Source organism: Cyprinus carpio, chromosome A23, assembly GCF_018340385.1.
Source record: "Cyprinus carpio isolate SPL01 chromosome A23, ASM1834038v1, whole genome shotgun sequence".
Taxonomy (NCBI): Eukaryota; Metazoa; Chordata; class Actinopteri; order Cypriniformes; family Cyprinidae; genus Cyprinus; species Cyprinus carpio.
Genome location: NC_056594.1, coordinates 17926619 through 17989028, shown reverse-complemented (window position 1 = coordinate 17989028; position 62410 = coordinate 17926619). Strand labels below are relative to the sequence as shown.

The following is a 62410-nucleotide window of genomic DNA, read 5'->3' as shown; positions in this document are numbered from 1 at the left end:
AGACTACCATATCCCTGCTAAAACACAAGGGTGTATTTTATGTGAGGCTAAAAAAGGCAAATTCTAGTCTAAAAATAAAATTCTAAGTCTGGACTAAAGCCTGGAGTAATGTTGTGCTTATGGGTTAAAATCCCAGAAAATGTATAAATGTATACCTTCAATGCAATGTTTGATATTTTGGATAGAAATGTCTACCAAAGTGTAAAAGTATTTTTTTAAAAAGGCCCAAACCATTGCCATCAGTCGGGGAAATGTCGGGGAAAACCTGTTTGAACACAATCATTGCAATTCCATTTCATAACACTCTTTCAAAAGGAATATTTAATTTTATTATGATATATAAATAAAGGTTATGATCTGTATGATTTATTTTTCTTTTTTAAAGAAATTCATGTTTTTGTTCAGCAAGAACACATTTTATTTTTTTTTAGTGAAGTTTTTTGTTTTTTTTTTTAATATATGTTGTTCTTTTTTGATGTTATTCATTCATATAACTATTTTCAACAACAATAATAACATTTCTTTTTAAATGTTTCTTGATCGGCAAATCAGCATATTAGTATGATTTCTGAAAGATCATGTGACACTGAAGATTGGAGTAATGATGCTGAAAATTCAGCTTTGCATCACAGGAAAAAAAAATTACATTTAAAAAATATTAAAATGAAATTGAAATGGTAATACTTTTTCACAATATTGCAGTTTTTACTGTATTTTTAATCGAATAAATGCAGCTTTGTTGAACGAAAGAGACATTAAAAATTCATACTAACCCCAAACGTTTGAACGGTAGTGCAAGTCTAAGGGATTTCCGCCCACTTTATCGTCCTCTAGATCAATTACAAAAGTAACGGCACATGCGACCTTAAACAAAGTTCACAGGATTTAAGGTATCATTCATTCTTGTAGCAATTGTGAGATTAGTTATGCTCTAAAGTTTAATACTTGCCTAAACAAGCACTGGAGGTCTGACAGAAAGGGTGATTGTCAGCTTTAATAGAGACCGACAGTTTTAATCGTACAAAATTAGGCAGAATGATGGATTATACAGCTGGTGTGTGAATGTGCATTTGATTGGTGTTACAGTAAATGTTTAACCCTCCATCAGGACTGTGGCTTGTGGCTGTGGAGAAACGAGTACTTCTGCCATGTTTTTGTTCTCATAATTCTTTGTTATTATGCAAATAGCAAAAAACTGGAGCAACTGCAGGGGCTTTTATTTAGCCGTCTAATTGTCTGTAATCAAACCCTAGATTGTGACACAAGAGATGTTCTCACCTCAACCAGATGTGCCTCATCAGAAACGGATCACAGAGTTCTCTTTATGTTTCTGCCTCCATTTCCTCACCCGGCAAACTCACGCACACTTATGAAGACCACCAAAACACTAATAACTCCAAATACCGACACACCAACAACCACTCGGACATCAGCCCCTCCTCTCCTGATAGCCTGAATGGTGGTCATAGGACATTAGTTCTATCAGAGGACATTTGCTCAGGAAGAGAAACAGAGCTGTGACAGTGGGTGTGGAAGATGAATCGAGAGCACGAATTATGCCGAGACGAGTCAGATGATCTCATCACTATTGATAGTAATGAGTCCAACAGCAAGGACCAGAGATACATCAGATCAAACGGTTTAGGTCATTACCGAGATGCACATGTGTGCTCGCTCACTGGCAGACATACCAGACGTGCAATCACAAATGCCGCACAAAATACAATTTATATTATTAAGATAAGTAATTGCATGACACGCACTATCAGAGGCCAGTGGCCAAGGTTTGACTTCAAAGTGCTCGTTTCTCATAGGATTCAACTCATTAACAGTCATTTAGCATGAAATGATTAAGACAAATTCATTATATATACAGTCTTAAAAATAATGTTTCCAATAAGAACTAAAAGGGTTGCACAGCTTGACAAGTCATCAATATATAAGTGATTGAAGGGGAGGGTTTTCATGTGAGTTATTTCTGGCAAGTATATACTGGCTTTTCTCTTTTTTTTTTTTTGGAATAATGTACAATGATGAATTATTCACAATAAGTACAATTCTTGATAAGCAAACATAATAGTCCATTTTGAAATCATTTTAGCTTCCTCAAACAACTTATTCTCTAGTTCTTTAGAAAACCATCTATTTATCGAAATTACAAGAACAAATTATTATAAGAACAAAAACAAATATGCTGACTTTGTGACATCCAAAACTAACACCAATTATAAGAAGGCAGGAAACTTATTTTTAAGAATATGTGTATCACAATTTATTGGATTTTTAGGCTATTTTAAATATTCACATGAAACGCATTTAAATGTATTCCGCAGATTCACAAAATAATAATAATAATATATATATAAACACATACATTTCATATTTATATATTAACATTATATCCTTTTAATCTATTATTTATAAGAAATTTTATCATATTATTAAAAATATAATATAGCTATATAAAAATACACAAAATGTCGAAAACTTAATATTTAGCATGATTTATTGCAAGTTATTAAATGTTATTAAATATTTTAATAGGCACAACTAACACGTTTCAATGCATTCTGCAGATTCACACCAAAAATCTATTATTTATATATAATTTATTAATATTATTATATTATAATATTGTTAAAATATCTCTTTATTTATTTATTTTTTCTTTTTGTGTGTGTGTGTATTTTGGTTTAGTTTTTAGCATATACTTATTGTCTTGAGTTTGACTCTGGCCTGTTGGGCTCTGGATTGTTTGATTCCAGTCTTACTCACTCTCCCATTGTTTCTCTGTTCTCTCAACAGTTTTCTCTTATAAAGTGCCATAGGATCAAAAAAATAAAAAAAAAATAAAAAAATTTTTACAAAAAAGATGGGTGTATGTACACTATATTTGAAATCATTTGCTTGCTGAAGAACAAGTGACCCAGTTTGGTGGATTTCTGCATGTTTTCCTCTGACAGCATTTGGGATTTTGATATGTGTTTTCTTCATTTTTCTTCATTACGCTGGTAATGCGTTGACTATCATTCCTGCAGATCAGTGTTTTTATTCTTGCACAGTATCTTAAATATTGGTGTTCTATAATCAGCATTCAGCTGACCCTGCAAAAAATCACTCAACATTTAATGTTATTAAATATTTTGGATATTTAAAAATGCATCTTTACAAGCTTAAATGCATTAGCAGAATCACACCTAAAATAAACACACAATGGCCATATATATAATACGTAACATTATTTATGTAGCATATTAATCTATTATTTATATATAATTTTAATGTCTACAGTCTTAAATTTTATATATATATATATATATATATATATATATATATAATATTATAGCAAAATTATAATAATATTATAATAATTTATTTATATTAAATATAATAAATATATTTAAATCACTTTGCATTTGTTGAAAAAGCAACAGAATTCATTCATGTTTTTAATAATTGCAGTCCATATTTTTTTTCTGAAGGAAGTCAGATGCATACTATATCTATTGTTTATATATAATTTTAATATGCACATTTTTAATATTTGTTATAATATATAAATTAAGTATAAAATTATAATACATTGTTTTATTTTTATTTCAATATGCCAGTATTTGTTGTAAAAGCAACAAAGCTTCAGTCCTATCCGTGCAAGGTGTCCGATGCATACATAAGAGACAGACAGACAGTGAGAGAGAGACTGATATGCCTGAGATCTGCTCATCTTCAACTCCTCTCCTCCACAGGTGGCTATCTGATACTAGTTTCTCTTGCTTGCTGATTTTGGCTTGTAGCTTTTGTCCTAACATACCCTTTACAGACTTTTCAGAAAAAGTCATAAAGATCCCTGACAGGTCCAGAAGCTTCCCATGCACGGCATGGCTGCTGTTTCCCAGCCTTACAACAACAGCTCAGTGAGTGCATGCAAACAAGACCTCTACACTCAGCACCATCATTTCATATCATAACTATTTTCTTTTTGATGGGGAATGTGTTTCGCCCTCCCCTGACGCTCAGTACCACTGGAAACCGTGCACACACACACACACACACACACACACACACACACACACACACACACACACACACACACACACACACACACACACACACACACACATTTTACAAAACATTTGGCAGTGTTGTTTAAAATATATTACAAAATAACCCTACAACTGCAAACAGCACGTCTTTCATTTTGTCACTCGGCACCACACATCTGCACGAAAACAATTCACAGATAAAGGCCGAACTGACAGTGTGACATCATTCAACAATCCTTCAATCTGTATATCTGCTGGATTATAACTCAAAGTCTTACAAAAGACTCCTCTGACACGTAATCAGTCATAACTGTTATTCCATGTCATATGACAATTTCATAATGCATGTAAATAATCAGCAGGATCACGCATGCCTTTCACAAATACTTTAAACACCTATGTATCTAAAACACCTGAGTTCCCGGGGAGCCACACCTATAGGCACTTTGCACGGAGTTTAAATCCATCTGTAAATAAGACTAAGGGCACAACTGTAAAAAAAAAAAAAAAAAAAAATACAAAAAATAAATGCGTGCATTATCATGTGACGTTGATGTTGCTGTTTATTTAGACAGGTTGTATTTAATTTTGTGTTTTGAAATATATCTTCAGTACAGTTTTACTATGGAAGCTCATTTCTGCCATGAAATAAAATATAAAAAATGTCATTTTGACTTTTTATCTCATAGTTATGACTTCTTTTTCTCGCAAATACGAGTTTATATCTCACAATTCTGCTTTCTTTTTTTAAAAATAATTATTTGTTTATATCTCACAATTTTGAGTACATATATATTTTTATATACTTTATTAATTTGGACTTTTGAAATAAATATATATATATATATATATATATATTTTTTTTTTTTATTTTTTTTTTTTTAGTAATTATTTTTTTTTTTATATATGTCTGGATGTGGGTTTCCATATTTGATTCTATTATTTATTGTTTGTTTATAGTTATTTAATCAATCAAATGCAATGAAATGGAATAATCCATCTTGTTCAAAGGACAAGTATTGTTTGGATGCCAGTGTACCTTACCTTGGTTACAAAAAGGCTCTCATTGTGGAGATAAACAAATTAGCAAACAAAAACCCACACATCTTCACCGACATCCATTTAACCTAAACATAGCCTAATTTGTCTTGTAAATGCTTTTTCAAAGAGCTTCCAAGAGGTGTAGGCTAAGTGAACAAAGCCAAAAATAAAAAACAGATTGTCAAGAGTGTCTGCCAGGCTAACTTTGGCCATTGTCTACATGCAATTGTCTTCCTTAAAGAAAAGGAAAGTAAAATATAGGAAGGGATGGATAGCTTGTCTTGTGTTTGTTACTTTAAAATATCAACCATTAATATGGCAGCCATTAAAAAAAAAAATTATGTCAGTTTTACCAACAGAGTTGTGTATATTGCAGAGAAGTACATTTCTATGGACTTCACCAAGAAGTTCAGCCAACATGAAATAAAAGAACATAATAAAAAAAAAATATATTGGACTTAAAGAATTCCCAAGTGGTCACAAAAAAAAAAAAAACCTTCAGCATCCAAATTCTAGCAGAAGAAACTGCTGTCTATTTCAGAGCCGAGAGGACAAAGGAAGATAAACAGACAAACCAGATGGGCAGTCTGAAAAAGAAAACTCTGAAGAGAAAACTCCTATGGTGAAAGTCTCTGTTATTAGATTGAACACTTTTCATCGACAAAGCCTCATTCCAACTGCTATAATGAGATTTGGACATTTCAGATTAAGAAAAAAAGAAACGTTTGGCACACTGCAGTGCAAACAAACTTATGCAAAGTATGTCATGTAAGAACGCCATCATTTCAATTAAAGGGGAATTCACAACTGGCAAGATGGGATTTTAATAAAAGTTGGCTGTCTATGCAATAGAAACTATTTTTTATTTTTAACTGGTGCTACACAAATGGAGAAAAAAAGAGAAAAGGGCTAAAAAAAAAATGCACTGGGCTCGATCAGACTATCCATACAAAGGATACAAAAATCCAGAAGTATGATCTGTAGTCTTCACAAAAGCCACATATAACATTATTTGGCAGACTTTTGCTAAAAAAAATAATAGGATTTTGGTGCAGGTAACACGGAAAAATAATACACATTGTTAATTTTTTATTTATACAACCAACATTGTAACAATACAAAGCTGGTTGAAAATCAGCAAACTTGCCTTTTAAGATTAACTCATTTCTCTTACATGCTTTGTTTGCTTACAGTTAAATCTATTCTAATGAGGCCTGATGTTTGCCCTTCCAAACACTTCAATGATTTAAGGGGGAATCCTTTGAGTGGCATGTTTGAATTAAACATTTATAGTTCTCTCAAGTTTTATCTTTTATTTATTTATTTTTTAGTGGAGATCAAGAAGAGTTGCATTTGCATTTATCAGACGCTTTTATCCAAAGCGACTTACAGTGCATTCAGGCTAACATTTTTTACCTTACATGTGTTCCCTGGCAATGAAACCCACAACCTTTTGCGGTGCTAACGCAATGCTCTACCACTAAGCCACAGGAACACAATTTGAGACGTATGAGGCATAATTTTCATCAATTCCTGTTCCTAAGTTACTAATTTGTACTGTATTTAAAATTCCTAAATAAAGCTTCTATATAAAACAGCACCCCTACAGCAACTTAAAGGAACAGTTCACCCAAAAATAGAAAATTAATGTGAAAAAAAAGCTACACTAAAAATGTTACAATTATTTAAGATTTATTATTTCTAAATAATAATTATTAAATCATACATTTATAAAGTATTTATTTAACTGTAATTATATATATATATATACACACACACACAATATACACAACGCAAAAAATGTTTCCAGATGACATTTCGCTACATGACCCATCACATTTTATGATATTTTATTTAAACTATATGCTTGTTGTTAGTTGTTATTAACAATGCAAAGTTATGTGCATTAAAGTGTTTAACCTAACATTATATTTTGTTATTTCTGCTGTAATTCACAAATATTGTTTGAGAATGAGCATATTTTAACCTGTGCATTAAAACCTTACACAAAATGTTAGATTTTGTTGCATGAACTGCTTTTATGCTGATTTTTGGAGCTTGACATCCTCTGGTTTACTAAATGCTATGTAAAGCAGCATCAACATTCTGCTAAATATCTCTTTTTTGGTTTCACATCATATATAGGGTCACACTGGTTTAGAATGACATGGTGAATGAAGTAAACGAAGACAGTGAGTAAATGAGGATTAATGAGTTTTCATTTATGAGTGAACTATGTTTTAAATGTCTTTTCGAATGGAATGAACCTATACAACCTTTCAGATCCCAGGCTAGATCTTCACCCACTAAGCTGACCGATATTCTAAGTTTCACTGTACAGAAAAGGGTTTTATGATATCTGTAGTGTAATCACTTTATACCATCAGGTATACCTGCCTTTACAAGCACTTCACTGATAAGATATCCACACACAATAATCTGTTTCCATGTAAACATTCCCAAACAGTACAAGACAAAGTTTTTAACTGGAAAATGTTATCTTGTTATAAAAAGCACACCAATTTAGAGGCCGTAAGCAAACAGGGCCCTCCTCATGTTTCCCTAAACATGTTCTCCTCAGTGTCCAGGTCTAATTTTGCGCAAGACTGTGAAGCCTTATGGTGTTAGGTGTTGGTCTAATTGACTTCAAGGGGCCCTAGACAGCTGCCTACCTTTGCCTAACACTGACGCTGAGTCCGCCCATGCAGATCACCATTCGTGTCCGGGATGGGAGCCAGATTGCTCCATATTCTCTTTTGCTTTGAGGGAGTGGTGTGAACGAAAGCAAACACAAACTAATCCGAACTCACTTTCCTCTGTTGGACTGACTGTTTCTCTTGTACTAGCATTACCATTACACAGAATAATTACATCAGCTGCAGCCACTTCCAGGCATCGATCTGTAACTCGAATCAATCCTCTGGAGACACAAGGGGATGAAATGGCGTTCTATGGTGGTGTGTGAGGGGAAAACCTGACTTTCAGGCACCATAGGAGTTCCAGTCTGTAGAATGGTGGGACAGTTCCTGGTATAGCTGCATCTCTTCCTGCAAGCCCTGCTTTCTAAGTGCTCTAATGAGATAGTGGACAAGAAGAAAAAAAGTCCATGGGATGCTGCATGTGACAAACGGGAATATGAAGATGTGCGGCGTATGTGTAACGAGTTTATAATTAAAGACACGGCGATGTAAGCCCTCGAGGGACGACTGCTTCCGTCTGAGAGCCTCAATAAATTGGCGAGAATCGACGGCGAAAGTTTCGAGGCGTTATAGACGCGCGCGCTCAGCGTCCTCAGGAGCTTTGACTGCAGTTTTCTCAAGTCTCCGAAACATAAGAAGGAAGTCTGACCACTCCAACTTCCCACGCTTGAGCACATTAAAGGACGAATTCGCTTTAAAGGATAGCGCGCTCTCTCTCTTTCGCACCGCGTTCTGCGAGCCTCGCGTGGGGTTAAATAGGCACCGGACGCTCAGTCGCCTCAGGCTGTGTAGACTGAGGGAAAGAAACGCGGCGACACCGGCGTCCTCAGGTAGGTTTACTATAGAGGCATTTATGACCTATGAGGATTTTTTTTTTTTTACATTTTTATCACATCATATCATTCCTAACTTTATAAGCTTTTTTCAGCGGAACTGTTTTCTTTATATACAAAGTGGATTGCAAATTAGCAGATAATCAATGCGCTTCTATGGGATGTGACTTTTTTTTTTTTAGTTTTGTAGTTTAACCAGTTAATTGATCTACACTACGTGTCAAAGTTTGGATATACACAACTGAATTTATGTTTCCCATTCAGGATTAAGGTTATGTGCTGCATGTGCACAGTGATCATTTATATAGAATGTCTTGTTTATTTCTCAATACAACTCCAAGACACACTTGACTTGAAAAACATAATATGGACTATTAAATCCATGTGTATCTCAGATTATTTGGTCTTGGAAGAATTTATTGAGTCCATATTGAGACTTTTGATTGTAGGTGTGGGCATCTTTGCAAACATTGTTGAAATCTGCAACTGAGAGACACGTGTGAGCATCTAGGGCTTCGAACTAGTTTCTGAGGAGCAGGAGAGTGTCGTTTTTCGTTTGCTCTCCATAGTGTTACTGCTGTCGAGGAGAAATAGACTTGTGGACTAATATAAAATGTGCCTACTTATCAATTTATAAAGTTGACGTTTTGACTGGTTTATTTTTAAATGAGTTGAGCACGTTAGTGAAGGAAAATCAGCCAACAAGTGTTAAGCATACATGTGAGGTCATTAAAAGCACCACAGCATTTAATGAAGAAAATGTGTGAAGAGATAACGGTTTGAATACTTTTTAATGACTTACTATTGCAGTAAAAACGAACGAGTAGGTGTGTCTAAGCTGACTGGTAGTGAAAGTGTTAAATAGCACTTCTTTCTTTTCTTTTTTTTAAGAAATCGTAAAAGTCTCCAAAGTTTATTTTTAACATAAAGTGGACTTTTGCATCATATAAACCCTGTGACTTCTTCACCAGACTGCGTGATCCAGGACTTGGGCAGTGCGGGACTTGCGCGCACTCTGGTTGCGGGAGCGATGCGCGCGCTGCGGGCTCCGGTTCTAGTAATGGGGCTCGTCATGTTTATCTGCACTACTGCACAAAGCGACGCCAGCGTGAACAAGGTCGAGAAAACGTTCAGACGGATAATGGACATCATGAGACTGGCGGAAAACAGCGTTGACGACGCGAGCGCGCAAAAGAAAGAGAGCGCGCCTAATGACACTCATCGTCTCAAAACGGAAACCGGGGAAACAATTTTAAGTAAGCAGCGCATTAAATGCACAGAAAAATGTAGGAATGTTAATACATTGCTTAGTAACCGTGGCAAGTAATTTGAAAGTGAATTAGAAATTGAATTGAAAGAAGAAAGCACAAAACAGTTTTTAAGTTTAAATGCTAAAACGTTCAGAGTTAAGCCAAAATGTCTCTTTCTAGTTGTGAAACGTTAGTGGAACTAAACTGTTTTTTCCTAAACTGACTTCATGCATCACCTAGAACCAGATAAAAGTGATCGCAAAAAAAAAGATTTATAAAAATGAAGCTAGTTCAGAGAAAAGCTCTTGAAAGTCTATGTGCCTTCTTTTTCTTTGACCTATATTTAAGAGGAATGTGACTTACCCACTAGGGCATGATCCAAAGTCTTAACTCTCAAAGCATTAGGTGAAATAGTTTTGCATTGCACCTGTTGTGCACCAAGTCATACACATGGTATTGGTGGTCAGCAATTCCCAGTTAGGCCACAAGAATAGTTATAATATTAGCAGGTGTGTGTTGGATACCAAGAAAAAGTGATCATAATGTTAACATAAAGCTTGTTTTTGGGTCTAAACCTCTTAATCAGAGCGTGTTCACTGTTGAGGAATGTTGAGCTGAGCGATTTGTCAGTGCTTCAGAATCATCCCTCTTGAAGCATCAGTGGATATCCAGGATTTGACCTTTAAATGTTTCTTTCTTTACGCAGAAATCTTTCCTAGAGACCTCAGAAAGAAAGAGAAGGTTATCAAAATCTTTACAGGTGAGAGACTTTAGAGTTTTCTGTGACCTTGAAACCAAAATGGTGTTTGGGAATTATAACCTGGCTGTTTTCCTTCCACCAGGTCCTCTCTATTTCAGTCCAAAATGCAGGAAGTACGTCTACAGGCTTTATCATAACACCAGAGACTGCACCATCCCTGATTGTGAGTACAGTCACGCATTCCCATCTCTTCAGACCCCACAAACAGGTCACATCTCTGCCCACATGCACCACGACCCTCTGCAAACTGTCTTTATATTCATGACAGTCTCATGTCGGCTAGGTGCCCCTGATTTACCCCATGCACATGGAGTTTTAACACAGAAACAGTATAGGCTACAATTTCAGGATTCATCCAACTTATTATCCAACTCATCTAGCTTTACTGTCCTCAGACTACAGAAGGTGCGCGCGACTCTTGACGCGACTGGCAGGGAGTCCGAGATGTCAAGAGGGTTAACTGAACCAGGTAAGACACTTTTTAAAACAACACTTTTTTTTCTTTATCCTCAAATGTAGATAATTCAACAAGAAATTGGAGAAGACTGAAAGAATGGGATATGCAGGAATCCCATGGCCCTAGAAAAGTCATTAAATGAATAAGATCGAAAAAATTAACGAAACAGTCTAAATTTCTAAATCACAAAATTTTCAATCAATCCCATATACATACATACATACATACATATATATATATAAAAGTCATTAAATGAATAAGATCGAAAAAATTAAATATATATATTTTGGTCTGTACTGTATATATATATATATATATATATATATATATATATGTGTGTGTGTGTGTGTATATATATAATCTTTACGTATTGTACAAGTTATGTATAATGAAATAAATGAAAAATGATTGATTTAAAAAGTTTGTGTGTGTGAAAAGTATACTGTATATATGCACTGCACTCCTTATAAGTGCAGTCTGTGTAAATTATTTAAAAAATTCTAGATTGGACTAGAATTTATGAAAAATGTCCAAAACTGGGTATGTCGCAAAGATATTTAATATATCGGTGTTGTACACAAGTACAACAAAACTGATTTATTTTGCAGATTCAGAGAGGACACATGCACTTAAAGCTTTTTTGACTGAGAACACATTCCAGGATTAAATGGTTTATCCAAGCTATTACAATTAAACCTGGTTTTCTTAGCAATTAGGATGTGATTTAAGCAGGTAAACAAGCTTAAGTCAATGCTTAATGATTTCATGGTGTGTTTTTTTTCTTTTTCCAAAGACCACTTCAGAGGGAGTACGTGTAACAATGTTTCCCAATTTTTCACAGAGGGAAAGAATTTCAGATGCATCCAAGTGCACACATGTATACGAACACAGCCAAGTCTGGAACAGCACTAAAATTCACTTCCTTTATCAAGCAGGTTGAAGCCAAACCAGAGTGACTCAAGAAAAAAAAATAACAACAGCAGTCAAAGTGCCTTTGGACAAGAGAAGAGAATTTAAACCAACACGCAACATTCCACATAATCAGCACATCGCGTCCAGAACACTGCTCTGCCTCTCTGGAGAATAGATGTGGGAAAGTATCCACAGAGAAGTAAACGGACACGGGATAATGGGATGCACTTGCCCAAGGACGGTCTGATGGACTCAACATGGAGCCAATGTTAAAACACAGGACGACAGAAAACGCATCTGGCGTAGTGCATTCTGAACCTGTCTGCCAAAAAAAAGAATCGTTTCATCATGAAAAAAGGGATTGCCATGGTTTTGAGTTTCGATATCAGATTATTGAGACTCGTCAGTCAGTGCTGATGTTTTGTACAACATGCCTCGATGGGGTTACAATTCAGAGCCGTGATGACAAATTGAGTTAGTTCGCTGCAACGAGAGAGCTTTGGTTTTCTCTGTGCTAGAACTGAAAATCAGTTAATTGCATGAACGTTTCCTTTTGCTTCTGTTTGCCAGCAGACAGGTAGATTTTTGCAGTATATCTGTGACCAAAAGCTTTTGGTTTTTGTGTGAGACTATGAGTGTATGATTGTGGAATATATTCAGTATATTTTGATATGTAAATGTTGTACAAATGAGACTTTAAAATCCCTATAACAAACATATAAGAGTCTGACATATGATGGGATATGTATATTTAAAAGAAAATATATTTAAATAAATTATGATTGTTTAAACACTGTGGTCTTTAATGTTGTAATAACACACCAAAAATGTAAAGGTTAATCTTCTGCAGCATAAAACAGTCTCTATCTAGTTTAACAGCTTATCTTGGCATCAGAAAATAATATTTTTTTTTTAAGGAAGTTCGAGATCTCTTATCTCTCCTGGTGGATGCTTCGGATGCTTCAGAGATATTAAATTTTTTGAAACCACACCAAAGTTAACAGTCAACTTCTGTTAATAAATAAATATCTTAGTAATGGGGAAAAATCTCCAGAGAGATCCCCAAAAGATTAAGAGGATGAATGAGAGAGGAAAGGAAAAGTAATCAGAACTGGCGCAACCATAGTCATATTCAAAGAAATGAGGGGGAAAGCCATAAAGATGTTCTAAAAATTTGCTGAAAACAGTGCACGAGGAGGAAATAGAATTTCAGGCGAATGTAATTTCAGCATTTTCAGCCAGTTTATTTTGGTGAATTTACTCTCTTCAGAAGGTATGGTCAACAAAGGCAGTTTACAGCTGCTCAAACAAGCTTCCTATGACATTACAACTTATTTTACAATTAAAGACAAAGTGCTTCTCTATACACTGCTATCATTTCTTTTGTGTGTTTTGCTTATGAAGACTCTTGATCAATATTTCACGTGTTTCATGATGAGGCGTCGCAGGTTTCAGGAGATGGTCACAGTGTGTGTGTCTGTTATGAGTGCTGCTCCAGGAAGGCTTTGCAGCACCTCATACACTGTTCATACACCTTCTCAAAGTCTTTATCACTCCCCTGCAGGCGAAAACAAACAGAAACCATTAAAATGTAACCGTAAACAGAAATTATGCAGCCAAGCATAGCAGCAACAGAAACATGTGGGCTTAAGAATGATCAAAAGACAGTAGAGCTGAAATGTTTTTGTAATTGATTTAAACAGCAGATTTAGCTCTAATTTACAGCCTTCTGTTTTTTTTTTTTTTTTTTTGTGTTTTTTTTTTTTTTTAATTGATTTGAGATAAGGAATAAAAAACTAAAATCAAAATATAGAACAATAATTACAATTTAAAAACAATATATAGATATATATTTACATTGTAGAGTCTGAAAAATTATTTGTGTAAAGATTAACTTAAAGGGGTCATATGATGCGATTTCAAGTTTTCCTTTCTCTTTGGAGTGTTACAAGCTGTTTGTGAATAGATAAGATCCCTAAAGTTGCAAAGACTAAAGTCTCAAACCCAAAGAGATATTCTTTATAAAAGTTAAGATTCCTCCACACCCTCCTAAAAAACCTTGTTTAAACGCCCCCACGTGTCTACGTCACGATGTGGGAAGATTTGCATAATGCCGCCCAAATGTTCACGCAAAGAAAGGAGTCGTAACCTTTAATTTTCACTGTTGCCGCTGGCGCCATGTTATGGAGACGCGGTTTCGTTGTGAAAGCGAAACTACTTTGTTTGGCCTTCCAGAGGGAGGACACAACTAGAAATCAGTGCTTGTATTTTGTGGAGTGTTTGTGAACAATTCAACCCAAATAGTCAGATGTGTGCAGCACATTTTATGGAGCACTGTTTCCTGATCCTGGGAGAGTAGACTACAGTACCGGCTGTTCTGACTCACAGACTGTACGTACGTTTACATATGTAAAGGATTTGCCACTGATGATTCAAACATGAGTTTTGAGCAGTTTGTTGTTTCTCCGATCACAAATGCAGACATGGTTTTGTTTACGCGGCACGGCGCAATGCAAGGCAACACGTAAAAAGACAGTATAAGTCATTATAAATCATAATTATGTCCTCACTTGATGCAAAAATGCCTCTTTGTAATGGGTTTTATTGTTTTTGTCTTGTCGTGGCAGTGTTCTGAACGGGACACGCATCACAGTATGGCAAGGGGCGTAACTTTCCGCCCACACGCTTGAAGCATTCGGCCAAAAACAATGCACTGGATAGCTGGCCAATCAGAGCACACCTCACTTTTCAGAAAGATGAGCTTTGTAAAAATCGACACGTTTCAGAAAGGCGGGGCATTGGGGAGAAACAATAATGTACATTATGTGGAAAATAATGTTTTTTTTTAACCTTAAACCACAAACACATTTCATTACACCAAAAACACAAAATAATGTTCTTTTTAGCAACATCATATGACCCCTTTAAGTGAGTTTTAGATGATGTAAAAGGTAAATCTAAATCTTAAAGTAAAAATAGAGGAAATGAACATTTCTAGACTGCCATAAACTGCAATATGAAAGAATAAAAATAAGACAGAGCACGCTAAAAATATAATAAAGGCTTTGCACAAGTGTTATTTTAACATTATATACTTTTATAGTATTTATTCCTATTCTGAATTAGTTTTTATTTTTTATATGTTCAGTTTATTTGCCATTTTATTTTTTAAATGTCTATTTAGCTTTATTTTATTTCAGTTTAGTAATTTTAGTTCTTCAACTTATCTTATTCGCCAAGGCAACATTTCTTATTTTTCAACTTTTTAAGTTTAACTTTTGTCATCTAATAATTATATATTTTTTTATTTCAGTTATCAAAATGGATGTTTGATACTTTCATTTTTGTTAACAATAACCACTAACCATCAAGCTCTTCTATTAGCTCAGTTTGAGAAGTTCAAACACTAAAATAGCCGTGGATCTCATCTTTGGACACACAATGTACCATCACCACCATCAAAAGAAAATGCACTCAAAGGACCACACTTCCTCTCACACATAAGTCTTGGGGGACTAAACAGGAAATCTCAGCTATCTGAAGAGTGATCATCACCACAAGAGCATCTGGCTGGCGAACTGTCCGACGAAGAGGCCAGTTTCCTATTCTGTCATGGTAGAAAGGCCTACCAACTTCAGCCAGCTGGCTGTCAGCCATGAAGAAACACTAGAGAGGAAACATCTAACTTTACACCTTCCAGGATTACCTTCAACAACCTCAGCGTGGCTGAGACACACATGTGCTGGAAGCCTTCAGCCTAGCGAAACATCTTCAAAATGTGCCCTGAATCAGTCCTTAGACATCCTCTCACTGAAAAGCGAGTTTGATGATCTCCACAGATGTGTCTTGGAGGGCTGGTGGTGTGAGCGGGATGACCTGACATCAGGCCCATCAGGTTCTTTCCAGTTTCTATTTCTCAACACACTCACCCGGTCCCTCCCTATCATCTCTCATAATCGACAATGCTTCCCTCCAAACATCAGTTTTGTGGTTTCATATGTTGGCTAAATCAACCGTTCTGTCAAAATTGAGTGTTTGTGACACTAAACACCTCTATTTAAAACACTAAATAATACCCTTACATTGGCTTCACATTAACAGACGTAGAAAAACCACAGATTTATCCAAAGTTTTTGACCCAATTGTTAAAATGTACATCCAAAAATGACAATTTTGGCATCATTTATTCACCTTGATGTTCCAAACCCATGACTGTCCTCCATGAAATGCAAAAGATGATGTTTTGAATAATGTGGACGCTCTTTTCCATGCAACAACAATAGAAGGAGGGCTAAAGCTAGGGCTGGGCAATATGGCAAAAAATAAAATCTTTATATATGTATATGTGTGTGTATATATATATATATATATATATATATATATATGTTATATATATATATATATATGTATGATTTCATTAATTTCAACAAATTTGGGACTTCAGCATACTCAAAATATTGCATAAGCGTCATACTGACTAATTTTATGATTTTTGGAGGGGTCCCCTGTGAGGTTTGAAAGCCTAATTCACTGTAACTGCATGGACAAGACAGAACCCTCCTCAAAACAAATCCTCTTTTTGTCTTCCAAGAAAGCAAGTCATACAGGCTTTAATGACAGGAGGACCCCTACGACCAAACGACCACTGGTGAAATAACCGTCCTGCCCACAAACTCATGAATCATACAAGAATAAATGTTAAGAGAGAGTGACTGTTGCGGGAAACAGGCGAAATAATCTATCAATGTAAAGTTGATCCAAAGCAGTTCCCACACTAGTTAACAGCTGGAGTCTGACTGAGCTGGAATAGTGAGTGTCAGATGAACCCTCAGACATCATATAAATTTTATTTTGGGCCTTTTGCCACTTTGATTGAGTATTTGGCAATAAACGACCAGGGATTGGGGCTGATCCTGCTGTGTGCATGTGTGTACACTTACATAGTACGGGTCTTGGATAATAAGCTGTTTTTCAGGATCGTAGGAGCCAAGCAGCTCAATCTTGGCTTTGCTGTTTTTCACGCTGCTTGCCTTCTTGTTCAGATCTCTGTAAGAAAACCACACGCATACATACACTTTAGATCCTGTGCAGCCAATGGACTAATTCATAATCTGATTCACATCAGTGGTGCCATCTCTTCTGTTCTTTCAGACTATTTCAAGAATATGATTTAAGCAGCAATGAAACTTGAAAGGATCTGACTGTTCTTTCTGCAACAGTCTCACAGGAGCAAGACGTTGCAACACACACCAAAGAGCTGAAAAAACTAAATTATAACAACACACATAACAGTGCCTAGGTAGTGATAGCTGGTGTGGCTGATCATGAACAACAAGGATATTAAAAACAAACAATAACTACTAAGGATGTGCAAAACTACACATCTGCAAATGAGTGGGTGGGTTGTCTGAACACACAAAGATACAATACAATACAATACAATACAACTTTCTTGTCAACCCCAATGGTTGAAAATGGTCTTCAACCACACCATTGACATCAGATATAAATAACATTAAAAACCACAGATATATTAAAAAGACATATCAGATCATTCCACCTTAGTGTTTTGATTCAGATATCCAATTACTGAAGGTATAATTAAATTCTCATACATATTTCTCTCTGCCCTGGGAATTAAATAATCCTCTTTCACAGATCCTCTTTTCAAACTAGAGGGAAAAATTGTGTGAAAAAAATAAATAATATAATATAGATAAATGGTAACACTTTCTTTTAAGGAGCAATTCTCACTAATAACTAGCACACATATTAATAGCATATTGGCTGTTTATTACCACTTATAAAGCACATATTAATGCCTCATTCTTCATGACCATATTTTAAATCCCTTAATCCTACCTCATACCTCACTATTAATAAGCAGCAAATTAGGAGTTATTGGGGCAAAAGACATAGTTAATAGTGAGAATTGGACCTTAACAAAGTGTGACCAAATAAATGTACCAACATTTTTACAGTTTCATTCTTGACGGATTAATTAAAAATATTTTATTCTATTGATAGCCATACTTTTATATATCTCTTTTCAGTATGGAGCAAGTCTTTTTTTATCATTATTAAAATAAATTATTAATTTTATTCAGCAAGACTGCATTAAATTTACCAAAATTGACATTTAAGACATATGTTTAAAAGATTTATTTTTCAAGTTAATACTGCTCTTTTGAATGTTCGATTTTACAAAGAAAAAAAAAACAAATACTATAACCAGCACAAGTGTTTCTTGAGCAGCAAATCAGCATATTAGAATGATTTCTGAAGGGTCATGTGACACTGAAGACTGGAGTAATGATGCTGAAAATTAAGATTAAGAGGAATATTATTATGATTTATGAATGTTAATGTGTATTTGAAGAATTTGTAATGCTTGTGCTGGGGGTCCGGCATCTTGACCAAGAGGGGGTCTCATTAACTCTTCAGTTCAGGGATCATCCATTCCAGGTCTGAACCTATGACCTTAAAAAACTAATGTCTCAGACCTTTAACCATTAACACCCATACACCTACACACATAACGTCACAATACAGAAGGAAAAATACAAGAACTGATTACTTCATGTGTAGATTTTCAACCTTGATAAACCCAAGACAGACAATCATCAGTAAGCATGACTGCGAGATGATATTGTGTCAGTCCGTCGTGCTGAGCATCAGAGAAGAGAAAAACCAAGAACTAGAACCCTAGAGCAAGGAATCTAAAGAACTCAGTAATCTTCTTAAACGCGCCGGATCTAGCAGGAACTTGTGACTCCAACAATATCCCCCCACATCCTGCCCCCATTTTCTTACCAAAATCAGACACAAATAAACACAATGAGAAGCAAACTCAGTCCCACTTTTCTCAAATACTCAGCAAATGCTTCAGTGTGACATGATCCTTCAGAAATCATTCTAATATTCTGATTCATCATCAATGTTGAAAACAGTTTTTTTGGAACCTGTGATAGGTTTTTCAGGATTCTTTAATGAATAAAAAGTACACAAGAACAGCATTGGTTTCAGTAAACTTTTTTTTTTTTTTAATTTTGAAAGAAACAAATACTTTCATCCGGCAAGCATGTGTTAAATTGATAAAAAAAAAGAGAAAGCGATAGTAAAGACATTGAATTTTTTACATTTATCATAGCACATTATTTAATACAAATTTTAAGGTAATGCTTTTGGGGTTGAGCGAGAGTGTTTTATGTCACATAAGGCACCAGAATAACCAGATTTATGGTTTTCCCACCTCCAATTGAACCCCTGCACGTACCTCAAGTTGCTTTCGTCCATGCAGAGGATGTGATCAAAAGTCACAAAGTCGTCTTTGGTGACCTGACAAAAGAAAGAGTGTATGAGTAACGCTTGTAACACTTCATTCACATTTCGGCCCACATCCCCCCCTCCCCAATTTTCCTCTCTAATTCTTCCTGTCTTTAACCAAAAGAGGCAAATCTGCTGCCAAAAGAGCACGGCGCTGGCTTGGACAAGCACCACGGAACATGAGCAAAGGGCCAAAGAGCGAGTAGATGTACTGTCTTTGTCTGTTCGAACATTCGCTCCCCTCACTTGAGACACAGAGTTAAGAAATGGATCAAAGCACATCTGTGGCTGCATGTTAGTGTGTGCATATATTGAGCAAGAACACACAATTCATTTGGGACGTTACCGAGCAGAGTCAGTCATAATAGGAATACATGTTTCCAATTTACAAAAACAACAAAGCACAAAAACTGGACACATACACGGGAAAAACAAGGAATGCCTGCCTGGCCACAAGGGCTTTCTTGTATAATTGGGGGTTGTTGATTTGTGTGAGGTCAACGGGACAAAGATGTCTTTAGTGTGAGCTCAGCTCTATACAGCCTCGTGTGAACCTGACCCCTAAAGGCCGAACTAAAGCCTGCCCACATGACTGGAATATCTGACTGACGGTTGGAATATCTGGGCGGAAAGCATGTGAGTTAGGAGTTTCTCTTAGTCTGACAGTAATAGGTCAAACAATGTAAGGTGATGCAGCGGCCAACTTAACGTTTGACAAGTTTCAATGCTGCAAAGTTATTGCATGTGCCATACAGGTTGTGATTTGCTTTAAAAAAAGAAGCCAAGAACAAAAAAACCAATGAAATTGGTCAAATAAGTGGTGTGGTAAAACAGGTTCATTTACTTAATGAAACAATCTTTATAGACAAGCTGAGTGCTACTGCTTTGTTTATCATTATGATCATATTTTTTACCATTCTGACTGTTTTTGAAACTATATAATATAATATAATATAATATAATATAATATAATATAATATAATATAATATAATATAATACAATTCAATAATATAATATAACATAATATAATATAATATAATATAATACAATGATGAGCAGCTGAAGTCTTGTATCAAGCAAGATTGAGCAAAAATTTTGGTTGCAAAACTTCAACAATTAGTATCCTCAATTCCCAAATGATTAAACATTGTAATTAAAAGGAAATGGCTTTCAGAAAACCTTTAATGCGGCCTTGTCGGATTTATTGACCTTGGGATACACGTGTAGCTGTTCACATCTACGAAAAAGCTTTCTAGGAAATAAAATAAAGTTCAGACATCACCAGAGTGAATTATGTTTATTTACTGCAGTCACGATAATGTATCGAAAAAAAAAAAAGGTAATTGCAAATTTTTTCTTACAATTCTGATGGTTTTTTTATTTATTTTGCAATTCCGAGTTTACATCTCACATTCTGACTTCACATTTCGCAATTCAGTTTTTTATACATAATTGTGACTTTTTATCTCACAATTCTAACTTTTTCCCATGACTGCGAGTTTTTAATCTTACAATTCTTACTTTTCTTCTCAGAATTCTGCCTTTTTTCTCAGAAAATACAAAGTATACTTTGAGATACAAAGTAGCAAATATCTGTTTTAAATACCTTTTTCTAAACGTGTTCTCGCAAACACATTTAATGAACAGTGACCTCTAGTAACATGGCACCCTTTCCTATTTTTGTCACATTGCACAGCTACTAGTCTCTTTATTTTCCTTAACCAACACCTGAAACTAAATTACGTAATTTATATTTAAGCAATATTACACAAGCGAGAGCGCTGTTGTAATGTTACTAATATCAACACAAAATTTCATATACTCATACTAACAGCACGCCTGCAAGTGTGATGTTTTAAAAGACCAGTTCAATAAATAAGAAGTTAATAAAGTAACTTATGTTTTAGAGAGACTATTTTCAGTTACTTTGTCTGTTTGTTTGTTTTTCTCACAAACTTGACCAAAACAGTGTTTTGAATGAATGATTCAATGACTCACTTATAAACAGAATCACTTGTCGCCACCTACTGGCGTAACTATGTAGTCTGCTAAAGAGTCGCTACTAAAGGCGCTCTGACAACAAAGATGATAACTACTATAAAGTTTTAATAATCATTCTAAATCTGTCAGAATAAGGAAGTCCTCGGCACAGCTATATGGAGAACAACACAGAGGAGAGATACCACTGGAATCACTTTCCAGCTGAAGAATGATAAAAAAAACAAACAAAAAAAACATTTATAGCCAATCAGAATCCACCAACTTTAAAGTGCTTAAGCAATTAAAGCGACAGACCACATAACAGCACTGCGCACTTATGATAAACAAAGTTATTGTGCATTGGTGTGGACGCTAATATAGTTATTGTTAGTTATGGAACAGGCTATAATAAACAAAAAGAACAAGAAAAAAAAATTCTATGTTTGTTTGTGGGACAGTTGCATTTTCTGACCAGTAGCAGCACCAGTATGACTTCCCTGGAAAGAAAGTTTTCTCTTAAAATGATGTCTTTATGAAGTATGTATGTGCTATGAAGTATAAGTTGATGATGAATTACAGAGCAACAGTTTTTTATCAAAATACCGACCAAACACTACTTGGAAGCCAATTCAAAACAACAAATTCTCTGTGGAGAATTTTCCTCAGGAAATGTAAAAGAAAGAATGGCAGAAAACACAGAGGGAGATGGAGAAGAGGGGTCAACAGCAGATAGGCAGTGGATGCCTGTCAAAATCAATTTATGAGCAAGAATTTAAAAATACAGAAAAAGATAAAAAAATCTATGATGTGTGACAAAGATGAAGTGCCTTTGGCTCTTCAAGCTCTACTGCCAAAATTGGCTTTATTGTGTACATTTGAGGTTTCCATATGAGTGGTATTATGATAAATGTGTCGTCTACTTTGCTGAAAGCTTCTTGCACTCATTCTATAACACACGTACACACAAAATCCCACATCTGCAGTACCTGTCGTGCCCTGTGATCTGTCTCTATGACATGTTTCCTGAGGCAGGCCAGACCACGGGCATCAGGAGTGCTGCCAGTATTCCAATCTGAGGTGGCACCAGAGTCTATAACCCACTGTAACACACACAGAGAACACGGTTCTAGCTTTGAGTGCTAATTAGGACCCCACCGTACCTGCCGCGCCACGTGCCTCATAGACACGGAGTGTCGCTTCATGCAGGCCTGGCCGCGGTGATCCGGGGGGTTTCCGATCTCATATGTGGACGTGGCGGCACTGTCTATTCTCCACTGAAGACACACACACACATAAGGCATTATGATGATAACAGCAATACACATAAATATGCAAAAACACACACAAACTGAATTTTTTGAAAAACTATGTTACTATATGATGTTACCATAAAATGCAAGTTAAGCATGTACAATGGGACCGTGGTGGCCAAGTGTTCATGTTTGAACATTTCTGGCCTTAAACTTTGAGGCTGGAAAAAATCTGACACCAGTTCTTTGTATTTTGCCTCATGAGGCTAAGGTTTTGAGTCTTATTCTCCTTGTCAAACAGCTTTTTTTGATGATTTCATGTTTGTCTCTTATGCAACCTTAGAAATAAAGTCAAATCTCCACAAGAGCAAGCGTTCCTGGCAAATAAGCATGATCATGACACTGATCCTCGCAACCAAAGGGTACATGAGGTGCGAGGCTAAAAGTACCTCAAAATATTTATGAAGTGCTTTTGCTCTGGAGTGTCTGGAGATGTTGCTTTGTTACATACCTGCTATAACACTTAATATTAACAAACCTCAAGACCAGCCAATAACTTTCATCCAGAAGATGATGCATGGTCACAATCAGTTCACTAAAGCACATGCGATTAGTTGTGAGTCTTAGTAAGCCAGGAGCACATATTGATGTATACCTCATTCAGTAAAAGAAGCACCACATGCAGCAGCTTACCTTGTCCACCACCCCATTGTCTGTGGCCATTTTCCGGAAAACAGCCTCAGCGATCGGGGATCTGCAGATATTCCCTGGGTATCGAGGAAAGGGAAGAAGAAATTTATTATTTTAGTAGGCAAAGATTACATGTGACCTAATTATTCTAACTCTGAGTAAATGCCATATGCAAAAACACACAATATCACTTTTATTTTTGTCATATAGAAAATCAAGCATAGCAAAGCACACTAGATCGGTATATTTTAAGACTGATCTTACTATACACTTATTTTTCCTTGTTTGCTTTATACATTTTGTAAATGTATGTAAACACCACCATTAGTATGCTCAAGTAAGATTTCTTAATATCAATGTTGAAAACAGTTTTGCTGTTTACATGACAGTTTTCCCCAGGATTCTTCACTGAATAAAACATTGAGAAGAAAATATAAACTGAAGGGTTTTTTTTTTTTACTGTAAACATCTTTACTGTCACTTTTGATCAATTTAGCACATCCTTACTAAATGAAAGCACTGTTTTCTTCACACACATAGAAACACTTACTGACTCCAAACTTTTGAAAAGTAGTGTTTACTTACACATTTCACACACTCATACGAATATGGTTTCGTTGTTTTATTATATGCTGAAAACAACAAAATAAAAACACATCCACAAACTATAAAGCATAAAACATATTATGCAAACTGAATTTGCATAATATGTTTTTGAAATGAAATGAAAATGAAATTTATTATTATAAAAAAATATTATGCAAACTGAATATCAAAACGTATCCGAATGGCATTATGAAAATAAGAAAGCTCAGTAAACGGGGTTAGTTTGTGTTCCGCAGCATGACTCAACAGAGGCAAGTGGAAAAAGGCCAAACTAGTGCTTAGAGAATTGACATATGGGTGATCAATAATGATAAACACATACATATAGGTAATGTTACTAGGCTCTAGCGCTAATATTAACGCGATGTGTTCACTGATGTAGGACTGAATGAGATACGCGTGTGATTACACTCTGCCAGTATGTGCGCTCACGATGACAGCTTTCATTCACTGAATGAGGCCGGAGAAACCCTAATCACTGACTGAAACACTGATGATAATTTGACCGTTTACTCCAGCTGTAATGTTGCCTTAACCCACATCACATCAAAGGTCTGGCGATATTTTATAAACTTTCTTACCCAAGCACACGAACAACACCGACCTTTCACCGGGAGTCGCCATATTGGTCACTATTAAAGGTCCCCGCGCCACCGCTGAGGGTTGTCCAAATTACCGCCTGTTCCAAATTCATCAAGATTAGCCAGATTGGTAGCCTGCAGAAGTCATAAAATAACGTCTACAATAAATAAATACAGGCTAATCAACCACCGTTGATTTTTTCAAAAGACTACGCTAAACATTTTGTTTGTGTAATTAAAAGTGTTAAAATCAGTGTTGCCAATTTAGCAAATTTGTTGCTAAATTATGCAACTTTTCACACTATCCTAGCAGCTTTTTCTTCCAAAAGCACCTAGCAACAAATTTAGCTATTTTTAACCTTTATTTAGCAACTTTTAGCAACTCTAAAAATAAAAAGGCACATATTTTACATCTAAATTAAACAAAATGAGCAAACCAAAGATGCCTAGCATTACACACATCACATGGATTGCTATTAGCAATTGCTCAATTTAATAATAATAATTGTTAATTTATGATACACCTTGTTAGAAGCTTGTACCTGCAATTGTTGATCAGTTAGTACACTGTAAGAAAAATATCTAAGAGTTGCAACTATGGCAGCTGAAGAAGGCCATTCTTTGTGTTCTTTCTGAAGAATTTTCGGGCCTGATGAAATCGGTATAAATACATGTTTAATACTGCACAATACGTTTGATGTTACAGTCATTGCCTTTGCCATCCAGAATAAAAGAGAACATCCCAATCCAGTGAAGGGATTTGTGGAAACTGTCCTAATTATTGTGATCCAACATTTGCCTTGCATTTCAAGGTTGAAAAGACAAACATTTCAGATGAACGATGATCCACTTCTTATCTCCATGACTGTGTTATGATCTATATGACATTATTATTTTTATTGTGAGTATTAGGCTTATCATTATTGCTCTTGTATGTTTTAGTAATATTTACCATTATATAATCAGAGGAGTAGAAAAGTTTATGAAAGTGTCACTCCACAATAGCAAAATATATAAATATGTAAAGTACACACGGATATGGACCAGAAAACACTGCAATTGCTAAATTATATTTAGACAGACTTACAGAAGTTCCAGATCTATACTTGTGCTCTTATTATTTCAGTTATTTTGCTTTTAATGTAAATAATCATGCACAAACAATATACTAGGGGGAAGTCGTGGCCTAGTGGTTAGAGAGTTTAACTCCTAATCCTAAGGTTGTGGGTTCGAGTCTCAGCCCGGCAATACCACGACTGAGGTGCCCTTGAGCAAGGCACTGAACCCCCATCTGCTCCCTGGGTGCCGCAGCATAAATGACTGCCCACTGCTCCTGGTGTGTGTTCACGGTGTGTGTGTGTTCACTGCTGTGTGTGTGCACTTTGGATGGGTTTGATGCATGGGTGGAGTTGTGAGTATGGGTCACCATACTTGGCTGTATGTCACTGTCATTTATACTTGCTCTTGTGAATTTATTTTGATGTTAATTACATTGTGCGAGCTGTCTCTTTAATACCGCGTGTTTTATATACAAGTTGCTGCTGGGCTGACATTTTTGACACACCCACCAAACAAGAGAAAACGTATCTCAAACCCCGTTGCACACCATTGCACATCGTTTCCAGGAAACATGTCGTTCAAACCGGAAACCGTAGCAAAACGTTGTGCACCGAATTGAGCCTTGAACTTGCCCCTGGTTCAAACGAAGCGAACCTCAGCACCGTTTCCTTTAGATTATACTGTATTATAATGTGTTAGCATTATTTCTTAAATTTATTTTTAATTATATTGAGCTCAAAAATGGACCGAGGCAAGAGTAAAAATAAACAGATCATAGATTTAATTTATGAATTTATGTTTCATTTATTTTACTTATTTTAGTGCCAGTTCAACGACACAAAAGAATGACTTTGATAATAAACATTATTTATATAAAATATAATAAAACAAAAAATCAGTGGCAGAACCAGATGTGAAACCACTGGCTGTAATGGAACATAACACTTTGGAAGGTGTTATATATTTTTATGACCAATACATGGCCACAGCATAAACCGTTTTAAAAAGTTTCAAGCAATGAACCTTTTTCCGATACAATTGTGATGAAAGCTTCACTGATTCAGAACGCTTCACTTCGCCATCACTAGGAAAAGGTACTATTTTCCAGGACATTATCCGTTATCCTTTATTCATTATCCATTGTAACCCTGTATCCCGAAAACACAAAATACAATGCATAATTTAAAATGCAGGTAAAAATCTTGTGAAAAATCAATACGGAAAATTCCTTCATGTAATAGATTGTGTCCTATTTTTACAGATATTTTTACAGAGTGTAGCATACAAACTAACTGCTAATACACTGCTTAAAACTATAATTGTTCAGAATGTGTAGTTTTACTGGTTTACTAGCTAATAAAAACAAACTTAAATTGTAGGCCCTAATTGTTCAAAACTGTGTAAGTGTTCAATAATTCAATTTTGTATTTAAAAATACAGTTATTTATATTTTAATATTATAATTGCGTAATGATGTCATCGTGCAATGACATCACAACGTCATTTAGCATCATTTAGCAACAAACTGACCTTCCTTTAGCAACTTCCCCTGAAATTTAGTTGGCAACACTGGTTAAAACAGTCAAAACGATCAACACCGCAAAAACAGGCGGAGCGCCTTTAGAAGGATGCAGAGAACTATTCTGAAATCTTTTAGAGCTGATTGGATTCAACTCACTTTATTTTCCTTTCATTTGAAATAAAATAACATATAATTTGTTTGTGATTTTTATGAGTCATGTAGGAAATGCCGTGACTCACATCATGTGGTTTACAAGTTTGGGGAGCTGTTTGAAAAGAGTGTTTATGTGTGAGTTTGTGTGTACGTTTTTCTACACTGGTGGGGACTTAATCCTGAATACACACCAACTCATGGGGACTTGTGTCACCGTGGGGACCTAAATTGATCCCCATGGGTACAGAAGCTTATAAATTATAGACCTGCAGTTTTTTTGAGATTGTAAAAGTGCACAAAGTTTTCTGTGAGGGGTAGGTTTAGGTGTAGGGTTGGAGGGCGATAGAATACAGTTTGTACAATATAAAAACCATTATGCCTGTGGGGAGTCCCCACAAGGATAGTGAACCAGACTGTGTGTGTGTGTGTGTGTGTGTGTGTGTGTGTGTGTGTGTGTGGTTTCCTACAAAGAAATAATAACATCACTAAATTAAATGAACCTATACACATTTTACATATATAAATCACATTTCTTATCAATAATAATGATTAACAATAAAGATTAAAAATAAGAATAAAGATGCACATTACAAATGCATCATTAAAGCGCGTCCTACATAAACACAACATCCCAGCTTATAACTAACAATCACGTAGCTATACTTCAAAGATGCTTAAATAAAGATATAGGTGTAAACAGAATAATATACAGTGACGTCAGCCTTGGTTTTAGTAAGCAGTTAGTTTATCACCACTGATCTAGCCTGTAATAGAGATTATATAGATCAATGTTTATCACAAGGAACGCCATTGCGGTGGTGAAACTGTGATGAGTCACGCATCTAGCAAGAACTTAATGATAACAGATTAAAAAATACAGGGGGCCTTTATTCATCCCCTGGAGCCATCTGCGGCACATTTTATTATGAATGAGTGAGCTTTATTTGACAACTCGTGGACTGTTCGACTGCAACACCACTGACTGCAATGACAGAGCTTGGAATAGCCAGGACAATTTTTAATATAACTCTGAATGGATTCATCTGAAAGAAGTCATATACACCTAGGATGCTTCGAGGGTAAGTAAAACACAGTCTAATTTTCATTTTTGGGTGAACTAACCCTTTAAGTTGCAATCACAAGGAAAAAAAACAACTTTTTTTTCAAAACAGTTGTGATCAGAGAAAATAACTTATGTCAAGATCACAAGATAATTAAGTCACGATCACAAGAAAACAACTTGTCGAGATCACAAGATAATTAAGTTGCGATCACAAAAAAACAATTTATGTCGAGATTACGAGATGAATAAGTTGCAACTTCCGCAGGGGCAAGGGAGGAAATCACATTCCCAGGGCAGGTGGGATCACCCTCAGTAGAAACCGTGTTCTGGGAGCACCTCGATAGGACCGAAAAGGCACTTTAGCACTGGCAATTAAAGGGGCAGGGGCTTGAATATTAGAATGATTTCTTGTGCCACATGTCTCATGTGTATCATGTGACACTGAAGATTAGAGTACGGCACAAAGGGATTCCTATGCATGTTAAAAATCTGGTGATTTCCATAGAAAAATGTCAGTATTTGAAGGTAAATAAATCCACTCTAGAGAAACTATTAGGTTGGTCAGCTTTCCTGTTTTGGCGTTGATGCATAACCTGTCAAAGGGAATGACAAGTGAGAGATATAATGAAAACCATATTCCAGGGTCAGTGTATTAAGGGGTGAGTGGCTTTAGTTGTGGTGATGTGTGGTTATGTATTAATGAGAGTTACTGAGTGGTTTATCTGTTCTTCTATGTAAGAGGACAACATTGACACAGTCATTCTATTGGTTTTGACTGACTGGATTATGCAACACAACAGATATTGATCTGTATGACTTGATCTGTGCAGCTCATACATGCTGTATTTACAAACTGAAATTCAGCTGGTTTGCAGCTGCTCAGCACACAAATCTTCTTGTTAATGAGCAAATCTTGAAACTTTCATTAATTATGACTTCACATTAACATCCTTAGCCTTGCATACGGACACAATATGCTGTTTGCAGAAAATACTATTCAGATTTGAGTGAATGCTAATGTTTCCTAATTTGAACTTCTCTTAAAGGAATAGTTCATCCGAAAATGAACATTTACTGAGAATTGCCCTCAGGCCATTCAAGATGACGATGAGTTTGTTTTTTCATCTTAACAGATTTGGAGAAATGTATCATTTCATCACTTGTGCACCAATGGATCCCCTGCAGTGAATGGGTGCCGTCAGAATGAGAGTCCAAACAGCTGATAAAAACATCACAGTAATCCACACCTCTTCAGTCCATCAATAAATATTAGTGATGATATGTTAGTAACAAACAAATTAATCATTAAGGCATTTTAACATTAAAGTGACACTTCTACAATCTATAATAAAATTTCCTCCAGTGAAAAAGTCAATTCCCTGTTGTCTTCTCGCATCAAAATTCTCCAACATATTTGTTTAGAGCAGGGGTTCCCAAACTCGGTCCTGGAGGGCCGGTGTCCTGCAGAGTTTAGCTCTTACTAGACACACTAGAAACTTCCCAGCAGGTGTGTTGAGAAAAGTTGGAACTAAAATCTGCAGGACACCGGCCGTCCAGTACTGAGTTTGGGCACCCCTGGTTTAGAGCTATTTTGGACAGTTTTTGCTTGTAAACAGTGCTTGATCTGTGAATATTTCTCTCCTGATTTAGACGAGATTCATTTTCACTGGAGAAAGAAATATTGTATATAGAGTACCCATATTTTAGCTGGAAGCAATAGTCTTAATGTTTGATTTGTTTATTAAAAACACCCCACTAATGGATTATTTATGTTTTAATCAGCTGTTTGGGCTCTCATTCTGACGGCACCCATTCACTGCAGAAGATCCATTGGTGAGCAAGTAATGTAATGATAAATTTCTCCAAATCTGTTCAGATAAAGAAACAAACTAATCTACATCTTGGAACGCCTGAGGGTGAACGCATTATCAGATAATTTTCAGTTTAGATGACCTATTCCTTTAAATCTTCAGTAAACTCTACCAAGGTGTTTTTTTTAAAAAAGATGATCATTTGGTCCTGTGGACATCAGTGACACATTATACAAGACCTAAATACCCTTGCCAATCTAGTAGAGGTTGTGTGTTGAGTCTGACATAATCATACCTCACTTCAGACCTAAATGATTTACCTTGAAGGTCATGCACTCGGATTGATGTTTCCTATCAGAGATGAATGTTTGGAATTACTCATATATTTGTTCAGAATAGTGCTCATTCTAAGGTTTGGAATGGACATATCACAACCATTTGCTTTGTGAGATGTGTAAACAAGGTTAATGGAAGGTCATGGTTTTAGTTGTAATTTGTCATGCTGTGGTTTCACATGTTATAATTCACATGCAATGAAGAGGGCTCTGAATTTTTGGAGAAAAGCTCAATGTGGCCTTCAGGATTTGGCTTACTGTTCAATGCCAATATAAGTGTGTTGATACAATCTGTATATAATTATAGTTATTTAGTGATGTATAAGTGTGATGCGGGATGCTGAAGGTTTAAAGATGTTCGCATGTTTCAGACCAGACTGACATAATAATGTCTCACCCTATATCTCATCTGGATCTACATACATTTCTGGATGCTTTGAGGTCAGAGAAGCCATATATTGGTTTTAGTGTACTGCTATTGCCTGGGATCATTTCCAGCTTACTGCACAGCAGGCACTTTAAAACACATAAATTACATCTGCACAAATTCCTGGTTCTGACTCTGGGTCGAGTGAAGAAATTAATTCTGGGTTACGCATAGTGGACAGTTGCTTTATGAAGTCTGCAATTTAGTGCATTTTGCACATTACGCAATGCACAAACACTCCACAGGAATCCAGTCTGGAAAAAGTCTTGCCAGGGTGTTGATATGGGGTTGTTACAGTGGTATTTGATGTGTGGCTATGCAGTTGCTAGGTTGTTCTCGGGGGATGCTTAATGGCCAGAGTTGTTTTGGTAATTTTATTGATCACCAAATAAAAATGTTAAGAATATGGCTGAGAAAAGCCAGAGCAATTCTAAACTATTTTACTGATCAGAAATGAGGTATAACGTATTTAGAACTGCTCACCATGCACTCTCTCGCTCTCATACGCAAACAATACATCACCTTCTCAAGTCTGCTGCCATCTCCTGGTTTCATGGAGATCCTGCATTCATCTAGATGTCTCTGACATAAATCTAAATCTGTAGAATGGTTTTAATTAGAGTAGGAGTGTAACCCAATTAAGTTGTGTGTGTAGTGCATATGTTTTGCTTCTTTTTATTAAGTACAGACACATGATAACACTTATGAAATGACCAATTTTGATAGTCCCATATGCACAAGGATACTACAAACAAACATTTAGCAGGTCAGATGTCAAAAGATGTTTGCCTTTTTTATACTTTGTTTGACATTACAACCCTGCACAAAGGGAGAAATATTACTGAATCAGGCCACACAATGTATAAACAGATGTTGAAAAAAAATAAAAATAAAAAATTTAAAAAAACAAGAATCAGGTCAAGAATGAAATCCTTTTAAAAATATATCTGTTATCACAAAATATCAATGAACTGTATTTCACACCTTGAGAAATATAACCTGGATTATACAGGTTTTACAATGCCCCAGCCTCCCTTAATTTCCTTTACTGTTTAACCCTTGTCATGTGCTGAAACTCCTAATTTGGTGTTCCCGATCAAAAATGGCTTGTAAATCTCTTATTATGCTATATTATCACCAAATCTTGGATCTTTTTGTCAGCTTATTTTCTTTCAATTAGCACAGGTTATGTTTTTCATTTTTGAAACTGATTGATTGTACTGTAGGCCTCAAAGATCTGAGCTGACGCACCTCAGTTTTTGAGTAAAAAAAAAAAACCAAATGGACAAAAAAATCAGTTTCAAAAAGAAAAACAAAACCTGTGCTAACTGAAAGAAAGCAGGTTGACAAAATAGATAATACAAATGATAATATAACCGCAGGGTTTCTACAGGATTTTTAAGCTCAAATTTAAGACTTTTTAAGACCTGCACAAATAAAATTAATACAATATGAGCGGGGTAGGGCAATGTAGTACCATAAAATTACTGTAAAAAGCATAATTTACAGTTCAGGTACAAGTTTTCACAAAAACAAAGTTTTATAAAATGATAAACTTTACATTTCTGCCTTTAAACTATTTTTAAGAAAATGGATGGAAAATGGAGTCAAAACTATTCATTATTATATTAATTTAAACAATTATTATCAATACATTATTATATCAATAATAATATATTATAAAAGTATAAATTTCTTGCATTTGGGTTGTTACCAAGCATATTAAATCAGTATCAACAAAACATTCTTCAGCTAACATCTTTGCAATGCAGAGGAAACACAGAAGCTGCATTAGAAATGGCATTTAGATGCATTTACACACTTTTTAATGCAGCTCTGAGGGACATTAAATACTTTAACCTGCAATTACAAATGCATTAATAATGTTTTGATATTTTAAATATAAAACATTGAAAACTGATGTTTGAAATTATTTAAAGGGGTCCTATTATGCTCTTTTACAAAGTCTTGATTTCGTTTTGGGGGTGTACTAGAACAAGTTCTCATACTAGGTTGTTTGAAAAACACATAATTTTTAACGTATATTACATTATTACAACACCTCTCTCCCCAATCTGCCATGAACGCCAGGAATTTTTCCTGTATCAAATAAAGGCCTGCCTTCTGAAATACGAAATACGCTGTGATTGGTTAGCTGGGCCAGTGTGTGCTGTGATTGGTTAGCTGGGCCATTGTTTTAGTTTTTGAAAAGTGATATATGTTAAATGAAATATCTCCTTTTGAATTGTACTTTGAGCTTTGTAACTTTGCAGGTCTTTTTTATGCTCAAACAGCAACATTACAGACTAACTAAAGCTGAAAAAGTGAAAAGCATAATAAGACCCCTTTAAAAAATTAAAAGGTAACTTAAATGTGAAATTAAAACCGACAGTAGGTGGTAGCAAGTTACTTTTTGCGTTTGAAGCAAATCTTTTAAATGGGTGATTCATTCAGGAACAAAACAGCCCTGTTGCTCAGAGATGCACAACAGCGCTGTGGCTGTGTTTGAAATTATTTTTATTGGAGAAATAGAGCAAAACCAGGAAATATGGTGTCTAAAACATAAGTCTCTTAATATTAATTACTTGTTTATTGAACTGTTGTATAAAATCAATATCACATTTTTTAATCATTCTTACTTTTGGAGAGAGAAAAAAAACCCAGGCACTCTTCGTGTGATATTAACTATATGAAATGATATAAATATATAAATTTTCTGCCCCATATCTTAAATTATGTGATAATTCTAAATGCATTTTAACAGACCGATTCATGCAGTGAAAGAACACACTTTAACTGCACATGCGCACTAGTCTAACCTGCTTGACCATCACCTTATGCGTGCACTCAGTACTAGGTGTTTTGTGTTTGCGTTTCGCGATATACTCATAATATCAAATTGCACATTATTAAAACAGCAATTACGATATTATCGCAGACCATACATATCGCACACCCCTATGTTTCAATTTTTATAATGCACTGTCTTCTTATCGATCCAACAGTTCACATAAAGGGATTGTTCACCCAAAAATTAAAATTTGATGTTTATCTGCTTACCCACAGGGCATCCAAGATGTAGGTGACTTTGTTTCTTCAGTAGAACACAAATCAAGATTTTTTTGCTCAAACCGTTGCAGTCTGTCAGTCTTATAGGGGTAAGCGGATAAACATCTAATTTTTGGGTGAACTATCCCTTTAAAGCTCTGTGTGTTTGCAGGGTAAAAACATGGGTCGATTTTCGCATCGACCCATAATAAATAAATTGTGCGCACGATTTACTAATTCGTTCCCTCGATGTACTAAAACGTGCACACAATTACTATTTCGATCCCTCGATCAGCTAATTCGTTCCCTTGATTTGCTAAATCGTGCACACAATTTCTAAATCGAGGGAATGCAATAGTAAATCGTGCACACGATTTAGCGTAGGCTACTATTATTTGTGCTGCATGCCACGTGCGAGGCTCCACAGAACTCTGAACAAAACAACAGTTTTATTGAAAATGCTCATTCATTCTCTACCAGCAGGTGGAGCGTTTGGCAGAAATATAGCTGTTTATATGTTCTGTTGTGCAGAACAGAAAGCAGCGCAGCACTGGACTTTGAACGTGCAGCGCTGGTGTTTATTCAGTGAAATCATAATCTTAGCCTTTTGAGGTTTAATCGTCACATTCAGCCATAACGCAATTCTGGTCTTTCCGTTCCCAAATTTAAGACCTCTTTAAATCGTAATTAAGACTTTATTGTACAAATTAAGACTTTTTAAAGACTTACATTTATACAACTACCCCGCGGAAACCCTGTAACATTATGAAAGATTTACAAGCAATGTTTTAGGCATGTCATTTTTGACCAGGAACATTACAACAAGGTGGAAAAGAAATCCTAAAGAAGTAGCCTATTAAAAGTATCCAAATTTTCCTGGAACTTTGTTATACCTTGTGTGAGTAAAGTAAGTTAACATAAATTTTCAGGGAAAATAAAACCCTCTCTTGTTCAAAATGAAGGGAAAATGACATGAGGGTTAATTCTTATTAAAACAAAATCTCGTAAAAAATGCTTTTTGCAAGCCCTGTTTTCATTATTTTAATTTGCATTTTTGAGGGTTTATTGTTGTCTTGACCTGTTAGTGGGTGGAGTAGATGAGTAATGTGAACAGGTAAAGGTGTGCGTCAGTGCGTTCTCATCTAGCCTACTATGTGCTAACTTTCGGACCCCTCAACACATTTCGCAACACAGCTGTTGTGGATTTAGCACGAAATACTAATCCAGAGTGGATCATGTTGAAGAAAACGCAAGGCTCGGCCGACGTGGACGCGTCGCGCATTCTTGTGAAGGGGCCCGAGTTTTTGAGGAGACAGATGGAGCGAGAAAGCGAGGCGATTAAAGGACGCGGCAGCGCGGTGGAGAGGCTGGCAGCCACTAAACCTCAATATGTAAAAAGCCAACAAGTTGTCGGTTCCACTCAGGAACCGGTTATCAGCATCGGGTCTGCCTCCGTGAGCAGCCGGGGGTCTTCAAACGGGCACGGTTCCGTTAATAACGCCGCTCATGCTGATGTTGAGGATATACAGTCGCCTGAAGAAGATAATAATGTGGTGAGACGGAGCAGCTCGAAGAAACGAGACTCGGTTTTATTATACAGACAAAAGTGTGAACTCTTTAGAGGATCGCCTGGCGGGAGTAGGAGATTGATTAAAAAGTCATTATTCGCTATTAAAGGCAAGACAAACGCGTTTTCTGAGGCGCACGGTGGTGAATGCGCCACACGCAGGGACTGCGGGAAAGAGGCCCCTAGGGTAAATTTATCCATCGCACACGGCCAAACGGGTGAGACAAACGATGTCCCGAGAGGACCTCCTCACAGGACAGTCGCAAAAATCCAGGAGCAGGAGCGCAAGAGCCGGAGGGGGGTGGCGCGCTCCAGCTCTGACATCAGCTCGCGCTACTCGAAAAATTTCGCAGACTTCGACGCGTTCTTCAAATACTGCGGCCTCGAGGGGGACGTCATCGAGTCCCTGGGCAGAGAGAAGTTTTCCGCGCGCTCGGACGACCTCAGCTCCACAAACCGGAGCATCAGCGTCTCGACGTCAAACGACGGGATCTCGAGGAGCAGCGACGGCCTGCAGGAGGAGGAATTGCAGGAGACCGTGCGCCAAGGGTCTTCAGTTGTAGAGCGCAACGCTCGGATCATCAAGTGGCTCTACAGTTGCAGAAATGCCGCGGAGTCGGGAAAGACGCTTCGAGATCTGGATTAACTTGGGTCTTGTTAAAAGTGCTGTTTTTTCAAGTATCACGCATAAAATATCAGATATGCACTGGAAAAATTCAGTAGTCTACTATATGTAGGCCTATCTATTGACACAGATAACATCTGATATGTTCATTTCCTTCCTATTCAGCTAACTAGGATATTTGCCTGGTTATGTATTCCACTGTATATACCAAGCCTAGATATCTTGATTTTACAATATACCTGTATATACCTAGCCTATGTTACTTGATTTGACAATATATTAAAAGTCAGATTTTTATTTTTTTTTGAATAGCATTTCGTTGCGTTTAACTTTTGTTGTGTTATGTGAAAACTTCTTTTGCACATGAATCTATGAATACAGTATAGTTTACAGAGACAAATGAGCCATCAAGCCTGTCGGCTATGGAATGCAGAAGGTAGCACCTGGTCCTGAGATATGAAAAGATTTGGCTTCAAACAAGCACTTCTGTCCATTGTTGCACAACAGAAGAAGCTGTGAACAAAATGCAAGTTTTCACACCCAGTGTGGGTGTATTTAATTTGTGTCACTGTCACATAAGTGCAAAGGTGTCTGTTTATTCAGACTGACTGCTGACTGTCTAGCCTCTGACTCAACGTGCCTTGCAAATATGAAATGGTATTTTAAGTAACTTGATCAATTGTGTGCACTGAGTCAAACAACTTGACATGCTATGCAAAAATACTATGTAAATATGATCATATGTATCAGTCAAAAAACATCTTATCTTTCTAGCACTGTTGCTGTTATGTAAGAGTGTATGTGGTTTACTTTAGTATCATTCGTAAATCTGTTGGATTATAGCTCTTGTATTTCAAGATAGTTCAAGAAGCCGACAATAGCCCAAGTATATATGATCATAAATGCATATTTATAATGATTAAAAAAAAAAAAAAAAAAAACAGGTTTTACAGATGTTACTTAACTGAACTCAGTGCTTATTTTCATCAAGTTGCACATGACTGAAGATTTGGCAACTGCCATATACAGTATTAAAAAAAAAAAAAATACCCATTGCATGCAGTGTTTTCACGTGCACACAAAATCTTACCCCTCTGGCCTCTCAAACTCAGACTGTAGCAGGTTAGATCTCGCAGAGGGAGTGTTCATGGCCTTTACACTATTTTAAATAATTTTTTGGAGACACAAGCTTTTTTGGCCTCCGGCTGTGGACGCATGTCAGAATAATTCTCATTTTTACTGTCTTATTATGAGCTGTTGGCATTCATCTCTTTTATGATAATTATGAAGTAAGAAACAATTTAATGCTGCTGTCCATTCTTTACAGATGGTACAAAATGATTCAGGAGTCAAGAAGACTTACTGGCACATTATTGGCAATAAACACACATTTAAGTTACCTGCTATGTACATAAATGCTTGAATTTGTGTTCACAGCATGCATGTAACTCTTAGCATGTTTTTTGTGTCTCACTGGTTGATCTTTACTAATGGCATGACTTGAAGCTCATTTTGGACTTTCATCTAAGTGGGGTTTTACCTGACACAAATATGAGTCAGATGTCACATATTGGAAATTGTCACAAGGCCTACATATCAGTAAAGGATAGTTCACCCAAGAATGAAAATTAGTCCATGATTTACTCACCCTCAAGCCATCCTATGTGTATATAAATAATGACTTCCTTCTTTTAGATGAATCTAATCGCAGTTATATTAAAAATTGTACTGGGTCTTCCAAGCTTTATAATGGCAGTGGGCGGCTCTTTCTGTACAACAGTCCAAAAGAAGTCCAATAAAGTGCATTCATCCATAATAAAAAGTGCCTCACACGGCTCCGGGGGTGTATAAAGGCCTCCTGCAGTGAATCGATGCATTTTTGTAAGGAACATCCATATTTTTCATTCATTTTTAATGTAACTCAGGTTGAATTCAACTGAAATAAGAAATTCATATACACCTAGGATGGCTTGAGGGTGAGTAAATCAAGGGCTAATTTTCATTTTTGGGATAGGTCACCCCAAAATGAATATTTAAGAGTTACTCACTCTCCACTTGTTCCAAACTTATAAGAGTTTATTTCTTCTGTTGAACACAATATATATATATATATATATATATATATATATATATATATATATATATATATATATATATATATATATATATATAATTATTATTTTTTTTTTAAAGAATGTTGGTAACTAAACAGTTGACAGTAACCATTGACTTCCATTAAAATCAAGAATGAATATTTTTACATTTTCTAGCTACTGTTTAGCTGGCTGAGGGGATTACATATAAGCCTATTTATTCCTTATATCCAAAACCAAGCAGTGAAATGTTTACTTTGTGACGCCGCATGATCCAATATGCTCGGTTAGTTTATTCCATCGTTCATTCTCTCCATTTCATTTCCCCCATCACAAAATCAAAACATGACAACATGTGCATCGTCCGTGTCACGTGTAAGAAGCTGCAGAGACGGAGAGCTCGGGATAAATGCGCTGAGTGATCGACAGGACCGAGAGCCAATCAGCTGGGGAATTCCGGGTAGCAACAAAATAAATACAAACACGACGGCCAATCACAAACGACGGGAGGCGTGCCTTACAGTCCGCTTTTTCTGACTGTTTACTTCCGTCAATATTCAAAGAAAAGCAGAAAATTATCATCATAACAAAGGACTCGCTGTAAGTAAAGTTAAATATTCGTCCGTTATCAATACAAATACACGATTTTACAAGTAAAACAACAATAGAAGTAGAGATTTGAGCTGTCTTTAGTGTTTTGTCGACGTTTAAAAAAGATAAGGCTATTGGCAGGCTTTGCATTTGTGCAAATTTATTGGCAGTAACGTTAGTTCTTCAAGAAGCAAGAGCTTATCTTCAATTTACAAATTAACATCAAAATGCGAAATCTTTGTTTTTACAAAGATAATGTTTACATAAAGATTGTGAAATAAGGCTTTTAAAGCCTTGCATGACTGTTATTATGTGTTGTCTGATCAGATCATGATGATATTGTTTGATCATGTGATATATGACAAGCATTTGCTGTGTTATAATGGTTTGAGATAAGAGTCTCTTGTATTCAGATCTCTGGATCAGGTGGAAGAACATGCCATTCTTGGGCCAAGATTGGAGATCACCAGGCTGGAGCTGGATCAAAACTGAAGATGGCTGGAAACGCTTTGAATATTTGAACCACATGCTGGGGGACAATATCAATGAACTTACCTTGGAAGAGTAAGAAATGCTTTGAATTATGTCAGCGTAATGTAGTGTTAGTTCTAGGGTGATAACCTAACCTACAACCTTTCAGTTACCACCTCCGATCTTTAACCACAAAGCTACACCACCTCAGAAAAGCATTGAGGAACAGACTCAAATAGAAGTGTGTATGTGGCATGTGGGAAGTCAGATATCCGTGTTTAGAACTGGTGTTTATTTTCACCGTCTTTCATCATTGTCTGGAATAGTATACTGTAGAATAGACTGCATTGAACTATTTTTTTAATATATTCAATCAACTGAGCTAAAAACACCTTAGTCTGACCATGCTGTCATGGAAACAACAGACCTGAGGTCGGCCAGACAGATTACGAGGAAACGCGTACATTTGAAACCATCTGGCTGTGTGAGGACACAAGTAGATGTTTGGATAGTTTTAGTGTACTCCTGCATCACATGTGATTTTTAAGTATTCAGTTTCACTTGACAATAGACCGCACACTCACCTGTGTAAGCTAAAACGTCTTCAGATCTTCAGAACTCATTTAGCAATACTTTGATTAATAATTAATAAGAACTTGCATTGGTTTCTTGATTTTCACTATGTTTTATTGCATTATGTGTCAAGTTGTGTGTACTAGTTAGTGCTCCTAACAATCTTGCTATCATGCTTGCTATTATACTGTTTATCACATGATCATATACTTTTTGTAGGTCGCTCTGAAAATAATTGTTAAATGGAAATGTATTGTCTTAAGCGTATTTTGGTATAGTCATAGTTAACTTTAACTTCTTAACTCTCTAGATTGGACAATGACAAGGAGAATGTCTACGTGGGAGATGTCTGTGAAATAGCTGCCAAGAAGAGAAAAAAGGATTTCTTCAACAACAACACTAAGTCACAGTGTAAAAAAAAACTATAATATTTTATTACATCACACTTGATTATCACAAAAATGATCTCAAATTGCACAGTTAATTACAATTTTTTGGGACAATGGGCAGTTATGTTGTTTAGCGGTCATTATATAAAAATACAAGACCACAGAATGCTGCAGTTAGGCATTCAGAATGAATTTTCCATTAGAGCTGTGTAATTATTAATCATTTAATATGTATATATATTTTTTACACCATGCCAAATTACAAGTCTAGTCAGATTTAATTATGTAGTGCTTTATAAAAAATAGATTGTTTCAAAGCAGCACAGCAATGCAGCACACGTTTTAATAGTGAGATTTTTTTTGTTTTGTTTTTTTGTGGAACAATCATACTGTGTGTTTTTATACAGTTTAGCAGTCATTACACAATTTTTTTTGGTCACAGAATGCCACATAAGAATTCTTCCAAAGGTGTGTAATAATTACTAATTAACTATTATTTTTTACATCACACTTAGTTATCATAAGAAAAATCTCAAATTGAAAATTAAACGAGTTTCTTGGGACAATAGGCCATTATACAGTTTAGCGGTCATTGTACAAAAATATATTACCACAGAATGCTACAATTGACCAATCAGAATCCAGATTTCTAGAGCGCTGTGTAATGATTACTAATTTACGGTCTTTTTTAACTTAGTCTTAGTCAATCACAGATAAATGCACATATAAACCTAAGCAGTTGAAAATTCTTTTACTCATCCTCAAGTTGTTCCAAACCTCTATGCATTTCTTTCTTCTGTGGAACACAAAAGAACATATTTTGAAGGAAATTTGGTAACCAAACAGTTTCAGTTCCCATTGTTTTCCATTAGAATTTTTGTCTGTAAAATGGAAGTCAATGGGAATGGAACCATTTTTCAAAATATCTTCTTTTGCCAACCAATGCCATACAAGTTTGGAACATCATGTGGGTGAGTAAATAGTGACAGAATTTATATAATGTATATAATATAGTAGTAAATAGATGAAATATATTTGAATCTTGTTCTCCAGTTTTTTTCCAGGAGAGGTGGATCTATGTTCAGAAGGAGAGTACGCGAGAGGTGAGATAAATTATGTCATAGCATCGACATGTACAAACAGTAGCAAACAAAAAACATGAGTCATAGAATATTTGATGTCATTGTTTATATTTCACAGTTCTCCCATCGGTAGTCTTTTCTGACTTTGGTCAAATCCGAACCGTGTGTCTGTTGTTGCAGAGGCATGGGTACTGTACGCTTGGTGAGGCCTTCAATCGTCTGGATTTTTCCAGCGCCATTCAGGATGTGCGGCGATTCAACTATGTGGTCAAAGTAAGATGTTCTGTTCTCTGCTGAACAGTTGCTAGAATACCTCTCTCCGTTTGATTTACTTACTCTGCTTCTGTATCCTCTCTCACTTTATCCACTCTGTTTACTTCTCTTAGCTTCTGCAGTTGATTGCCAAGTCCCAGCTGACGTCTTTGAGTGGAGCTGCTCAGAAAAACTATTTCAATGTCCTGGAGAAGATTGTGAGAAAGGGTGAGCTGATCATTCAGCATTATTCACAGACTTTATCCAGTTACATAGAAAATGCGGAAGACATATTGTCCCAATATATGTGCATATACAAATGTATTTTATTTATTTATTTTTTTAATCGCACAGTTCTGGATGACCATCATAACCCACGTCTGATCAAAGCGTTGCTGAATGATCTAAGCTCCACTCTCTGTATCCTCATCCGAGAAGTTGGGAAGTGTGTTCTGATTGGCAACATCAACATTTGGGTCTGCCGTTTAGAAACCATCTTAAACTGGCAGCAGCAGCTCAACAGTTTGCAAATTCCAAAGGTAGGCTTTTTCACAGTGTTATAGGTTAAGCATAAGCAAAAATCAGTTGGTCATTGGGTTTATTAAAAGAGTTACTTAAACCCCTTTAAAGCACCAAAAAAAAAAAAAAAAAAAAAAAAAATATATATATATATATATATATATATATATATATATATATATATATTTTTTTTTTTTTTTATAAATGCACAGGTCAGTCAACCCACATCTAGTGAGTAGTGGGATGATAATAATAAATAATATGATTATATTAATATGATTATATTATTATTGTATATCATATAATTTTAAATTTTTACATTATAGAGCTGGGCAAAATGGTAAAAAAACAAACATTTTTTTGCCTGTATTTCGATATATGGCATACAGTATATCACGGTATTTAATACATTTTTCTATATGGATTAAAATATATATAATGTTGTCCAATAAAACATTTTTTGTATTAAAGGCCACGAAAACAAATATAGTGAAAGTATCCATGTAGGCTATTGGCTATCATGTGCAAAGAAGGGGTTAAAATCACATTACAACTGCTTTAAACTATACGTGTTAACTATATCTTGCAAGTTTTTTTAAGTTCTTAATATAAAGCATGTCTGATGTTTAGGACAAATTGGATTATGTGCTTCCCCATGCAGCAGCTCTTCTGCTATTTTTCAGAAGCACTCATTTCAAACTACTGTATATCTATATAATCTGTATTGCCTCATAAAATATTGCTTATAAAGAATATATTGAAACCTTGTACAATCTCAATAAACCACCCAGCTTTTTTACAGTATACATTTATTATATAAAAAATTAAATGTTATAACATATGTAATTAATACAAAATAGTAAATTAATGATAAAAATGAATGATAAATCAATAAGCTAATTCATAATTAAACATTAATAAATAATAAATAATTAATTAATACAAATCATAATAAATAATTAATACAAATAAATATATTTGAAATTTAAAAATATGTATTTTAATATTAAAGCCATAATACTAAATAAAAAAATAAAATAAAAAAAAAGGTCTTCGTAGGCTTCCTTATGTAACGGAGATGCTGTGCTTATCTAACAAATTAATCAGCTCTGCTGTCTAATAAATTTTTTGGACTAAAGTCAGCTGTTCTTGTATCTTGTATTTTGGCTCTTCCAAGCTTTTGGCAGTGGGTGGTTATTTCTGTACAACAGTCCAAAAGAAGTCCAAAAAAGTGCATCCATCCATAATAAAAAGTGCTTCTTGTGCATGACCATCATCTTGTATTTCTTGTGATTGTAGTAGCCAACAATCTTTTCTTTGTATTTATATAATGCTAAATATGTCTTGTTGCAGCAAGTTTCAAATGGCATGACACTGAGCGACCTTCCTTTGCACATGCAAAACAACATCCTGTTCAAGTTTAGTGATGCCTGCGACATCATCAATATGGGACAAACCACACCAACACTGCACATGCTCAGTGAGGACCGGCAACTGTGGAAGAAACTGTGCCAGTTTCATTTCGCCGAGAAACAGGTGAGGAATAAGAATTTATTAAGTCAGTCATAAACGTCATTACCATCACACACAAATACACACATGCTCAATATTTCATTCTTTTCAAGATTTTAAGTAGTCAAAGATATTCCTAATTAAAGAATTGCCCAGATATAATTGTTCGTTTTAAGCACTTTTGAAGGAGATTCTTTAATGTGAGTCTTTTGCTGAAAGTTGGGTCAGTGACTTAATTTAGCCGCAAGATGGCAGTCATGCACACAAGCATGTGAGAGAGGCCTCTGTTCCTCACAGAGCTCTCTGTTCCTGTGTGTTCAGTTCTGCAGGCACTTGATTCTGTCAGAGAAGGGCCATGTGGACTGGAAGCTGATGTTTTTCACACTTCAGAAATACTACCCTGTGAAAGAACAGTACGGAGACACTCTGCAGTTCTGCAGGCACTGTAGCATCCTCTTCTGGAATGTAAGAAATCCTTTTTTAATTGTCAGACATTCTGGTCTGTAAATAGACAATACAATATCCCTTCAGATTTTGTTACTATTTAGATTTAAGTGCCTTTTTCAAACGTTTCTAATGTTGAAGCCCACTTGATTGCTCCTAAACAAGCTACCCTTACATGCTGTTTTTTTGTTTGTGTGGAAAGATCTTTTATAATCACAGTTTGTGTTTAGGAACTCCTTGTAGACGCAATTATCGATAGACAAGCATCAGTGTGTTCCAATGATCTTAATAGGCGACCAGTATTAGCATATACTCCTCCGTTAAAATGTTTGGGATCAGTAAGATTTGTTAAATGTTTCCTTAAAAGTCTCCTAAGCTCACAAAGGCCACATTTATTTTATCAAAAAGAAAAAAAAGTTGTACTGAGCAGTGTTCGGAATAATTTTGAAAATGGTGAACAATTTAAAATAATTGTTTTAATATATTTTCAAATGTAATGTTTTCAGCATTATTACTCTGTTTTTAGTGTCACATGATCCTTCAGAAATCATTCTGATATGCTGTTTTGCTGTTTAAGAAACATTTAATATCAATGTTGAAAACAGTAGCCCTGCTTAGTAGTTTTATTTAAACTGTGATAAATTTTTCAGGACTCTTTGATGAATAGAAACTAAAAAAAGAAGAAAAAAAAGCATTTATTTGAAACAGTAATGTTTTGTAACATTATAAATGTCTTTACTGTCACTTGATCAATTTAATGCATTTTTGTTGAAAAAAGTATTAATTTATTAAAGAAAGTATTTTTACTGGCCCCACATTTTTGAACAGTAGTGTTTTTAAAGGAATAGTTCACCTAAATAATGACTGAAGTTAAAATATGAAAGCTCAGTTATAACATATACATACCTATTTTCACTTGGAAAAAGTTTAGATTAACAGTTTTGGGTAGGGGAGTGCGATTATATATAATCTAAGATAATGTAATTGTTGTTAAAACTATATGCGATTTGGCAATATCCAAAAACCAAGCAAAAACACCCAGAGAGTGCACGCATACACTATGTGATGTAGGTAAGACTTCATTTAGAGTCCACGCTTTCACTGCGTGATTTAGTCTATTCAAATACATTTACATTCCCCCAACATTCTAGATAAGGGGGCAAATTCAGTGTAACTTTGTATAACTTGTATAACTTTTATGTCTTTTATATTATTTATGATAGTTAATATCACATGAAGAGTAAATTTTTTTAGGCAAATATCAGGATGGTTGCAAATGTGATATTGATTTGATGAACAGTTCAATAAACAAGAAGTTAATTTTAAGTGACTTAATAGACACTTGTTTTTGCTTTATTTTGACATGAATATAGTTCCAAACAAAGCCACAGCAAAACTGTTTTGCCTCTCTGAGCAACACACAGTGTCTCGTTACTGAATCTATCAGCTGTTTGAACGAATCAGTTGAATGAATGACTCAGTGACTCACTCATGTAGTGATATGCCACAACCAACTGGCAATTTTAGGTTTATATTTTCCCTTTTTTTTCTTCAAAAATCATTTCAAATATCAGTATTAAAGCTCTCAGTATTAAATCATCAAATCAAATCACTTTTATTGTCACATCGCAACAGCACATGTGCCTTACTGAGTGAAATTCTTGGGACCGTGCTCCAGACACTGCCGAAACAATTTACATATAAACATACAGACTTCAACCGATGACAATGTGCAATATACACACACATAAAGTCAGTACACACAGTGTACTATTAGACATACTTACAGTTAGCACTACACGTTATACACAGTATGTACACATTCTACATTATGTAGACATATATACACATAAAATGTGCGAAGGTGAAACAGATTATACATGAACTGGATACGCAAAATGTTATGTATGAGCATTGGATGGTATCCAGTGGTAGCAGATAGATTATTGTATTAAATGCAGTGTGTATGTATAGTTAGACATTGTATAGCATTGTTGGAGTTAAAGTGCAGTGTATAGCATACCGTGTATTAGTTCCAAAATTATCAGTATTAAAGTAAACATCAAAGCATTCATTTTACATTTTAATAAATAGATTCTGTGCCACCTCTGCATTTCAAACACAAACTTTGTTGATACTGATTTAATTTGATTGGTAACAGTCTTGCTATTTGAATTTACTGATTACATTTAAGAATTTGACACAAAAGCTGATGCAAAAATGTAATTAGGTTAGAAAAAAGATTGGCCTTATAAAGGTAAAAATGCCAGTGAAAGGTACAAATTAATTTAAACTTATTGGAAAAGTAAAATTTCAGTTAGTCCTGCAAACTTATCACTGCACAGAATATGAAGAATATTGAAAGCTTTGGGAGTCCACGAAAGAAGTACCAGAACAATAACACACTCAACAAAATATTGTCTAATTATTATCAATTAAATTCCTCTACCCTTTGACCTTTAGCCTTTTTATTCTTTTCCTGTTCTCCTCCTGGTCCCTTATCTCCTAAAGGACAGACACCTGGCTTTAATCTTTAAGGTACATGTTAAATCTTTTGAGTGTGCACGTTTTAAAATTAGTGTCTGTAAATAAAATGAGTTTGCTTCATCACTCATTTATTTTTCTCCTAACCTCTGTCGTCTTATTCTTTTTCTGCCCATCATTTTGTCTTGCACTTCCATCCATTTGAATCAGCTGGACTTGATCTGTATTGTTTGTATTCATTTTAATATTTGATTGGATATATTTTTCTGAATGTCGTCTTTTTCCCTCATTTGGTTTTTTATGTCGTCAGTATGTTTTTCAAAATCATTATACACTAATGCATCTCTCGACTGATCACATGAACATGCATACAGTGACTAATCTATTTGCTTATACTTGGATTTTAATAAACCCCTAACCCTGAGTATTATGTTCACTTGGTGTGTAACTTGCAGTGCTGGGTAGTAACTGAATATTTTTAATACAGGTCAGGTTACACATTATTGTGCATTTAAGTACCAAGTAATATTAATTAACAACATGTACTTGCTGTAGGGTTCAGAATACATTACCTAAAATGTCTATAACTAACTATATTTTTACTAACTACAAATCAGTAACGGTCTACAATTGTTAAGTAACCTACCCAGCACTGGTAATTCATCCTATACTGTTTGTGCTTCAGACATGAATAATACCACGAATAATACGGCTAGTTGAGGAGAGTTGTGTTAAAACTTTTCTGTGCCATCAGACTTACAATTTTTGCCAGGCGGATGGTAAAAAGGGCAGCAAAATCCCATAGACTTAAAATTTAATTTTAAGTTATTTATTGGCAACGCTGGTTCCATAAAGAACTTTTAATATCCATGGAATCTTTCATGTGCACAAAAGTCTTTATAGTGAAAAAAGTTTCTTTAGATTATTAAAATGTTCTTCACAATAATAATAATAATAATAAAAAAAGGTTATTAAGAAGGGACCCTAGCAACCAACCAATGTAACGGCAGCTTTTGCATGGACAAAAACACACATTTTCATCAGAAAATGCTTCAATCTGATTTTGACCGCTTTCTCTTTCCATCACAGGACTCGGGACATCCTTGCACAGCAAATGATCCGGACAGCTGCCTCACCCCTGTCTCTCCCCAGCACTTCATAGACCTCTTCAAGTTCTGAAATTCAGAATGTTCTTGGACCTCTCGCCTTCCGATCTCCTTTATGGAACACCTGCAAACAAAGACCTCTAACACTGATAGAACATTTTCACCTTTTCAGCTCTGTGCTCCAAACCATGTCCTTTCCTCTCCTCTTTTACGTTTCCCAGACAGTTGTACTGTGATTAAAATGTTCAAACTTCCGATAATGTAACCAATGACTGAATTTTCTGTTGCCTCACCCAAACTTTAAGGGCTTATGGAAAGATGTCATAATATTAGTGTTTCTTACATATTTGTCCACTTTTTTTATCCTCGTTGTGTTCTCAAACAATTCATCTGTTCTTTAAGCACAGAAAGATGGGAGATGAACAGCAAAAAGAGGCGGGATATGTGAAGGATTGTTTGTTAAAAAAGGGAAAAAAAGAAAAACTTGATGTTAAGACAAACTGAAGTGAAAAGAGATCCTAAGCAGAGATTCTATTGTCTTTTCATGTATGTATTTTCATTTCTATACCAATGAAATGCACGTCAGAAGTAGTCCTAGGTAATGTTTACGTGAGCTCTCTTGTTGTTGTGTCATGCTGTGCATATATATTTGATGCGTCAACACTAAAGTGTACATTTGCTGCACAAAACTTTTTACGATACACTTTTGTCGAATCTGTTCGTGAGGGCAGATGGAAAATCTAATGTAAGCCTTGCTATTTATGAACAAATGTATTTTATATCCTTTCTCTGAACTTTGTAATATTCCTTTACTATTCCAATAATTTAAATGTCATTGAAATGGCTGTGTAGGATGTGTTTGGTACTATCAAGCATTTGCAAGAAACAATGTTACCTAAAATAATTAAAACCTTTGGGGGAAAAGTCTTGTATTGGTATTGTCTTGCACTTGCTCACCAATGGATCCTCTGCAGTGAATGGGTGCCGTCAGAATGAGAGTCAAAACAGCTGATAAAAACATCACAAATAATCCACACAACTCCAGTCCATCAGTTAACATCGTGTGAAAAGCTGCGTGTTTTTAAGAAACAAATCTATCAAGATGTTTTAACTTTAAACCGTTACTTCCCGCCAAAATCGAGTTGTCTATCTGTAATACTGCTTTCTTCAGTACAAAGAAACAGAAACAAAAAACAAAGCTTGTTTATAAAGTAACTTTTTTATTCAGATTCACCAACTTATCTGAACCCCTGGAACTACAGCATCTTATTATTTGCATTTAAATCATAATACAGAAAAAAAAAATCATTCAGTAGTAAAATCGAAAGATTCTTGCCAAGGCCCGAAATATAAATAGCAAAATCTGAAACTAACAATTTGTAATCATCTTTGTAGACTAATTATATAAAGCTACTATGAACAACTAAGAGCAGCAAACCCACTTACTTTCAGAATCTGCTTATAAATAATCTCCTAAAATCGTAAAGTGAATAAGACACTGTCATGTTTTTCTAGCAACCAAAGATCTTACAGGCGGTTTAATGGCATCGGCCAAAGGTTAATATACAATACATTTTATATCAGTCTTATAAATGATGATTGTCATTTTTAACATGTTGAGGGTGTTGGAAGAGAATAACTAGTTAACATGTTGTGATCACTACAAAATGAATTCGAGGCACAGCAAGAAAACACTTCATGATAAAACGGCACAGCTCTTGAGGTCTTTAGAAGGCTTCAAATATGGTTTGTAACAATCGTTACCATTAAGCATTATTAATGAGACCTGGGTGCTCATTCCATCCCTGAAGAACCAACCAGAACTTGGTTTCAACCCTAGAAGACAGTGTTTTTTTCCCAAATGAATCCAATGATTATAATTAGCAGTTTGATTAAAGCTCAAAATCTCCAGCGACAGGACCGAGCACATACACGTTCAATTAAAAACTGTTCCCTGCAAGTCTTATAAAGCCACAGGAAGTTCTTCTTTGTGACTGAAAAGTGGCACTGAATATACTGCTAGCACGATCAATATAGCAAGTAGTTTGGGATTATAGCAAGGAAATGACTGCATAGAGTAATTACAGTACATTACGATTGTGAATCAGCAGGCAGTAGCGTCTGTAAATCTACGAAGGAAGGTGTTTCTTTTCACATTCACTCTTGATCTACATAGCAGAATAAATTAACCACAGCTGAACAAAGCGTCGATCTCTCGTCAGGAGTGATTATGGTGACTGAGTCTCACTGAGACTAATCGGCGCTGATAAAATCTATATTTAAAGAGAGGTTACCTACAAAATAGATATTCCGTCATCATTTATTCACCCTTATGTCATCTAAAAAGAGAAGTTTAGCAGAATGACTGACTGACTGACTTTTCATACAATGACTAGAGAATTATATTGCTGTAAACAACGACTCATCGTAAAATAAAAACACTCATAATAAAGTCATTAGGACTATATTTATGATACTTTGTCATTTTAGCAGCTATTAAGTCTTGGTCAGGGTAAGTTAGCGGCATATGTTTGGACAGGGATGAAAACGAGGTTGTGAGGGATAGAAGTACAGTGCATTCGGTTTAAAAACATGCTGATTGTTAAGCTGACGAAATATCTTTCTGAAAAGCTTTGAGTAGACAAAAACTTAATGAAGCAGTTTTGAAAGTTGTAAAAATTATGTGATCTAGGACCTGTATACAGTACGTACCATTGTAAAGATGGCAAGTCTATCTCTCACAGCCTCATTATCTTCTATTCAGTATGGCGTCTGACTTTTGGTTTTTGGTATGTTTTATGGTTCTAAATGTTTTGTGGTTCATATGGTTATTGGGGATTAAGATAATCTTTTGGAATGACATAAGGGTGAGTTAATGATGAAAAGTTTTTCATTTTTGGTTGAACTCTCTCTTTGAGTGTTTAAATGTCATTCAGCCTTTAAAAGTCACTTACAAAACGCCATGGTGATCGGTCAGTGATGTCAGACACCAACTAGGAGTACATCCAGTGATTTCAACGAGGAGGCTTCATTCAAAAGTTGGAAGCACTTTTATATCAAATGGAAAAGTTGACAGGCACTGGAAGCAGGCACTCTCGGACTGAGGGTCCTACTCTTCACATCTTCATTATCAGTGGGCTGTCCAATTAGAGTTGGTTTACAAGGGGGTGTGGCCATCCTTATAGAGATTGATATGGAAATTATTTTAGCCCCTCCCAGTTACTCTCTGATAGGCTGGCTGGACTTCGGCGACGAACGGCGGCTAATTTATCTCGCGCCCGAGCCGCCCACTGGGCAGGGCCGCCCGTCTGTGATTCAGTCAGACTAGCGTAACGAGACGAGTCCTCCTCTGAACCCAAGCCAACCCAGGATGGCAAACCCAGAGAATGCGGCAGAGACAGTGACAGAGGGGAAGACAGCGGGGACGAGTCACTCCTCTTCTTCTCTAACTCATTTTTTTCCTCCTCCACCCCGTCGTTCAGCTGAGGCGGCTCCCAGCCCTCAATCTTGTCAATCTTCCTCGTAGGTGTGATTTGCTTCATCGTCATGGTGATGCTGTCCCACAGACAGTGCGCTTTGTCTTTTTCTGAGTGCGTCTTACTCTTGTCGTCCTCCCAGGTTTTCTTAGCAGACCTGGGAGAGAATGAAGCAGCATGATTTATTGTAAGAAATATTATTAACACCACTGGTACTGCTTGCATAACTGAAAAAAAAAAGTGTCATAATTGCACAAGGCAGCCACATATGCTTCAGCAGGAAGGACAGAGGCTGGGCCACAGGGTGCGGTTTCCATTTCAGACACTTACTTGATGGTTGAGTTTAATTTTAGACTATACTTATGTCCAAAAACATACATGCGAGATTTTCCATTGCTATGTAAAGATATATTTATCTCTATTTTTATTGCATACAGTATCTATATCTTCATTTCTAGGCACTCAAATGTGCCGTTTGTATGTCTCTGGTGTTAAAATACTTTTTCCTAATCCAACTTTAATATGCAGAGTCAACTCTAAGCAAGCCACCAGTTCATTTCCCCCACAGACTGACTATAAACACTCTGTGCTGCTTTTACAACATGGCTTTGTTGGTTCCAGAAGCCCAACATGTCAATTTCTGGCTCAACTAATGGCGTGAGTTTGAGGCAGACCAAAAGATTTGGAAAATGTGGTTTTGAATTTTCCCACCAAGCACATCCAATGCAGAGACGCCTGTGAAGAAGCACATAAGCTATAAACCATTGTGTTCTATTTTAAACATCTTTTGTGTGTGTGTGTGTGTGTGTGTGTGTGTGTGTGTGTGTGTACAAACATCCGATAATCATCTCAAAAACATTGGATTGACGTACATTCTATTTCATAAAAACATCTACAGTTTTAAAAAAATCATGTCTATATTTTCATTTGGAAGGTATAATGAAAAAAAAAACTCAATAATAATAATAATACAAAAAATGCATCAATACATGTTTATGTAATATAAAAAAACATATTTTAGGTTAACCTTTCAGCATGGCATGATGCATACTGCAACTGTAATATAAAATGATTCATACATTTTAAATTTCACAATTTTGGTTGTCCCACCCATCCCTATTTACTAGGTACAATCATCTAAAATTATTGCAATCATCTAAAAAATACATATTGGAATTTTGAGGCTTGCGAAACATACTTCATTTAGCTTTAGCTTACCCTCTTCTGTGAGAGACAGTGACTCCTGTGAGCAAGATGTGTTCATCGTCCTGAGACGGAAACAACTTCTTGTCTCCTTTTTCTCGCTTTGATTTAACCTTCTTTAACTTTGAATCCTACAAAAGGTCGAAAACAGAGTCACAAACCATGCAAAATTGCTTGTTTATTCATACAACACGGCTCTGCGCAGAGTAAAACGACTATTTGTGTGTTTTGTGTCAGAAAGGCTCCGCTTTGGATTCTCAGTGAGACGGAAATACAGATGGTAAGAGATGATTGCAGGTTTGAGCCTGGCACAAAGACAGCTAATCACATAGATACACTTCATCTTGAATCCAGGAGCAGAAAGCTGTGTCTGAGGGACAGAGAGCATCACACAGTAAAAACAGGAAAGGTCTATGTTGATTACAGCGGGTTGCAAGGACAGACATCTGAGCAGACGTGTGTATGTGTGTGTGTTTCGGGTCATTCTGCAATTTGACACATTCCTTCAGACTCCCCCCTGCCTGCGTCCAGTATGACCCTCAGGATTTGAAATTCCAACCCGGCTTTGCAGCTTATTATATAGGAAAGAACCTTTCACACAATTTCTTGCTCACTTTCACAAGTTGTCCGTTTTTTTTTCTGACTCGACTTGTACAGAATGTTCTTCCCTCGACTGAAAAAAGGGTCATAATTCAGTCCAAAATCAGAATGAAAAATATTAAGAGAATATATACTGGATAAGAATTTTTTTTTAAAGACAATAAAGCACATTTAATTTCCTCAGTTCGCAAAAACTTAATGTGATGGACCAAAAACAAAAAACACATTCTCATTACTGTAATGAATAAATGAATGAATAAATAAATTAATATATAATTATTATTTGTAAGCACATCATGGTAGTATTGTTGCACTGGATGATTTTAATTACAGTAATGAGAAAAAAGAAAATCCCTGTCAGATTTCAGAATGGCATTCGGTAAATGTTTTTTTATTCTTCTTTGTTTTGTTTATGCTAATTTAACAAAAAAGTAAAAGTTGCTAAAAAAAATAGTCCAGATAGCATGATTTTCATTACATTATCAATGAGAATTACTTTATATGCAAATAATCTTAATGTTTCTAAAATAGGCTTCCTAATGTAATACATACATACATATATATATATATATATAAAATAGTCCAGATAGCATTATTTTTTTAATGTGAAACATAACCCAGAAATTTCTCTGTGACATTCACCCAAATGCATCTTTTCTAAATATGCAAACATCTACAAGTTACATTGCATTCATTTCTGTATCCTCCGGATATTCAATAGCTGTTGCTACATGTCTTGAGGAATTCAAATGTACCAAACACTAAAAAAGGTAAAAGCACAAGGTTAATTTTTTTCACCACTCCCTGTCTTGTTTCAAACCAAAGACCTTTGTGTTCTGTCACTCCGCTCTGCTAAAACTTGCCATCTGATTATGCACATAAACACTTGTTATGTCGGGATCAGCTGTTATTATGAGTTCCGGCACATTTATTTAGTATTTATGAGCATTAGGAGTCTTAGGGCACATTATTCATTCCATCAGATAAACAGACGTTACTATTGGAGTCGTCTTTGACCTCAAATAAAGCACTACACTTGTTTGGCTGTCGTCTATCACTCCATCTGTCTTGTCCTCCCTCTCTCCGCTTGGTTAGGTATAGCATGCTGTGGAAATAAACAACTGTCGATTTAACTTGAGACTGAGCTCCTGCCATTGCTGAAGAAAACAGCAGAACTCTCTGGAAGTCTAACTGAAATTTTCTTTCTGTTAGCCTCTATAAAGAAGTCATATCAAGGAAAACTGATTTCTCATGATCCTTTGAGATTAAAAGAGTTCATTGTGCTGTGAAAATGTACTGTAACTTTCAGAACACAAAAGTCCAAAAAGCACACACTGAATGCTGCCATTTTTGCTCTTGGGCACTCAGTTCTGGAAGCAATTCCTCATTCATGGGAAAAAAAAAAGAAATGGGAAAAAAAAAGAAAAAAAAAAAATGAAGTAAAAACCTTTATTGGCAAAACAGCACTATGTTTGTAACTCAATAAATGTTCATAAGACATAAACCAACCCAGCCACAAATTATCAAAAATTTACAACCTTTTGAAGGGTAAGTAAATGAAGAGTTTATATATATATATATATATATATATATAATATATATAGTATATATATATATACAGTATATATATATATATATAGTACAGTACAGACCAAAAGTTTGGAAAATATTACTATTTTTTATGTTTTTGAAAGAAGTTTCTTCTGCTCATCAAGCCTCCATTTATTTGATCAAAAATACAGAAAAAACAGTAATATTGTGAAATATTATTGCAACTTAAAATAATAGTAATTAAATAGTAAAAAATAATAATTTACGGGTTTGGAACGACATGGGGTAAGTGATTAATGATTAAGAATTTTTGGGGTGGAGTATCCCTTTAATCTTCACAAAACAGCTTGTGGAGTTCTTGTCTACTGAAAGTTATTTTTGGAAAGAAGTTGAACAATTTGTATGTTGTTTAACAGCAGTACAATCCACCAGTACAATGAACTTCTATCCTTCACAGCCTCATTTTCATTCCTGTCTTGAGTTAAATATGGCACTACTGTGACTAAAGTCTATGTATGGTGTTTTTTTTTTGTATTGCATAAACTTTGCCGTTATTGTTATCGCATTTACCAGCTGCCCATGCTATTAATACAAAGGTTAACCCCTGATTACACAGAAGGCCAAAAACAGTCTGCTTAATTCTACTGGTCAGAGAACAGTTAAGATATTTGTTTGATCATTTCAAATATGACATAACAATAGCAGTCTACTGTAGGAAAGCACAACACTGAATGATTGCTACTTTTGCTATTGTCCAGATTGTTCTGAAAAAATGTGTCACATCCTCTCTACATGTTTCAGATTATGCACAACACACTCACACACACTTTCTACCCTGCACTGTATTATCAAACTATGAATCTTGCCAATCATCGCATCCATTCACAAAGAACTGACAAAAATAAATGTTTCATATCAGGCTTTTCTCATCACATCGTTTCTCGTCACTCATCACAATGCTGCTATGGTATTGTTTCAGACACTGTCAACACATTTTTGCATGTCTGTTCGAAGCAACAAAACGTTATGCATGTGTGTGTTGGTGTGTTTACCTTTGTTGAGGGGCTCAGAACTTCCTCTGTTCCCTCGGAGTCCTTATCCTAAAAAGCAAAAGCCAAGGAGAACAAAACAATGAGAACACACGCACACACTTAAACACATGCTAATGTATACGAACACACACAGAAAAATGTGAGGGATATTTTTAGCATGCTACATAAACAAGGTCTTGCACATTTGAGGAGGGACTTGAAAATGATCTTGTTTTCTGTCAAAAAAAAGGGTCATAACATGACTATGGTTAAGGAGTTAAACACTCCTCTTATGGATATCCCACTAGGTTCAAGTGGTAATCCAATCTATTAATGTTAATGTTATCATTAATGCTGTCTATTTTGGGTGATCAATCATAACTGCTCTGGCATTCAACTTCCTGTTAAGGGTCTGACCTCTTCCCCCTTCCTTCCTGCCCCACCTGCACTGGTGCTGCCTCCTGGAAAGTTCTTACTTCACTTTTTCACTGCCCTACAAAGTCAGGAGACTTTTAGCACTAGCGCAACAAACTGAAGAGCAAAGGATGCACATTAGCTGTGTAACTGATGCTTTATCTGCTTCAGAGAATTATGGGAAATGGAGCTGTCATGCAAAACTTTCGCCCTCATGATCTGGTGTATACACATATCTGCCATCTTTGCTCTTGGGACCTTTTTGAGACAAACACCTAAAAATATCATGTGTCTAAGCAACACAACTGTTTTCGCCATTGATAATAATAATAAGAAGAAATGTTTCGTGAGCACCAAATCAGCATATTAGGATGATTTCTGAAGGATCATGTAACACTGGAGTAAATGATGCTGAAAATTCATTTTATTATATATTAAGACAGAAAACAGGCATTTTAAATTGTTCAGAATATTTTACTGTAATATTTTGATAAAATAAATGCATCCTTAGTGACTTATTTAAAAAACATGAATGCATTTCACACAACACTGGTTTTATTTTTTTTATATATATATTTAGTATGTATATATTTTTATTGATTATGGCCAACATTTCCACCAACACAATAAGACAAGGCTTAAAGAGCAAATCCAGAGCAAACACTATTATTCTGACATGCCTCGAAGGCAGAATTTGATTCATATGAAGAGAGAGAGAAAGATCAACCTCTGTTCTGCAATGCCCCTGTCATCCTCCCTCTACCCACAACCCTCTGCCTCCTCCTTTTCTACTCCCTCTCACTTCTTGTATCACTGCCACACACCCCATCTTACCGAAGTGCTTGGCCTGATTACAGTGTGAATACTCTTGAGTGCTCATTTATAAATGAAAGAGTGAAGCTAAGATGCAAAAAGGAATGTTTCAGATATTTTAAGTCCTTTACCCTCTGGACTCTGCCATTTCTTATGATTGTGGCATATTAGGGACAGCTCAGACCTGACTTTACTGAAAAAGAGCATATGATTGAAGCACACCGGGTCATAGGAGTCCATTTACTCTGCCTTCAATTGATTTATGAAGGATCTAACCACAGTATCAACAAAACTGTACCTCTGAATAATGATGTTTACCTACTGGCAACCTGACATGGTTTAAAATAAAACCAATGCTCATAAAATAGCTCGATATAAACCGCTGGAACAGAGAGGACATTCATCTCAATGAAAACTTGTTTATCAGAGGAAAATTGAAACTTTCTATAAAATTTGAGGTCCAGACGGGAGCTGAATAGAACTGGAGCTAAATGTAAGCGAAGGTTTGTTTGGCCTTGTCCGTCGGGCTTCCTGCTCTACATACCAAGTTCTGGGTGAACAAACTGTCTAGCAGCTGAAGGAAGCGGATCTCACTGAAATATCCCTTTGTAGACCGAACAACACGAGACAATCCCTTTCCTTCTCCAACTTACAATCCACAAGCCTAGTAGTACCACTATTATAATGAGCCATAAGCTTCACTAACAAAATTACGGTTATAGTACGGTAATTAATAGTACGGTACCAAGGTTTTTGGCAGGGTACAATGGAAATAATAGCTATTTTGTCATTTATCACAGTAATAGTGGTTTTTTTTGTATTGTGAGAGTACCATGGTATTCTCTATACCTTGCATAAACTTAGAAAAAAGTGCTGTGACAGTACCACAGTTCAGTATCAAATGGTAATGCTATTGTACTTTTCCATATATTAGGATCCTGAAATTCAGGATGTAACATAGTATTTACATGACCGTATTCCCACCATACCATGGTATTACCATGGTCTTAGTCTCAGTCTCAGACGTCACGACCACAGACCGCTGGCTGAACGTCTGATGCATACGGCTCACAAAATTGGAAACACTTTGGGAGTTTCGAAGTCGTCATCGGATTGGTTGAATTATACAGGATTTCCAGGAGACGTGTGTCACATTCTTTAAAGGGGTCCTATTATGCTTTTTCACTTTTTCAACTTTAGTTAGTCTGTAATGTTGCTGTTTGAACATAAAAAAGATCTGCAAAGTTACAAAGCTTAAAGTCCAATTCAAAAAGAAAATTTTATTTAACAGAAAACACTTTTCAAAAACTATAATGAATGACTCGTTTGGACTACAACACATATTTTCCGGGATTTGTGATATCACAAATATCGACGAATGGGATGAGACCTGGTTGAGCTGCACTAGAGAAGGCAACAAGTGTTATCACTATGTCGGAGATGCGCTAGTTTTCCCAAGACAGACAAACTTAGAGTGGTTACAATTAGAGCTGGACGATATATCACATGCGATTGTCACGTGCATTTCGTGAGTAAAGCCGGTTCCCTGATTACTGCTAAATCGCCATCACCTGCTTTCAAATGGAGCCGCATTTAATAGACAGAGCCGTAGATAACTTTCATTCATTATCCCAGATGAATCGCCTTCGATAATGAACGCGATATTGCATAGCTTGTCAGTGAACTACGGCTCTGTCTATTAAATGCTACTCCATTTGAAAGCAGGTGATGGCAATTTAGCGGTAATCAGGGAACCGGCTTTACTGACGAAATGCGCGTGACAATCGCATGTGATTGATTTTGACGCAATATTTACACTGAAGCTCACAGGTGGCTATGGTAAGGGGCATGACATTTCCTGACCAGGCGCCGAGTGCTGTCAATCACAAGACACACTGGCCCAGCTAACCAATCACAGCACACACTGGCCCAGCTAACCAATCACAGCGCATTTCGTATTTCAGAAGGCGGACCTTTATTTGATACAGGACTATTTGAGCCGTTCATGGCAGACTGGGGAGAGAGGTGTTGTAATAATGTAAAATATGTGAAAAATAATGTTTTTCGAACAACCTAGTATGAGAACCTGTTCTAGTACACCCCCAAAACAAAATCAAGACTTTGTAAAAGAGCATAATAGGACCCCTTTAACGTTCCGCCTGGAAACAATGATGCAGTGACACCAAACCCCCTTATGTTGAAAGAAAGCCGATCAGACAGTTTGGTCTAGCAGCTAGACTAGTTGTCATAATGTCTTTCACTATCAGACGAGGATATCAGAGATTTTGACTACTCTCTTTCCCATCTCTGAGACCAAAAACATGTTTGTGGAACAGATTCTGTTGGGAAGAACATGACTGTGGCCTAGTCAAGGCCGTCTAATATCACACTAGCCACAGAATGCAGTAGGAATCTTGAACTTTTTAGCGCAAGCTTCTAAAATACATTAAAAAAAAAAGCGTGAGGGGGAGAGAAAGAAAGCTTATCTGCAACCGTCTCCTGCTGTTACACTGTAGGGACCTTATCTGACTCCTGCAGTCTAACAGCTGACAGAACATTAGATCTGAAATGCCATGCATCTGTATTTAAACTCCGCCACAGCAGAGCAACATTTAATTAAGATAAATTTATGATCATAACCACAAAAAAAAGAAAAAAAAATCAAACGACATGATCATTCATATCACAGCACTGGCTCAGAGAAACATGAACATAAACTTGAATGTGAGAATATTCTCATATTCTTGTAGACTCTTATTCTGCTGGAATATTACAATATATTAATTTTGTTCTGCTGTAATATAACATATTTCTATTGTCCTATTCTCACATTCTATACTCATATTGGTCAACAGATATGGGTTTATCATGAATGGCCGATGACATAAGCAAAAAAAGGAACATTGAGTTATGATGTATATTCCAAATAAAGGAGTTTCCATGACCCCAAATTCTCAAAAATACAGGCCAGTTGTTTCTATTGTGATTCATAAAACCAAAATATGGCCTTATCTAGGTACAGGTAATCTGGTTAGTGCAAATGACATTTAAATAACCGAAAAAAGCATGTAAACAGTTATTTTCGCTCTCTCAATACTTTTAACATCATATCCCATTCTCATTCTTTTATATTATAAATACTGTCTTTTCCCTATACTTGCATATTAGAAATATTCAAAATGTTCCCTTCATCGCATGATCCATATGCTTTATACTGAAATTAAACTGTCAAACAAGAGCGATTTCAAAAGTAAGGTGACACATTAATAAGTGGATTAAATTATAGGGGATGATATTTATCATTTCGCTGCTGTTTTTATAATCTTACTTTACGAGTCACTCGGGGGAGCATCCGCTTTGTAAACAATACAGTCACTGTACAGGCAGAAACGTGACCCAGCCAGACTATGAGACTCGAGCACATTTGATCTCTCGAGTTTGAAGGCCACGGGCAACATCACACCTTACCTTACTCGCGTGACCGTGATGCCACGACACCTCGTCCTCCTCCGACGCTTCATCCACCAGAACTTTGCTCTTGCTTTTCTTGAACATTGTGCGCGCACGCAGTTCAGCTGTATCTCAGAAGCACGGGATTTTCCAGTCCATGGGATGCGAGTGAACTCTTGGTGAGGAGATCGCTAGGAGGCAGCGGTTAAATCAGAACAATAACCCGTCTGTGATCGCGATACCCCACTCGCACACTTTCCTCCGGCCAACTATCTTCTTCTGATGAGCGTCTGAGCACACGGTTGGCTAGAGCACCTGGACCGCCGCTCCTCCCATCGTGGATCAGATTGCCACTGATCAGCTGGTTGTCATGGCAACATGGGCGTGGTGTTCGCCCCTCGTACCCTCCCACCCGGACTGGAGGTCTTAACATGAACAGTCAAATATGTCTCCAGACGAGGTTCGGTCAGTGTAGAAGTTTTTATTTAATTCTAAGCAGACTTTAGTGAGCCCGAAAAATTGGACACTTAACACACCTTTCAAAATGCAGGCATAGGACTAAATGCAAAATATCAAATCAAATGGCAAAAAGCATACTGTTTAAGTATAAATAAATAATTAAATAATAATTAGCCCAAAGAAAAAAGTACAACTACATCTGCGGTTACATTACAAACCTGTGTGAACCTGAGGGGAACTCATTTCATCCATGCACTAAAAAATCACATTGGATTTAATTTATTTCAATTAATTGCAAAAAAAAAAAATGATTTTTTTTTTAGCAGCCTTAACTTATTTTGATATTTTGTGTATATATTTTATAATAATACTTTTAAATTAATACAATTTAAAATTCATATTTGAAGAATGGCAAATACTTTTATAGGGCACACAAATGTTTCTTATGTTTTTCTCTTTTTTAGGAAAATAATTATCATTATGTTCAAAATTTAAGTGTGAAGAATACAATCTTTGAGAAGAGCTAAGCAGCATGTCCACTTGGCTTTCAGTGTAAAGGTTTCCGTTTAATCAATAGTGTTGCTTCTCAGACATTAGCTGGATATATAATGTATAAATGTGTTCATGTGATGTGAATGTTCCCATGCTTTAACTGTAAAGAATATACTCTTTGTTAACTGTTTAAAGAATTGTAACACATGCAGAGCATGTCTAAAGTCTCCTCGGGGCCTTCATTAAGGAGATTATGAATCAGATTATGAATTATGAGGGTTATGAAGCTAGTTATGAAGTTGACTGTTTCCCACTGTGGGTTCTGGAAGACTTCAAGAATAGCTTGGAAACAGCAGCTTACACTATAATATTACAGTTTACACACAACAAACAAGACAGAAAAGCTGACCTTACCTGAGAAAACACACACACACACACACACACACAAATTACAGATCAGAAGGGTCATCAGACATCATCTTTATACAGGCATGTTTACAGTAAATACATAAACAGAACCGGTGTTGGTGTGATAAGGGTCCTGTCTGATTTAGGATGTGCACACAAATCATCTGTGAGTTGTGAAGACTGTTTTTGCATGCTTTAAACCAAAGATACATGTGATCTACACCCTACCATTCCAAATATTTATTTATTTATTTAAGAAATCAATACTTTTATTCAGCAAGGTTATATTCAATTTATCAAAAGTGACATTATGACATTTATAATCTAACAAAAAATTGTATTTCAAATACAGGATGTTCTTTTGCTAAAAAATGTACTACAATGCATTTCCACAAAAATTAAGCAGCACAACCATTTTCAACATAATCATCATCATCATTATTATAATTAACAACAACAATAAAAAAAGTATTGGATTTGATTCCATTCACTAGGATATATGTATACCACTGTCATAATTACAGTGGATAGCTGTTCACGTGTATTTGTTGCTGCAGTAAAACAATCCGCTCTTTTCGTGGAATTTCGCACCTGCTCACCAAATTACCCAGAACATGTTTGAGGATAGAAACAGAAGCCTTTTGCTTTATTAGAATTCAGTGTAGCATCAGAATGATTTTAAAGGTAAAAAAACCCCACATACAGTTGCTTTAAGATTCATATTGACTGCTAAATGTAATGTATGAAACTGCCGTTTTTTTGAGTGAGCCGTGAGAGAAAGCGCTCCGTTCATTTCTAAATCTTCTTTCCAGGCCACACCCATGCCAAAGACATAAGACAGTCTGATCACGCTGACTCATCCTGAGGATATTACCCCTATTCCCTCTTTCTGCATACACAGCCACTTATAGAGCACACATAAAGTGCAATGGCAAAAGACCAGTTCTCTTAAATGACC

The 62410-nt window shown here is 35.9% G+C and overlaps 5 protein-coding genes across 10 annotated transcripts; 3 read left to right on the top strand and 2 right to left on the bottom strand.

Annotated features, from left to right (window-relative positions):
* The first annotated feature begins 7827 nt into the window (after window positions 1-7827).
* On the top strand, window positions 7828-12732 carry LOC109052674 (protein ALKAL-like). Of its 4 annotated transcripts, none has more exons than XM_042713526.1 (6): window positions 7828-8613; window positions 9588-9872; window positions 10573-10626; window positions 10709-10789; window positions 11022-11095; window positions 12019-12732. In XM_042713526.1, exons 2-5 carry the CDS (start codon window positions 9647-9649, stop codon window positions 11084-11086), a joined length of 426 nt encoding a protein of 141 aa, XP_042569460.1. In that variant the 5' UTR covers window positions 7828-8613; window positions 9588-9646; the 3' UTR covers window positions 11087-11095; window positions 12019-12732. The 4 variants fall into 4 exon arrangements, with proteins under 4 accessions (XP_042569460.1, XP_042569457.1, XP_042569459.1 ...); XM_042713523.1 differs by having other exon boundaries at window positions 11877-12732; XM_042713525.1 differs by having other exon boundaries at window positions 7829-8613; window positions 11925-12732.
* A 483-nt stretch (window positions 12733-13215) lies between these two features.
* On the bottom strand, window positions 13216-24582 carry LOC109052672 (acid phosphatase 1). 2 transcript variants are annotated; one of them, XM_019070089.2, is made up of 6 exons: window positions 24430-24582; window positions 23246-23319; window positions 22463-22576; window positions 19272-19333; window positions 16936-17041; window positions 13216-13553 (listed from the first exon to the last, which is right to left on the bottom strand). In XM_019070089.2, exons 1-6 carry the CDS (start codon window positions 24470-24472, stop codon window positions 13476-13478), a joined length of 477 nt encoding a protein of 158 aa, XP_018925634.1. In that variant the 5' UTR covers window positions 24473-24582; the 3' UTR covers window positions 13216-13475. The 2 variants fall into 2 exon arrangements, with proteins under 2 accessions (XP_018925634.1, XP_018925633.1); XM_019070088.2 differs by lacking the exon at window positions 22463-22576 and adding an exon at window positions 22289-22402 and having other exon boundaries at window positions 24430-24579.
* A 10371-nt stretch (window positions 24583-34953) lies between these two features.
* LOC109052671 (protein FAM110C-like) lies at window positions 34954-36959 on the top strand. The gene has a single exon (XM_019070087.2). It carries the CDS (start codon window positions 35083-35085, stop codon window positions 36058-36060), a length of 978 nt encoding a protein of 325 aa, XP_018925632.1. The 5' UTR covers window positions 34954-35082; the 3' UTR covers window positions 36061-36959.
* A 1643-nt stretch (window positions 36960-38602) lies between these two features.
* On the top strand, window positions 38603-48015 carry LOC109052683 (F-box only protein 25-like). 2 transcript variants are annotated; one of them, XM_042713521.1, is made up of 11 exons: window positions 38603-38732; window positions 39137-39287; window positions 40078-40178; window positions 41210-41259; window positions 41419-41511; window positions 41625-41718; window positions 41845-42029; window positions 43363-43545; window positions 43843-43986; window positions 46477-46503; window positions 47539-48015. In XM_042713521.1, the coding sequence occupies exons 2-11, from the start codon at window positions 39160-39162 to the stop codon at window positions 47626-47628; spliced, it is 1095 nt and encodes a 364-aa protein (XP_042569455.1). In that variant the 5' UTR covers window positions 38603-38732; window positions 39137-39159; the 3' UTR covers window positions 47629-48015. The 2 variants fall into 2 exon arrangements, with proteins under 2 accessions (XP_042569455.1, XP_042569456.1); XM_042713522.1 differs by lacking the exon at window positions 46477-46503 and having other exon boundaries at window positions 38604-38732.
* Window positions 48016-50411: 2396 nt separating this feature from the next.
* On the bottom strand, window positions 50412-60438 carry LOC109113214 (testis development-related protein-like). Its single transcript, XM_019125998.2, has 4 exons — window positions 60112-60438; window positions 55438-55485; window positions 52250-52365; window positions 50412-51188 (listed from the first exon to the last, which is right to left on the bottom strand). The coding sequence occupies exons 1-4, from the start codon at window positions 60196-60198 to the stop codon at window positions 50756-50758; spliced, it is 684 nt and encodes a 227-aa protein (XP_018981543.2). The 5' UTR covers window positions 60199-60438; the 3' UTR covers window positions 50412-50755.
* Window positions 60439-62410: the final 1972 nt, after the last annotated feature.

Bases quoted from the DNA above. Each gene is read 5' to 3' on its own strand.
- LOC109052671 (XM_019070087.2), top strand. From the start codon at position 35,083: ATGTTGAAGAAAACGCAAGGCTCGGCCGACGTGGACGCGTCGCGCATT.
- LOC109113214 (XM_019125998.2), bottom strand. From the start codon at position 60,198: ATGTTCAAGAAAAGCAAGAGCAAAGTTCTGGTGGATGAAGCGTCGGAG. The intron at 55,486-60,111 runs GTAAGGTGTGAT...TTTGCTTTTTAG, and splicing joins ATCACGGTCACGCGAGTAAG to GATAAGGACTCCGAGGGAAC. The intron at 51,189-52,249 runs GTAAGCTAAAGC...ATTCTCTCCCAG, and splicing joins ACTGTCTCTCACAGAAGAGG to GTCTGCTAAGAAAACCTGGG.
- LOC109052674 (XM_042713526.1), top strand. From the start codon at position 9,647: ATGCGCGCGCTGCGGGCTCCGGTTCTAGTAATGGGGCTCGTCATGTTT. The intron at 9,873-10,572 runs GTAAGCAGCGCA...TTCTTTACGCAG, and splicing joins AACCGGGGAAACAATTTTAA to AAATCTTTCCTAGAGACCTC. The intron at 10,627-10,708 runs GTGAGAGACTTT...TCCTTCCACCAG, and splicing joins GGTTATCAAAATCTTTACAG to GTCCTCTCTATTTCAGTCCA.
- LOC109052672 (XM_019070089.2), bottom strand. From the start codon at position 24,472: ATGGCGACTCCCGGTGAAAGGTCGGTGTTGTTCGTGTGCTTGG. The intron at 23,320-24,429 runs GTAAGAAAGTTT...CTCGATACCCAG, and splicing joins GGTGTTGTTCGTGTGCTTGG to GGAATATCTGCAGATCCCCG. The intron at 19,334-22,462 runs GTACGGTGGGGT...TTCTTTTGTCAG, and splicing joins TGAGGCACGTGGCGCGGCAG to GTCACCAAAGACGACTTTGT.
- LOC109052683 (XM_042713521.1), top strand. From the start codon at position 39,160: ATGCCATTCTTGGGCCAAGATTGGAGATCACCAGGCTGGAGCTGGATC. The intron at 41,260-41,418 runs GTGAGATAAATT...CTGTTGTTGCAG, and splicing joins AGAAGGAGAGTACGCGAGAG to AGGCATGGGTACTGTACGCT. The intron at 46,504-47,538 runs GTACATGTTAAA...TTTCCATCACAG, and splicing joins ACCTGGCTTTAATCTTTAAG to GACTCGGGACATCCTTGCAC.